The sequence below is a fragment of the Sapajus apella genome, unplaced genomic scaffold, assembly GCF_009761245.1.
Source record: "Sapajus apella isolate SASKATOON/1434 unplaced genomic scaffold, GSC_monkey_1.0 scaffold24, whole genome shotgun sequence".
NCBI lineage: Eukaryota > Metazoa > Chordata > Mammalia > Primates > Cebidae > Sapajus > Sapajus apella.
In genome coordinates, this window is record NW_022436964.1 from 14,458,949 (window position 1) to 14,521,520 (window position 62,572).

Genomic DNA, 62,572 nt, shown 5'->3' on the forward strand with positions numbered 1-62,572 from the left:
TGACTTCAAAACAAACTGCAAAGGTCAGGTGCAGTGGCTCACACCTGTAATCCCAGCACTTTAGGAGGCTGATAGGTGGATTACCTGAGGCCAGGAGTTCAAGACCAGCCTGACCAACACATAGAAACCCTGTCTCTACTAAAAATGCAAAACTGGCTGGATGTGGTGGCACATGCCTGTAATCCCAGCTACTTGGGAGGCTGAGGCAGGAGAATTATTGAACCCAGGAGGCAGAGGTTGCAGTGAGCCAAGATCACAACACTGCATTCCAGCCTGTGCAACAAGAGTGAAACTCGGTTTCAAAAACAAAAATAAAACATACTGTAAGGCTATAGTAATCAAAACAGCATGGATCAGGCACAGGCACGGTGGCTCATGCCTGTAATCCCAGCATCTTGGGAGGCCAAGGTGTGTGGATCACTTGATGTCAGGAGTTCGAAACCAGCCTGGCCAACATGGTAAAACCCCATCTCTACCAAAAATATAAAATCAGCCAGTCATGGTGGTATGTACCTGTAACCCCAGCTACTTGGGAGGCTAAGGCAAGAGAACTGCTTGAGCCTGGGAGGCAGAGGTTGCAGTGAGGCAAGATTGCACCGCTGCACTCCAGCCTGGGTCAAAGAGTAAGACTCTGTCACAGGAAAACAAAACAAAACAAACAAAAAAAAACCAGCATGGCACTGACATAAAAACAGGTGCACAGACAGACCAAGGAAAAGAAGAGAGAACCCCCAGGTGGGGGGCAGTGGCTCACATCTCTATCTCAAAAAACAAAAAAAGGAGAACCCAGAGATAAATCCACTCATTTACAGACAATTGATTTTCAACAAAGGCACTGAGAACATTCAGTGGCGAAAGGACAGTATCTTCAATTAATGGTGATGGACACTTAAGTTGATTCCGTATCTTGGCTATTGTGAACTGTGCTGTAATAAATATGGGCACACGGATCTGTCTTTGGTAATGCTGATTTCCTTTCTTTTAGGAAAATACCCGGCAGTGGGATTGCTAGATCATATGGTAGATCTATTACTAGTGATCTGAGGAATCTCCATATTGTTTTTGAGGAAACTCCATGCTGACAGGAAGATCTATACTGGGAAAACTGGATAGCCACAGGCAGAAAAATAAAAGTAGCCCTCTGCCATCTCTCACCACATACAAAATCAAATCAAAATGGATAAAGACTTAAATGCAAGACCTGAAACTATGAAACTATTAGAGGAAAACTTGGGAAAACACTTCAGGATACTGGCCTGGGCAAAGATTTTTTGGGTAGGACCTCAAGAGCAAAGGGAACAAAAGCAGTAATAGATAAATGGGATTGTATCAAGCTAAAAATGCTTCAGCACGGCAAAAGAATCAGCAGAGTGAAGAGACAACCTTCCAAATAGGAGAAAATATTTGCAAACTATCCATCTGACAAAGGATTAATAACCAGAATATCTAAGAAATTCAAAGAACTCCAGAGCAAAAAAAAAAAAAAAAGAAAAACAGATCTATTTTTTAAAAAATGCAAATGATCTGAATAGATACTTCTCAAAATAAGACATACAGGCCAGGCACAGTGGCTCACGCCTGTAATCCCAGCACTTTGGGAGGCCAAGGCAGGCAGATCACAAGGTCAGGAGTTCGAGACCAGCCTGGTCAATATGGTGAAACCCTTGCTTTTACTAAAAATACAAAAAAATAGCCAGGCATAGTGGCGCATGCCTGTAATCCCAGCTACTTGTGAGGCTGAGGCAGGAGAATTGCTTGAACGCAGACAGAGCAAAACTCCATCTCAAAAAAGAAAAGGAAGAAGAAGATATACAAAGCCAACAGGCTGGGTGCAGTGGCTCACACCTGTAATCTCAGCACCATGGGAAGCCAAGATGGGTGGATCACTTGAGGTCAGGAGTTGGAGATCAGCCTAGCCAACATGCCAAAACCCCATCTCCACTAAAAATACCAAAAGTAGCCAGGTGTGCTGGTGTACACCTGTAATCCCAACTACTTAGGAGGCTGAGGAAGGAAGATCACTTGAACCTAGGAGGTGGAAGTTGCAGTGAGCCGAGATCATGCTACTGCACTCCAGCCTAGGCAACAGAGACTCCATCTCAAAAAACAAAAAATAAAAAAAGAAAGAAAGAAAGAAAGAAAATACGGTACATATAAATAATGCAGTACTATTTAACCTTTAGAAAGAATGAAATTCTGTCATTTGCAGCACCATGAATGCAACTGGAGGTCATTATGTTAAGCCAAAAAAGCCAGGAACAGAAAGACAAATATCACATGTTCTCACCACTATGGGGGAGCTTAAAGAGTATCTCATGGAGGTAGAAGAATGATGGTTACCAGAGGCTAGGAAGGGTAAGGGTGGAGAAAGAAAATGAAGAGAAGTTAGTTAATGGGTACAAAAACATGGTAACAACTCATCCCATTGGACAAAAACATGAATAGGGAGGGAGTAACTCAAGGGTTAAAATCCCATTGCTAAAAAGAAAAAAAATCCCATTGCTCCCTCCCTATACAGATTTCTTCTCTGGATCCCCTCCCACGGCGTGGGATCTGTCTGTCTCTCTCCCTCCCTCTCTCTCTCTCTCTCTCTGTCTCTCTCTCTGCCTGATAAGTTGCTTCTCTGCAAAACTCTTTGGATCCACAGTATTTATTACAACAGTAAACTCACCGCGCCTCTGGGGCCCCTTTCCCCATTATTGGCGGTAAGAGAGGCCAAGAACCTCATCAGGGAACTGGGAGCATCTTCAGGACTATCTCCACGCCCCACCCCCACCCAGTTACACTGCCTCTAACTAAAAAATCAATCAATTGATCAATCTATATATCTGTTAGGGATACTTTTGGCTGCAAATAACAGAACATTCAACCAGCAATGGTTTAAACACAAACAGTATATTTCTTCTCATATGACATGCCAAGAAGTAGGTCATTGCTGGCAATTCAATACTTAACAGATGACAGAGCTCTGAGTTGATATCCCAGAAATCCTCTTGACTTTCTAGTCATGCTCATAACAGAGCTAAATACCATATCCTCACACAACTCTGTTCCAAGGCAGGAAACCTGAACAGTGGCTAAATGAACAGAAGTTCCCTGCATGTACCTGATTTTCAGCATGGAGGAAAAGCTTTCCTAGATGCTCTTAACTTTACCCTTATCCCTTCCCTATGGCCTGAAGGTTTGTTTCCTTCCAACATTCTAATTTGAAACTTAATCACCAAGGTGATAGTATTAGAAGTCGGGGCCTCTGGGAGGTGATTAAGTCATGAGGGCTCCACCCTAGTCAATGAGATTGGTGTCCTTATGTTTTGTTTTCTTCCCACCCCCCCAAAATGGAGTCTCCCTCTGTTGCCCATGCTGGAGTACAGTGGCATGATCTACACTCACAGCAACCTCCACCTCCCACGTTCAAGCAATCCTCCTGCCTCAGCCCCACTAGTAGCTGGGATTACAGGCACCTGCACCATGCCAAGCTGATTTTTGTATTTTTAGTAGAGACAAAGTTTTGCCATGTTGGCCAGGCTGGTCTCCAACTCCTGACCTCAGGTGATTCACTTGCCTCAGCCTCCCAAAGTACTGGGATTACAGGCATGAGCCACCACACCCAGCCAGTTGGTGTCCTTATTAAACAGGCTTCAGAGAGCTTCCTCCTGCTTCCACTCTTTCCCCAAGTGAGAACACAGCAACAAGGTGCCATCTGGGAATCAGAGAGCAAGCCTTTACCAGACACCAAATCTACCAACTTTCCAGCCTCCAGAAGTGTGAACAACAAACTTCTATTACTTATTGATTTATTGATCACTCTGTCACCCAGGCTGGAGTGCAGTGGCACAATCTTGGCTCACTGCAACCTCCATCTTTCAGGTTAAAGTGATTTTCCTGCCTCAGCCTTCCAAGTAGCTGGGACTACAAGCATGTGCCACCACACCTGGCTCATTTTCGTATTTTTAGTAGTTTCATCATGCTAATCAGGCTGATCTCAAACTCCTGACCTCAAATGATCTGCCCACCTTTGCCTCCCAAAGTGCTGGGATTACAGGTGTGAGGACCCAGCCCAAATTTCTATTATTTGTAAATTACCCAGTATGTGATATTTCGTTATCACAGGACAAGCACACTAAGCCAAGGCCCTTCTTGACAGCTGTGTAGTTCCCACCACTCTCAGAGGTAGAACTGGATGACGACTGGTGCTCTAACACAGTCTGCACCATTTTGCTCTCACTTCTTTGCTCGTGCTGTTTGCCAATTGTGGGATGCCTTTCTTCTCATCTTCTAATCATCCTTCACAACTTCCCTCAAACATAACTTCTACTGGGAAGACTTTACCTACACACCTGCAAAGAGTGCTAATCACCGATTCCTTGGAATCCTGGAGCTCTCTGTGTAACTTTTCATGTTGTACATACCACACTGTGTTGTAATTATTTGGACAGATGTCTCCTTCTACCACACAGCGAACTCTTTGGGAAGACATACCATGGCAGTCATTAATTTGCTATACATCAAATATGTTCACTTAATATCCCATTCATGTACAATTCAGAAAATTTCTTATCACAGTACAGGTCCATTTACCCATCTCCCATCCTTTATACTATGATGGTCATAAATAGGGCATTTTTATTGTTATAAACCCCACAAGACAATGATATAATTTTGATTTTAAATAATATGTATTTTAAAGAAATTGTTTAGGACGGGCATGGTGGCTCACGCCTGTAATCCCAGCACTTGGGAGGCCGAGGCGGGCGGATCACCTGAGGTAAGCTGTTTGAGACCACCCTGACCAATATGATGAAACGCCGTCTCTACTAAAAATACAAAAATTAGCCTGGCATGGTGGTACATGCCTGTAATCCCAGCTACTGGAGAGGCTGAGACAGGTGAATCGCTTGAACCTGGGAGGCGGAGATTGCAGTGAGCCGAGATGGCTCTATTGCACTCCAGCCTGGGCAACAAGAGCAAAACTCCGTCTGAAAAAAAAAAATTGTTTAAAAAGTTTTTTTTTTTTTTTTTTTTTCTGAGGTGGAGTCTCACTCTGTCGCCCAGAGTGCAGTGGTACAATCTCGGCTCACTGCAACCTCCACCTCCCAGGTTCAAGCGATTCTCCTGCCTCAGCCGCCTGAGTAGCTGGGATTACAGGCACACGCCACTACACCCAGCTAATTTTTTGTATTTTTAGTAAAGACAGGGTTTCACCATGTTTGCCAGGATGGTCTCAATTTCCTGACCTCGTGACCCTCCCGCCTCAGCCTCCCGAAGTGCTGGGATTACAGGCATGAGACACCACACCCAGCTAAAAAGTCTTTTATCTTCACCCGCATATTCACCGTAGCTTTACCTAACATATCCTGATAAAGACCTCGCTTAAAATAAAAATTAAGAAAAAAGAAGACCTCACTTAGTCTTTTATGTTAGTCTTTTATCTTCACCCACGTATTTACCATAGCTTTACCTAACATATCCTGACTGATAAAGACCTCGCTTAGCTGACACTCATACTAGTTTTGATAGCTAATGTCCACAAACTTAGCGGGTAAAAATCTCAAAAACGTATCATCTTACAGTTCTAGAAGCCAGACGTCCAGAACGCATTTGCACGGCTTTCTTCCTTTTGAGGTTCTAGTTTCTTGCTTTTAATGATACCAGGGGCTGCCTTCATTCCGCGTCTCACAGCTCCGCTCCATCTTCAGAGTCAGCTGTAACACATCTTCTCTTTCTCCACCCTCCCACGTCCTTCTTATAAAACCCTTACGATTACATCAGGCCTACTCTATTAAGCCCAAATAATCTCTCCATCTCAAGACCCTTAAGTTAGCCAGGCATAGTGGCTCACACCTGTAATCCCAACACTTCAGGAGGCCAAGGAGGGAGAATTGCTTGAGCTCAGGAGGTTAGGACTAGCCTGGGCAACATAGCAAGATGCCATCTTTAATATTAAATTTGGGGCAGCATGGTGGCTCTCACCTGTAACCCCAGCACTTTGGAAGGCCAAGGTAGGGGGATTACTTGAGGTCAGGAGTTCCTACCTAAGGTGACATTCACAGATGGGGGATTGGAATGTAGATATCTTTGGGAAAACGTTATTCAACCTGGTATTATTCACAGCATTTATCACTAGTAGCTAGCACAGTAAGATATATAGAAGGTGCTTGATAAGGCCGGGCAAGGTGACTCATGCCTATAATCCCAGCACTTTGGGAGGCCGAGACAGGCAGATCAACTGAGGTCAGGAGTTCAAGACCAACCTGGCCAACATGGTGAAACTCCATCTCTACCAAAAATACAAAAATTAGCTGGGCGTGGTGGCAGGTGTCTGTAATCCCAGCTACTCGGGAGGCTGACGCAGGTGAATTGCTTGAACCCAGGAGGTGGAGGTTGCAGTGAACCCAGATTGCACCATTGCACTCCATCCTGGGCAACAAGAGTGAAAAGCTGTTTCAAAAAGTAAATTTGCATCAATTAAATATATCTTTGCTAAAAAGTTGTTTGATGACCATTAGTATTAGCATCACATGGGAGCTTATTAAAATGTGGAACTCTGGCCCACCCCAAACATACTGAATCAAAATCTGCATTTTAACAAATCCCCAGGTGATTCTTACGCACTGTAAAGTATAAGAAGTATTGAATTAAATGATTTCAACTAACAGTTAAAATAACAATAGAAAAAATATATTAAGCATTTGTAACAGATACTTTGTATGTATTCAAGTGCTCTGACCCACCTCTAATTTCAGCCAAGGCTACATTCAAGATTGCTAAGAGAGTGCAAATTTGTGGCTGACTCCCTCCTCTGGGGTATACTTTCTGCCCCAGGGACCTCCTGAAAGGCATGAGAAGCTAGTGCAAGGGTTAATGCCCCCGGGGCAACCCTTCACCAGTGAGGGACCAGTGTTGGAGGGCAAATCCCTCTGTCTCCCACTCTTGGGACAGACAATTCTAAGAAGTATTTCTATATCAGAGATCTCAATAATGCTCCTGACAAACACAGTGGCTGCAATCTGTAATCCTAGCCCTTTGGGAGGTCAAGGCAGGCAGATCACCTGAGGTCAAGAGTTCAAGACCAGCCTGGCCAACATGGTGAAATCCCCATCTACTAAAAATACAAAAATTAGCTGGGAGTGGTAGCACATGCCTGTAATCCCAGCTACTCAGGAGGCTGAAGCACGAGATCTCTCAAACCTGGGAGGCGGAGGTTGCAGTGAGCCGAGATCACGCCACTGCACTCTAGCCTCGGTGTCAGAGCGAGACTCCATCTCAAAAATAAAGAAAAGAAAAAACAATGCTCCCAAATACTGGCTTTTCTTCCTTCCCAGTGTCACTCCTCCTGCTTCCTGGGATCACCTCCCAAATAAACTATTTGTCCCCAAGTCCTTGTCTTCAGCTTGGTTTTCCTGGCAATCAAAACTAAAGTGGTGTTTATTAAATACCAGGCACTCTACCATGAGTTTTATATGATTTATCTCATTTTATACTCATGACAACACTGTATTTCTGCCCTATTTTTACCCTCTTTCAGATGAAGAAACTGTAAAAGAAGTTAAATAATTTGCCCCATTTCATAGAACTAATGTACGACAGAACTGAAATGCAAGGGTCCAGGTAGCTTGCCCCTGGGGCTTGTGCACTTTCTCAGTAAGTGCTCCCTGATGAGAACACAACAGGGTTTACGTTTGTATAGTATTTTCCAAATTTAAACCGAAAAGAATAAATCCTCTCATTCTCTAGACTGCTGGCCAACTGAAAGCAGAAATGGACCAGAAGACCCTGGTAATATTGAAAACTACACTCAAGCATAAAGCAAGTTCATCTCTGATGACCATGGAGAGAAAAGGTGAATGAAGTGGATGAAAGCATGCCGCAGAGGATGGGTGGGTTGGCTGCAGAGGATGGGTGGGAAGAAGGATGACTTCTTCCTAAGAAAATCCCATCTGCTGTACCTTTCCCATATGACTCAGGAGAAGGAGATCCACCTCCAGATCCAGGAGTACCTCCCAACCAGGAAAGACCTCTCTTAGGAGGGGACACGTGAGCAAAGGCTCAGCGAAGGTAAGGGTGTGGGCGATGCTGAGATTTTGGAGAAGAGCATTCCGGGTAGAAGGAAGAGCCACTATGAATGCTTGTATGGCAGGAGTCCAGATGGTTAGTTCGCAGATGAGCAAGGTGGGTAGTGGGGCTGGAGCAGAGTGAGGAATGGGGTGAAGTAGGGGAGATCAGGAAGTCTCCTTTTGGGACCACAATGAGGCTTACTCCACTGTGAGGACAGCAGCAGTTTCTCTGAGTGACACTAGTCACTGCTGTGTTTTGAGCAGAAGAAAGCTGTGACCTGACATGTATTTTAAGAATAGCACTAAGCTCTTAGCAGTTGTGTTGAGAAGAGAAGCAAGGTCAAGGGTGGAGGCAGGCAGAGCAGCTAGAAGGCTCCTGCAGCTTTCAAGGCAAGAGAGGAGGGGGCACGGCACGGCAGTGAAGGTGAGAAGGGCCAGGTTATGGAGATATTTGGAACATAGGACTAACAGGAGTTCTTGATGGATTATTGGCCATGGGGTATACATTTAAAAGAGGGATGAAGGATAACTCATTGGCTTTTGTCTTGAGCAACCAGAAGCATAGGAGTGTCTCTATGTAACATGAGAAAAGCTACCAATACAGCCATCTATTGGAAGGGAATGATTGGCAGTTCAATTTTAGTATGTTAAGATGCCCATCATATATTCAAGTGGAGATGATGACTAGATAGTTGGATGGTCATGTGTGAAGCTCAAGAGAGAGAGATGTGGGCCGGGCACCGTGGCTTTTGCCTATAATCCCAGCACTTTGGGAGGCCAAGGTGGGCAGATCACTTGTCAGGAGTTCGAGAACAGCCTGGCCAACATGGCGAAACCCCGTCTCCACTAAAAATACAAAAATTAGCCAGGCATGGTGGTGGGCACCTGTTATCCCAGCTACTCAGGAGGCTGAGACATGAGAATCCCTTGAACCCAGGAGATGAAGATTGCAGTGAGCCAAGATCAAGCCACTGTACTCCAGCCTGGATAAGAGAGCAAGACTCCAAAAAAAAAAAGAGAGAGAGAGAAATGTCAATTGAAGATAAAAATTGGGGAATCCCTGGCATGTAGAAGGTTTTAAAGCCTGTCACCCAGGTTGTCGTGCAATGGGGCATTCCCAGATTATGGCAGCCTCTAACGCCTGGGCCCAAGCAATCCTCCCACCGTGGCCTTCCCAGTGTCGGGGTTATGGGCATGAACCATGGCACCAGCCTTGAAGATATCAAAGCCTTGAGGCTGCATAAAATGACCAAGGGAGTGAGTATGGATGTGGAAGAGAGACAAGTACAGGGCCCCAGGGCAACTCAACTTTAAGAGAGCCATGAGAGGCCAGGCACACAGTGGCTCACGCCTGTAATCCCAGCACTTTGGGAGGCCAAGGATGGTGGATCGCCTGAGGTCAGGAGTTCAAGACCAGCCTGGCCAACATGGTGGACCATTGTCTCTACTAAAAACAGAAAACTTAACCAGGCATGGTGGCACATGCCTGTAATCCTAGCTACTAGGAAGGCTGAGGCAGGAGAATTGCTTGAACCTGGGAGGTAGAGGTTGCAGTGAGCTGAGATCATGCCATTGCACTTCAGCCTGGGCAACAAAAGCCAAACTCTGTCCTATAAATAGAGAAAGAGAGAGAGAGAGAGAGAGAGAGAGAGAGAGAGAGAGAGAGAGAGAGCGCACCAGGAGAAGAACTGAAAGTAGCAAAGAAGAGACGAGAAAAAATAAATCCACCTCTCTTCCTTTTCCTCACATGGCTTCCAAGACATCATCATCTCCTGTTTTCCTCTACTTCACTGTCCACTCCTTAGTCTTCTTTGCTGTGATGTGAGGTGAAATAACTGCCCAAGATTTTGCATCATGGAGATCATCATGATCCGGAGAAAAGTAGTTTTGGTCAAGTGACGGAAATGATCATCTGATTGGCATGAGACCAAGAGAGAACAGGAGGGCCAGGCGCAGTGGCTCACACCTGTAATCCCAGCACTTTGGGAGGGCAAGGCAGGCAGATCACCTGAGGTCAGGAGTTCGAGACCAGCCTGGCCAACATGGTGAAACCCCATCTCTACCAAAAATACAAAAATTAGCCAAGCAGGGTGGCTCATGCCTGTAGTCCCAGCTACTCAGGAGACTGAGGTAAGAGAATCGCTTGAACGCAGGAGGCAGGGGTTGCAGTGAGCCAAGATCCCACCATTGCACTCCAGCCTGAGCAATAGAGTGAGACTGTCTCAAAAGTAAATGAATAGGCTGGGTGTGGTGGCTCATGCCTATAATCTCAGCATTTTGGGAGGCAGAAGTGGGTCGGGAGATCATGACCATCCTGGCTAACAGGGTAAAACCCCATCTCTACTAAAAATACCAAAAAAAAAAAAAAAAAAATTAGCCGGGCATGATGGCATGTGCCTGGACTCCCAGCTACTTGGGAGGCTGGGGCAGGAGGATCGCGTGAACCCAGGAGGCAGAGGTTGTGGTGAGCTGAGATCATGCCACTGCACTCCAGCCTGGGCAACAGAACCAGACTCTGCCTCAAAAAATAATAATAAATAAATAAATAAAAATAGAGAACAGGAGGCATGCACACAGAGGTAACTTTGAGATGTCTGCATACAAGGAAGATGGCAAACAGAGTAATAGTGCAGAAGGATATGAGATCAAGGAGGCACACATGCACAAGTATACATATAAAGACAGGAGGGAGGACACCACATTTTTTGTGCTGAAGTGAATGAATTGGAATAGAGCAACAACTGATGAGCAGGAGATGGGGGGTAATTTTAGGAACAGTCATTAAATAGCCTAGAGGAGAAGGGAAGCTGGTGCCACGTGGAAGCATTTGCCTTAGACGGGAGCAGAGGCAGTGTATCCAGGTGACAAGAGAAAGGGCAGTGTCTGGGTGGAAAGGCAGGTAGGATGGAAGATATGATGGTGGAAAGAGGAGGTAGTTCTTGTCAAAACGCTTTTATTTTCTCAGTAAAACAAGCAGCAAGGGTTCTCAGCTCAGAGTGAGGAAGGGAGGGTGTTGGAAGTTTGAAGAAAGAAGGTGCAATATAGTCATTTCAGAGTGTGGGAAAGTAAACTGACAAGGGAAATACACACGGACAGTATTGAGAGCCCACTCGAGATGTATGATTATGAATTTCGAGTGACAACAGCCCTGTCATTTTTGTCCAGTGTCTTAAGTTGGACAGAATCAAGAGTTTGGCCAGATAGTCCCAGGAAATGAAAGAGTGGGGGTGGTGCATGCGAAGGAATGGTATAGCGACAGACCATGAAATCTAAGCTGGGTAGGAGAGATGTAAGAATCGAAGGACAATGACAGTCATTGGAAGTCAAAATAGGGTCATTAATTGTTCAAATGTGGTTATTTGAGCAAATAAGCTAGGAGAGGAAGAGGTGTTGGTCAGGAAGTAGGGTGATGGTCAGAGGTGGTGCTGTTATTTGGTAATGAAAAGATCAAGGATACCCTCGTGACAGTGGGATGGAGCAAAAAAATGATTGCAGTTCAGGTACTAGGGTTTCAGATAGGTCCTTAATCTACTGGGATGCTAAATTCACAAAAAAATGTTAATAAGAGTTGAGGTGGAGGTGGGGGACTGTGAATCAAGTGCTAGAATCTTCGGGGAATGAGGGGGAGTGCAGGAGAGCCTGCAGATGACAGCCACCAAGCGGAGGTGGTATAGTCTGATGGCAGGTACTTCAAAGCAGCTGGGGTGGAGGGGGAAGCAAGAAATAGTCTAACTTGGGGAATAACTCTCCTGCCAAGGGTTTGTTCTGAATTCCACTCTCTAGTATCTCACCAAGCTTCCTTCCCTCTTTTGGCAGCTGAGAGGCCATCCAGGGTAAGGATTTATTCAGGGTCTCGGGGTCAGAAGGAAACCAGCAGTCGGGACTTTTATTCCCTCTTCTCTGCTACCAAAATACCAAGGCAGTGTTTTGGATATTTATTTAAAAGAACATTTTAAATGTCCTTGTTTGTTTCTGCCTCTGTGCAATATTGTGCTGGGAAGGACGGGGAGCTGGTAACCATGGCAGTGGAGCAGGGGGTGGTGGTGAAGAGGTGGTTTTTAAATGGGGTGAACTTCAGGCAGGCGGCACCCAGAGCTGGAACCCCCACAGCCTCCTTGGAGTCCTTTGTTCATTCAGCTTACTTAGGGAGAGAGAGGCTGCATTCTTGCCGCTGGGAAGCAAGCTTTGAAAGGAAAGGTTTTGCCAGACTCCATAAGGAGAGGGTGTGTCCCTCGGAGCAGGTTTTGGGGCTCTGCCTGAAAGCCTTTGTGGGCAGGGAACTTTGGGCACCCTGTCATGAACAGGACAGTCTGTGATGGCAAAGAAGCCAGCTCTGCAGCATCCTGGATGCAGACTTCTTACACACTGTCAGCTGTCTCACCACTTCTCCCTGGACAGGTGGCCACTCGTGGGGGTGGCCCAGAATCCTGGCCAAAAAAGGCAGCCAGGCAGGGCCCCCACAGGAAGGTAGCTGGCAGGGGAGCCAGCAGAAGAGGAAAGGGGAGGGAAGCAGTCACCTCTTCCACGTTCCTGGATAGGGAGCCCCAAGAGCCTTTTCAGGACAAAGAAGTGCCCCAAACAAGCGGACACAGAGCAAGACAGGACAGGGCAGGACAGGACAGGGCAGGACAGGACAGGGCAAAGCTTGGGTCCAGGGAAGTCCCATGACTGCAGTGTTCAGCCGCAGGTTTCCCAGCAGCTCTGGGCGGGAAGCAGCGCTGGGAGATGGGGGCGGGGAGAAGGGAGGAGAAAGAGGAGGAGGGAAGTAAACAGGAGACCACAGAGAGAGCCAGTTCCCTGCGTTCAGAGAACACTAGCCGCCTCCGGTCCCCGGTGGGTGGCTGTATGTGTGGAAATGAAACTGGGAGGAGGAGGGAGAGAGGGAAGAGCAGGCACGCACTTCGCGGCTGTCATCCACCTGGCCTCTCTCGACCCGCCAGCCCACTCCCCACCGGGGTACGGGGTTGGGGGAGGTGGGAGGGAAACGGTTCTGCAGACGCCCACCCCTTAGTACCAGTAGCTGGTTCAGCTGTCGGTGAATCAGACACTGTCTCAGCAGCTTGTCACCTGCGCTCGGGAGGGGAACAGAGGGCAACCCTGGAACGTGGCAGGGAGAGGTTGGGGAAGGGCAGGATCCAGCACTGGGCCTGGGCGTCTGGGTGACGCCAGCGGCTGGGAAAAAGGGTGTCCACCTCCCTACACCCACACACATCTCGACCCAGTACCTGGACGCCGAGTAGACGGGGTGGAACAAGAGCTTGGGGGCCCAACGGAAGGGGGACTTGGAAGCACGGGAGGGGAGAAGAACAGGGTGGGGGTGTGCTGCGGCGGGAAGCGCTGGGTGCGGGGCAGGCGCGCGCGCGCGGAACAAGCCGCTGCCCGGTGCTTGCCCGCGCGGGGTTATGCGAGGTAACCGCGCGGCGAGGAGGAGGGAGGCGGCGGGGGCCGCGGGCCGGGGTGTCTGGCACTCGTTGGACAAAGAGATGATGAAACGTGAGCGCTATATTTACCAAGGGGGTGGAGACGGGCCGGGGGGGCGGGGGTGGGCTGGGAGTAAAAAGGACAAACTGTTCCACAACAACCACAGGAAACACAGCCCATCTGACTCACCGGGAGGGCTGCACCGACCCCCTGGCAGGCTTAGCCTGGAGACTGACGCGGGGCGCCGGTTCTCCCGGGACCAGACCGAACCTGGGCACTACGGCTGGGGCTGGGTTGATTTATATATAAATAAAGGCACATTCGATCCAAGAGTGCGTGTGGTTCTTGCGGGGTAGGGGAGAGCGCGGAAATGGGAGGAATGTTTCCTAACCCCTTGGCTGAGCCTTCGGGGGCGAGATCTGCCTGCAAACTCTGAGAGCACAATTCCTGCAAAGTCATCTCCTCCGGCACAGCCCGGCCGGCCTGCCCGCCCCGCCCCGCCCGGGGACAGCAGCACCCGCCTCCCCCACTAGCTCCCCACCCCCGTAGCCCTCGGAGTTGGGGTGCGGTGCCGGCTATGTTTAGAAGCTGATGTCATCTCGACACCCTACTCTGCAGTGTTCCCAGGAGGACCGCAGGGCAGGTTTTCCTCTTCCTCGCGGGCGTGGGGGATGGAAGGTGGCCTGCCCTCTCCCCAACACACGCACCCCACATCCATCTACCCGGGAGATTAAAAGAAAAAAAAAAAAAAGCAACACCGCCAGAGTTATGAAACAGGGTGGCGGGGGCGGTACGTGCACGCGGAGAGCTCAAAGCATGGGCCCGGGCCGCGCTGGGCTCCCCCCGGTCTCCGCCCACTTCTACCCCCGCGCACCCGGGTGCAGGGGCTAATTTCAAGGTTAGCTCACGTGGGCGTGGGCGCCCGGAGCTCCTTGCACGAGTTTGGGGCGGGTTCCTAGTCCCCCAATCTAGGGCAGTTTGTTCAACTGCAGTAAAGGGAGCTTGATGTTCCAGCAGGGAAGGGATTTCTGAGAACTGGGACTGTCCTCAGATGAACTCGCCTCCTCAGGCTGCTGCGGCGGCGGCCGCCTGCGGAAGACTTTTTAAAAGGGCGATGCCAGGCCGGGGCGCGCGGCCCGCGAGTGGCTGAGTCTCCTGCCAGTCGGCGGCCGGAGCCGAGCGCCCACCCCCGAGCGCTGGTGATTCACCGAGTGCCGCGCTGGGCCGGTCGGAGCGCGGGGGGCTGCGAGCTAAACTTATCCTCCTGCATATGCATGAACTGGCGGCCTTTCTGCGCTGCAGAGGAGAGGGCTGGAATTTTGCGGAAGGCTGCTAAGTGGGGCGGGAGCAAAGTAGGGCGGCGTGCAAGTTTTCCCGCTTGTCTGAGCTCCCTTCCCCCTCTGGCCCCTGGGTGTTAACTTCATTATGGCCACGGGCGTTCCACCTGACCACGCTTTACCTGATTGTATTTCAAAATCCAGGAACACCGCCATTGTTGGAAGCTTTATCCCTTTAGCCCCGCCTCTCCCCTCCTCAGGCTCGCCTCCTTCCCTAATTCCTCTGCTTTCACCAAAATGAACACTGGTTTTCTCCACGTTTGTCCCGTGTGCCTAGGCAGGGGTCGCTGAAGCCGGAGGGCCTGGGGCCTGAAAGGGAGAGGTCTGGATCCAGCCCAGAATGAGGTCCAACACGTGATCCTCTACCCCCAGTGGGCCATCTGTTCTCCTTCCTTCCCGCCTGGAGGCTGGCAGTTCTGCCCGGCACGGTCCACGCCTCCCAGCAGGAAACAGTGAGAAAAGCCAGAATTGGCAGAACCCGGTACCTACAGAATATGATTTTGACCTAAACTTCTCGGCTTTGAGCAGGGGTGACACCCGGCAATCTGTATTTTAAATCAAGCGCCAGGTGATTAGCTCCACCCTGCAAGGTGGGGAAACCCTGCCTTGGGGCGCAGTTTGAATAAAAGTCTCCAGAGGAGGAGCCTGGGAATCTGTGCTGCTTAAACCAGGAAATACCTTACTCCCGGCTAGGGTGAAACGTTTACCTCGGGCCGGGCACGGTGGCTCTCGCCTGTAATCCCAACACTTTAGGAGGCCGAGGCGGGCGGATCACCTGAGGATAGGAGTTCGAGACCAGCCTGGCCAATATGGCGAAACCTCTTCTCTACTAAAAATACAAAAGTTAGCTGGGCATGCTGGCCCACGCCTGTAATCCCAGTTACTGGGGGGGATGGGAAAGGAGAATCGTTTGAACCCGGAAGGCAGGGGTTGTTGCAGTGAGCCGGGATTGCATCATTGCACGCCAGCCTGGGAGACAGAACGAGACTGTCTCAAAAATAAATAAATAACAATATAATAAAATTTACCTCCGAAAAAGAATAGATTATTTTATTTTTTTACTTTATTTATTTATTTAGAGACAGGGTTTCACCATGTTTGCCAGGATGGTCTTGATCTCTTGGCCTCGTGATCTGCCTGCCTCGGCCTCTCAGAGTGCTGGGATTACAGGTGTGAGCCACGGCGCCCAGCCAAGAATAGATTATTTGAACTCCCATTCCACTTTCTACAAACCAGCTTAAAGAAAGAAAAAATCAAGACCATAAAATTAAGGAAGAAGGGATTTTGAACACATTTATATTTGTGTCTGCTATCCATTAAATGTTGATTTAAGGTTTTCTGACCTTCACTGCCATAAAGAGCAGTATTTGTAGATGTGCGGCAGATAAGATGGTATTTAAAGAACCCAAATCTTGCCCCAGTTTTTTTCTCTAGGATTTTTTTTAAATCCCTTGAGTATTTGGAGTTTGGGAGAAACTATTGGAGATATATTAACCTAATCCCATCAATTTACAGATAAAGAAATAGCTCCCAGAGGTTGCCTGAGGTTACAGAGTTTATCTCAGACCCAGAGGTCAGTTCCTCACACTGGCCTACAATGCTGAAAGGAACAGCTGACTGTAGGCACCACTTCTTACTAGAGCTAATAATAATACTGTAATTATTTCAGGATGCACAGAAAACAAGGCTTATATGTTCTGGCTACAAGCCCCTAAGCCATTGTTTTCAGAACTTGGATAATAAAGCAAATTCTTAGGCAGAATTTACAGATGAAAGCATAAACTAGACACACAGTTACAGTCTAAATTTTCATGCTCCTCTGGTGGGTTTGTGTGGATTTGAAAATGTGTATTTACAAAGACTAACGGGGAAAACAGACCTCTTACATGTATGTGGCATAATATATAGTGATAAATTATTTTAATTAGGAATGATTCATATTAACTTGGGATCATTTATTTTGCCAACATTTAATTGGGACAACCACATGCTGGCAAAACAGCCTAAGCCGGTTTTAATCTTAAAATTACTATAATACACATTCCAACACCCCAAAGAAACTTCACTGTTGAAAATACAAGAAAAAAATCTTGACATAGAAATTATTATTTGCGGATATATGTTATTTTATATATATGTGTGTGTTTTTAACATATAAGCTTCATGGAGGACAGAGTCTCTTTTCATATCTGTATTCCCCATGCCTAGCTCATTGCCAGGAACATAAATATCTGGAGAATGAATGAGTGGAAATGGAGGAAAAAAGAAAACGCATTCTACAGTTCTAGAATTGCTGAGTTTAAAAAGATATTCTAAATCAAGTTAAGCAGCAGTTATGTTTGTAGATGTGTGAGAAAGTCACGTGGATGAAATCTCAGTTTTCTTTTATTACTTTCTTTTATAAGTCTGAAATGAGTGAGTTTGGAGAATTCAGTGTTTACGTCCAGTTCAAACAAAGTGAAATTAAAGAGAATTAAAGAAAAGCAAGGAGTAAGGAAGGGAAAAGTTTATATTTTTAAAAAATCTAAAGTGGGCCAGGCGAGGTGGCTCAAGCCTGTAATCCCAGCACTTTGGGAGGCCGAGGCGGGTGGATCACGAGGTCAAGAGATCCAGACCATCCTGGTCAACACGGTGAAACCCCATCTCTACTAAAAATACAAAAAATTAGCTGGGCATGGTGGCGCGTGCCTGTAATCCCAGCTACTCAGGAGGCTGAGGCAGGAGAATTGCCTGAACCCAGGAGGCGGAGGTTGCGGTGAGCCGAGATCGCGCCATTGCACTCCAGCCTGGGTAACAAGAGCGAAACTCCGTCCCAAAAAAAAAAAAAAACAAACAGAAAAAAAAAATCTAAAGTGATTGATTTTTTCAAATTCCTGGATTATATAATCTTCAAGGAAAGACACAGACTTCCTCAGTTCTGGAATAATGATGATGTTAGTCCTAGGGCTATCTATAGATGGCCAGGCCTGAGAAGTCTGTTTCACCAGTGCAATCCCAGTTAAAACACAAGTCTGAGGGGTTGTACAGCCCATGATCATAGGGATCCTGGAGTGATCCCGCTGGTGTGTGTGCTAGGCCTTTAGGAGGCATGCAAAGGTGCAATTTCTAAGTGATCATGTATCCTCAGGGAAAAAAATTGTCCCAGAAAAACCATGAAGTAGGCAAACTCCCCTGGGTTTCAATGAATTCTTTTCTAAAATTAAGAGATTAAGTTCTAAAAATGCAAGAACTCCAAGATGGCTTGGAGTTTTTATACACTATATACCTACCTTCCAGGGTTGTTGTAAGGGTGCATGCAGGGTGCTTGGTACAGGGCCTGACACAGAGTAAGCCCTCCATGAAAGGGGTCCGGGATAATGACGCTGATGGTGATGATATTCTTGGTTGCCCAGTATCCCCTACCTACAGCTTTCTTCCACGGGCAGTCACCTACTGCAATATCTTCCCTGTACCACTTTAATTTTTGTTGTTTTCTTTATATTTTAAAGGTGTGTATTTTATTGAACTGGTCTCAAGTCAGGTTTGTTTTTAATTAAAATTTATTAGACTCTTATTTACCTGAGCCACCCTTAGTTAGGATTTTTTTTTTTTTTTAAGAGGGCCTTGCTGTGTTGCCCAGGCTGGAGTGCAGTGGTGTGATCAGGGCTCACTGCAGCCTTGACCTCCTAGGCTGAAGCAGTCTTGTTTTTTTTTTTTTTTTTTTTTTTGTTTTTGTTTTTGTTTTTTTGAGACGGAGTATCACTCTTGTTACTACCCAGGCTGGAGTGCAATGGCGCGATCTCGGCTCACCGCAACCTCCGCCTCCTAGGTTCAGGCAATTCTCCTGCCTCAGCCTCCTGAGTAGCTGGGATTACAGGCACGCGCCACCATGCCCAGCTGATTTTTTGTAGTTTTAGTAGAGACGGGGTTTCACCATGTTGACCAGGATGGTCTCGATCTCTTGACCTCGTGATCCACCCGCCTCGGCCTCCCAAAGTGCTGGGATTACAGGCGTGAGCCACCGCGCCCGGCTTGAAGCAGTCTTTTCTGCCTCACCCTCCTGAGTAGCTGGGACTACAGGTGTGAGCCATCATGCCTGGTTAATTTTTTTTTTTTTAATTTTCTTTTTTTGATGTACCACTTTAAAAATAAAGTAAAAGGAAACTACTCTAGACCTTAAATTAGTAGTGTTAATTTGAGACCCTTCCCTTGGAGACTAGAACCTGGTGTAACTTTCTCTTAACAAAGGTTAACAGCCAGTGGGAGTCAGGGTTGGAACTCACCGAATCCCTATCACATACAATCAGGTACCTCTCACAGTTCACGAAAGTGAATTATTTTTAATCAGTTGTACTGACAGTATGCCTCTTGCAAAAAGACACTAGCCCTAGATTCTTTTCTCAGCTATCAAGAGGGAAAACAACTGCATCATTAATCCGGAGGGTGGGGTAAACCAAGTTAATCAGACTCCAAGATCCATGCTAATTGCTGACCAAGTAATGTCATAATATTCCACCGCTAAGGATCTCTGGCTTATTCTAGTCCCTAAAAATCTGTTCAGCACAGTTAATATTTCACAAAACCAAAAGGGCTTAGTTGTAAGCACAAAGAGCTAGAAATCAGGAGACTTTTGGTTTCTACTGGGTTCTGTCATTATCTAACAAGATAAGTCACTTCTCTGTATCTCAGTCTCCACATTTGTGAAGTGAGGGAAGAGAAACATGTCCCAAAAACGATGCAGGGGCTCTGGAAAGAAAATGAGCCAAGAATGGTGGGTTTTTGTTAAAAGTTACACAAATGAATGGTTTATGTCTCCATTTATCATTTAAACCGCCATTTAAGGTGGGTTAAAAATAGCTCCCAGATAAAGCTAAAATAATTTATTTAGGTTAAGTTGCACCAGAGTAGTAGAGGAATTAAGAGATATGACAAAAGCAAAGATGGGTTGTTTCGATGGAAGAATCTAGGGCAATAAAAAGGCTATGCTATAAAACCAGAACTTTTGTTAGCACTGCAGTTTTAAGATGAATTGGTCATAGTTAATGTATTGGATGGAAGAATTTTTAAACATCTGCCCCGAAGTATGCTGCATCCAAAATATATATATAACAAAACGAATTCTTTCTCATTTCTGTTTATTCTTGGATTTATCCTGACATAATGGGGTTTAAAAAATTACAGATTCACACTGCATTTATTCATCACCCCTGTCCTCTCATCCATAACTCAATATTTACTACCAACAACAAACACAAAATACAAAGATGTGTCCAGTTTCACTACAGCTCTTCGCGATTACAAGTGTCGAGCGCTTGCTTTCGGAACGCCCTTCTGATTGGCCGAGCAAATGCCAGTGACATCAACCAACTTACTTTTGATTGGAAGGCTGGTTGCTGGGACTGTAGCGTTTGCAGGAAGTCACTTAACTGTTTGGGAGCTGGAAAAACAAAGCTGAAGTTCTCTTTTGCCATAGGAACGAGCGCAACTGACTAGGAAAGATGTGTCCCAAAGCTCCGCAAGCTGGAACGTGAGCCAGGAGGCCTGGACTGGCCACACGGGACCGTGAAGCGCTCCGAAAGTGTGCGGCTGCTCCTTTCCTGCCTCCCAGCTGTTACCCTTTTAAATGTCAGTGTTCGAGGCTGTAGGGGTAGCACGAGGCAGCGAAACGGAACAGTCGGATTGGCCGCACGCCTCAGTTCTAGACGCACCTCTCCACCGAAAGGCTGATCTGACTGGCAGGGGGAGAAAGTAAACAGAGTTGAATCACCCTCCCCACTGGCCAATTGGAGGGGGTTTGGTTTGTGACGTGATGGGATTCTGCGAAATTGTTACTGAGCAGGAGAATGCCGGAACGGTGCGGACCGGCAGGAGCAGGGGCTCAGAAGCCGTCAGTGGACTCAGGAAAAAGTGTCTCTTAGACTTGGCGCTCGGCGTGGCCCTCGCCACCCGCTTCGGGGTGGTCGGGTGAATGTCCTGGGGCTTTGGCTCGACGGGGAGGCGGCCGAGGGCGTGCACCTCTCTTGCAGTTTCCTCTCTCAGCGCCTCGGGGGCGTTTTCAGTCGAATAAACTTGCGACCGCCACGTGTGGCATCTTTCCAAGGGAGCCGGCTCAGAAGGGCCGGCGCGCCCGTCGGGGGATCGCGGCCCGCGCTGGGCAGGGGCGGCGGCGAGAGGCGGCGGCGCCGCGGAGCCTGGGGCCGTGGATGCTGCGTGCGGAGGCGCTGCCGGTTACGTAAAGATGAGGGGCTGAGGTCGCCTCGGCGCTCCTGCGAGTCGGAAGCGCCCCGCGCCCCCGCCCCCTTGGCCGCCGCGCCGTGCCGCGCCGCGCAGCGCTTGTCGTCCGAGGCTAGGGCAGGGCGAGCCGAACCTCCGCAGCCACCGCCAAGTTCGGCCGCGCCGCTGGGGCTGCCGTCGCCCGCACCATGTCCGCGGCCGCCTACATGGACTTCGTGGCTGCCCAGTGTCTGGTTTCCATTTCGAACCGCGCTGCGGTGCCGGAGCATGGGGGCGCTCCGGACGCCGAGCGGCTGCGACTACCTGAGCGCGAGGTGACCAAGGAGCACGGTGACCCGGGGGACACCTGGAAGGATTACTGCACGCTCGTCACCATCGCCAAGAGCTTGTTGGACCTGAACAAGTACCGACCCATCCAGACCCCCTCCGTGTGCAGCGACAGTCTGGAGAGTCCAGATGAGGATATGGGATCCGACAGCGACGTGACCACCGAATCTGGGTCGAGTCCTTCCCACAGCCCGGAGGAGAGACAGGATCCTGGCAGCGCGCCCAGCCCGCTCTCCCTCCTCCACCCTGGAGTGGCTGCGAAGGGGAAACACGCCTCCGAAAAGAGGCACAAGTGCCCCTACAGTGGCTGTGGGAAAGTCTATGGAAAATCCTCCCATCTCAAAGCCCATTACAGAGTGCATACAGGTTAGCGGCGTCGCCCTCTCCCCCGGAGCTCTGGGTTAGTTAACCTTTGGCCAGGCAGCGTTCCTGGGCGTTCAGGACACTGCATTCGGCCGAAAGGGTGCAAACATGTTGGATAAGATGCGGTTTTAACTCTTTTAATAATTTGTGCATTGGCGGAAAGCTCACTCTCTCCTTAATGGTCCCCGGCCTCCGGGAGCCACGGGGAGCCTTAAACTGGCGGGCAGAGCAAATGCGGTGTTTGGCTTCTCGGGGAGTGGTGTCTGCCCCTCCCCCGTCCCGCTCCGCCCCCGGGACTCCCGCACCCCGCGACGGTGGGGCCACCCCACCTGGGAAAGACGGGGAAGTCAGATGGCGTATCTTTTATTTAATTCCCTTGTTCGGTTGCAGAGAAGTGGCTGAAACTGAGGGGGGACGCGGCGCACTTTACTTAGAGCCTTTTAGGGATGACTAAGGACTCATTTAGCTGGATGCCTGCTACTTTTCTGGGCTTGCCAAGGTGGTTTTAAATATGGTCAGGAGTCCCCTGAGAGGTTTAAAATAACCCTGCTTCAGGCAGCAGAGGAGTTTGATCAAGTAATGGTGGGTTAACTTCACTCATTAGCTTTCCTAATGAGCCAGATTTCAGAGCTTTTTTTTTTGGCCATGTGACTTAGGTCGCACCCTCCACCCCTGAATCAGGCTGTTTGCAGGGAGGTGTGGTCCTTGCCGGAGGTCAAAGCTTGGTAACGAATGGTGGGCAGTTCTGGAGGCCTCAGGGAATAGTTCCTCCCTAGGATGGCGAGAGGCAGGGCTGGACAAATGAATGTGGCCAGAAAGACATCTATCTGCCTTATAAAACAGGCTTTGGAGACTTCCAGGGACCTTGGTCAGCCAATGCTGTTGGTTGTGTTTAACATGTACGGTAAAAGTGGGAAAGCATTCACATTTGGACAGGCTATCTGACCATCTTCGGAAAGCTGCTTTTATAAACGCCATTCAGATGAGATAGCTGAGGCTTGGTCCTCTCAGAGAAGCCTTTTGCCTCTGTCCTGTGACGCTGTGTTTGAGAGGGTATTGTTCGAGTTAGTTGGAGAAGTGTCATTTTTTGGAGTAATACTTCGATACTTTTAAGATGAGGTCCTGGGCCTGTGGGTTAACAGTGATACTTGGTTGAGGTTTTTTGTTTTGCTTTGCTTTCCTTTTTAAAAGAAAGGCCACGTAACTGCGTCTCATTCCATTTCCTTTGAAGAACTTGTTCTTGTGGAGGTGGCTGCTGGCACCGAAATCAGACAATTTCCTCCATGGTTAATGCAAAATCTGGTTCTGTTTGGGGTCATCATCTAGGTTGCCATAAAACAGCACATTTTAAGGTTTGTATCTGTAAGGTTGCTGAAAGGCATGTGCCTGCTTTGGGGGATGTGACCTTTAGTGTGGCTCTGGGGGTGAAGTAGGGGTATATTAACCGGAGGGTGTTACTCACCAACAGCTGCTGGGCGGGCCTGGCTGTGTCAGCCATGTTCCCGGAGTTCAGTTGTTCGCATCGACACCCACTGCCACCTTGAGCAAAGGCATTTTCTCCTTCAGGGAGCTTCCCAGTCGTGAAGCCAGGGAGGGCCGCAGCGCCTCTGTGAGCTGCCAGAGTCTGTCCGACTCAGGAATAGGGTTTCCAGGGTTCTGGGCCGTTAGGCTGAGTGATTTTTCTCAAGCATTTATAGAAATGGCTGCTTATGTGTGCGTGCATGCGTGCTGCTCCTTAATTCTCCATAAGGCAAGTCATTCGGCTCAGCTGCTTCCAGAGAACCTTTTTCACAGTCAAGAGTGGAAAACGAAGTGAGATGTTCATCCAGCTTTAAGTGTTACCGTCAGTCCTTTGAACCTAGGGATATAGTGATTGCAGGTGTCTGTGATTTGGGGATCTCTAATCCTAGTGCGTGGTCAAACCAAACCTCAGCCTGGGTTAATACTGTCAGAATTGTATTCCTGCTAGAGGAGGTATATGTTAAGGTCACTTTAAATAAGAGACTTGGAGGTCTCCTGCATCTGGAAGTTTCAGATACAACTTCAATTTAAATTGATTTTAGGGTAGGGTAAAGAGTTTCCTAATTTTCTTTCTAATTGTGTTAAATCAAGAAGGTGGGCAGAGATGGCATTTGGAATGTCTGCATTCTGTGAAGATTTTAAGAGCTAAACTCCCAGCCACACCCCCTTGCTCACTGTTGCTAACATTCCTGCAAGAAACCCTCCAGCTTGCTCACTTCCTTATAGAGCCTCATACAGCTGCCACTTCCATAGACCACTTCTACACCAGCTTTAGAAGTTGAGTCATTCAAACAGACTTTCTTCTAATTCAGTGCTGCTACTTACTTCTGTAGTGTCCTGGGAGTAAAGACACAATTAAGGCCGACTGAGCTGGGTTCTGATTTGTCCTATTGTTTTCTCATTTAAGACCATAAGCAAGTTACTTTAACTCCGAGTTTGCAAACTGGAGGCTTGCTGCTGAATTTGCTTTGCAGATTTGTTTGGCTTGGCCAGCACAGGGCTTATAAAAATTTAATTAGTTACCAACATCTAAAAATCAGAGGATTATGGCATGAATCCAGATTTCTGGCTTCTCTGGAAAAAAAAAATCAAAAGATCTGGCAAAAAGGGGCCTGAATTCCTACCTATCAATAATTGGCTTGAACAGATCATAATGCGGGCAGTACCTTGTATTTTAATCATTTACATGATTTCTTCTGGTATTTAAGTTTCCAATCTCTTCTTTGTTTAAGCCTCACTTTCTTCTTCCTTTTTTTTTTTTTTTTTTTTTTTGGTATCTTTAAGTCCTGGGGTACATGTGCAGAACGTGCAGTTTTGTTACGTAGGTATGCATGTGCCATGGTGGTTTGCTGCACCCGTCAACCCGTCATCTGCATTAGGTATTTCTCCTAATGCTATTCCTTCCCTACCCTCCAGCCCCCAACAGGCCCCAGTGTGTGATGTTGCCTCCTTGTGTCCATGTGTTCTCATTGTTCAACTCCTACTTAAGCCTCACTTTCTTAATCCACAAGACAGGGCTGCTATCCTCAAGTCGCATGTTCTTGTGCAAAGATAACATCTATAAAGCATCTAGTAGTGTTCCACACACAGTAAGCCCTTGAGAAATGCTGGGTCCTGTAGTTTGTGTGTAATATACAGAACGTCACCTCAAAATCAGGAAACACTGGATAAACTTATTAAGTAGTATATTAATTTACATTTTCAAATAGTATGTTCAATTTGTTTTTCTTCAACCTCCAGACCGGATCTTTTCAGGTGATATACCTCTAAAGTTTAAGCAGTGGATCTGTTGTTAATCTGAAGAAAATAAGATGCAACAAATACACTATTTTTCCTGTTTCCAGACTTTTGGGACACTTTATGATGTGTTTATTTGTACTGTTTCAGATTAATTTTTGAACATGGAGTATTTTACATGAAAATATATCAGGCATATTATTTGAAAATATAATTACCATGAAGTTCATCCTAAGTCTCCTGACTTTGCAGATACACTTCACAAAAAGTATAAGCAGATTTCGGGGGGTGGGTGGTAAAGGCAGTGTTACCCTTTGGAGAAGGAAACAACTACATTCTAATTCCAGTTCGGAAGTCATCAGAATGGGCTGATGTTGAACCATGCTGGGTTAACATCCAGATGATAGAAACCTGAGGCCTTGTTTCTATGCCAGGTGCCATCTTATTCTCTTTTTGGAGGGGCTTAAGTCAGCTCTCGCCAAGTGGTGACAATGGGTTAAGTTTGATAGCACTGGTTATAGGATTCTGAAAATCAGAAAACCCCAAATTCCAACCATGACACCCCAGTTCTATGAAAAAAGATTTTTAAGGTTTTATATATATATATAAAACCTTAAAATAGTGAAAAATGAGGCTCACATAAAAAAACAGGAGAGACGGGAGCTATGCAAGCCCTGAGTGGTGGCTTCTGCTTCTCCTTTGCCTCTCTGAACACATCCTTGGGATGCTTGGCATACCTGGTGGGAAGGATCTGGACAGCCTCCATGTAGAAGTTGTTCTCCAATATGGGAAATAGATTTTTCTGGCCCCCCTAGGAATGTCCATCACTGGCCAACTATAACTTAGGTGGGAATTTTGCTTAAAGGCATGAGGTTGTCCTGAGCCTCTTGCCCTCTTCTCCCTTAATCACTGCAAAAGGCTTTGGAATCAACTGTTCAATTAAGGAGAGTCTGATGTTATCAGAGGTATGTGGAAAAAATTCACCTTCATTGCCTTGGAGGTAGGGCTTTAGGGACAAAACAAGGCCTTGCCCTAGACTAAAGGGCCTTAGCTCACTGGGCTGCCTAATTAAGTAGGCCCTGCCCAGCCCTTACCAACTTCTCTTCTCTTCATGAGTGGAACGGAAGCCCAGTACCTGGATCCTTAGGTATACATTCTCTCTACCCCATTCTTCTTTGCAGAGGGCTCCCCAAAGTGATTTGGAATGGCATTTCATAACTCGACTTGCTTTATCCAACATAGATTTACAGCTAGGCCTGGGTGGGGCTTGTGCAGATAATTGTTTCTCTATCTTTTTTCCATAATTGTCCCCTCCATTATTGATTCTCCTGCCTCAGCCTCCAGAGTAGCTGGGATTATGGGTGTGTGCCACTATACCCGGCTAATTTTTTGCATTTTTAGTAGAGACAGGGTTTCACCATATTGGCCAGGCTAGTCTTGAACTCCTGACTTCGAGTGATCTGCTCACCTTGGCCTCCCAAAGTGCTGGGATTACAAGCATGAGCCACTGTGCCTGGCCTCCCCCATTACATTTTAATTCCACAGATACATCTGTTTATGAACTGTGCCCACTTCCGAAGGCGACAAACTGGTGTAATAACTAAGACTTTTTTCACCCGCCACACAACCAATTTTTGCCCGCTTGGAGATGATACTGCCCCAGCCCATTTAGCAAAAGGAGTGATATAAAGTACCCTGTTAGGGAAGAATAACAGTCTATGCAAAAGGCTGCTTGCACACGGCTTCTAGTTACAGAGGATGGGTTTCCAAGGCTGCAAGAGTTTCCTGTAGCGTTTGCTTCTGGGTTTTAGGCCAGAGGCTAAAACTCCTTTGAATCAAGTGAAATATGCGCAGACAGCTCTCCAGCCAGAGCTCTCTGCAGAAATCTGACCCTGGGGATGGAGTCTGTTAGGACCCTACAGCTCTTATTACTAGTCCCAAGGTAGGAGCCAGCAGTTGCCTTTCTTCCCACATTTCCCGCTTGTCCTGTGTCACCTTCCATCTATCTGCCCTAGCAAAGACAAAGTGGGGGGTGGGGGGCCTCTTGAGAAGCTTCTGCTGGCAGGATTACTGTTTCACAATAGAAAACACAAGTGGAGTCAAATTACAGAGTATGCACATTGTTTCTCTTGATTTTCTTCTTACATCTTCTGTGGGTGGTGAGAAGGGAGAGGGGAGGGGTATAAGTGGGTTCCCGGGTAAGAGAGGGAGGTACCAGAGTAAATACAGTGCCACTTGGATGGTGACACCCCATTACCTTGAGACACAAAGTTGTAAGCTGAGGGAAATGAATTCTTGGATTTTGAACATGAGGGTCAGATTTACATTCCTGTCTCAATTGTTGACGCTTATCCCAAGGACTAGTCATTCCGCAACATCTGTGGGAAATTCCCAGATTGAACTTCCCCTGGAGAAACATCATATGACATATTGGGAAAATGGCTGACAATGGTTTTCCTTACTAAGTTCATTGAGAAGAAAAGTGGGCGGATGATTTCCCGTCTGTACTCTTTCAGAAGCCCCTAAAACAATCTGACATGCTCTAGGTGGAGCCTGCTTTCCATCCCATCAGTTTGATTTCTGAATGCCTTATGATCATTAGCATTCTTGATTTAAAAAAAAAAAAAAAAAAAAAAGCTTTGTCGCATTTGTTAGTCTTGACTTCCAAATCTTCTGTATTCTTTTTTTTTCTCCTTCTCTTTCCCCTTGGCTGTTCTCAGGCTTGGAGAAAAAGCTCGTAGCATGCCATTCCTTCCTCCACTGCTAGAATCCTCCCCCACATCCGACCCTCCCACCTTTTCCTAATGTTTCTCCAGCAAGCCCAGCGCCCACTGAAGAGTGTAAATTAGTGCCTAGTAATTGGTACAAAGGCACTTTCTGTTTCTATGCAACACACGCAAAAAGGAGGGGCAAAAGGAAGAAGAAAAAAAACCCCACAGATGGTTAAAAAGGGAAAGAAGCGAGATCCTCTTTCGGTGGTCTTTGAGCAATCCTGGCTCTCTCTCTCTGCCCCACTTTTTGTTGGAAGTTAGTCACAGGCCTGGGCCTAACTCAGAGCACTTGGTGGCAGCAGTTGTTAGTATTAAAAGAATAGCACTTGGAGGTTGGAAGTGACCTTGAGAGGTCATCACATCCATCATTTTGTCTTTAAGAAAGTGCAGCCCCACCCTCTCTCAGAGAGATGGGGATTGTTCTCCTGAAATGTTTTGGGGGATTTGGAGGGCTTTCAGGCACACCACCAGGGTTCCAAAGCCACCTCTCTGCCTTGACTAACATGTGAGTGGTCACATTGTGTGTAATCTCCCAGAGCCTTAGCGGTACGTGAGGGTACTAGGTGGTTGGAAGCATTAGCTTCAAGCTTGGTTCTGTGTGTGCCTAGGAATTTTTCCTTTATTTTGAATTATTTGCAGTTTTTCATTTGAATTCTTGCCGCCTCCCCCCACCCCACCTCACCCCCCGGCTGCTTCCCTGTGCTCTCCTGGGGCTTCAGTGTATACTTAACATTTTTGTTTTTCACCTTGGTTTAAAGGGATGCTACACGGAATTAACCAAGTGAAAGGGCAGAGGTGGAGTTAGCTGGGGTGGCCTATGCCAGTTTTATGGGAGCAGCACTCTCTGAAACAGCCCAAAGCAGTGCTGCTGAGAGGTTTCCTTCCACTGCTTACCTAGAATCCTCCTGAAACTTTAATACCTTTTTGATGCATTAAGGTCAAAAGTAAACATTTGTTTTATCCCAGTCTCACGCAGTCCCCTCAGCAGATAATAGGACTTACATTATTATTCATAAGAATGTGATCCCCACTGAGGGTGTGAGATGCATCCATTTTTTTTTTTTTTAAACACATGGGACCTTGCAAGGCATTCATTGCCATGTGTGTCCAAAGACTTTTTGATGGTATGCCCGAAGGCTTCTCTGTTAATCTCAGTTTACAGTGTGGCATAATTGACTTTGGAATCCTGAGATGAGAATTGAAGAATCTAGATCTGAAATCTAAAGGTTGTTGAGCTGAGAGAGCCAGTTTGCTCACGATCTAAGCCCAGAGCTGCTGCTGTTGGGGCTTTGAATTTCTTTATTTTTAATGAAACTGAGAATGATAATTTGAACAGGAGAAGGGCCAATCCTTAACTGGCCAGATTGAGTCTTTTTAAAAAGTGAGGATATTTATTTAAATAGATTCAAATAAGAGACGGAAGCTTAAGCCATACAAAATTAATGATAAAGATTTGAAATGCAGTCAGCGGTGTTATGTATTCAATGAAGTTTGACCATTTTTCCAAGCTGAGCCTCCATGCTTGTGGAAGGGAGTATCTCCCAAAGTGCCTGACTTGAACCAAAGTGGGAACCAGTGGAATAGGCGATGGACGAAAACACAAAAGTCTCTCTTGAGAGTTTTGGACATTTTAGACCTGGGAACAAAGTTACAGATCATCTTAGCCCAAAGAAATCCAGGGAGAAGAAAAGGTTTCACCATCATCTCTCTCTTGCAGAGAGCTATCATTGATAAGACAGGCAGTTAGAAAGAAAGAGTAAGGCCTGACCTATTTCATATTGAACAGTCAAGACTGAGGAACTGGAATGTGAGGGGCCTTTACCTTCAGTACAGAGACAGGAGACAGAGCCATCAGAGCACAGGCTTTTGGGTCCGTTACTTATGAGTTTTGAATCCTGCCTCCACCACTTTATTTATGACAACTCAGGCTATACTTACCTTCTGTGAGCCTTAGGTTTCTCATCTGTAAAATGGAGCTCAGTAATTACATATTTATGAAGTTGTTATGAGGCTTAATTCACACAAGGTGTTTAAATCATTTAGCACACCATTATAATTAAAAATTAAGAATTTATATGTGTGTCCCGGAAGCCCTTGAGATTCCTAGAATTTTTGTTCAGAATTCCAGATTAATCCAGCACTGCCTCACTCACTTAAATTATTTATTATTATTATTATTATTATTTGAGACCGAGTCTCACTCTGTCGCCGAGGCTGGAGTGCAGTGGCACGAAGGATCTTGGCTGACTGTAACCTGCACTTTCCCCCAACTCCCCCCTGCTCCCCACTCAAGCAGTCCTCCCACCTCAGCCTCCCAAGTAACTGGGACTGCAGATGCACACCACCATGCCCGGCCTATTTTTGTATTTTTTGTAGAGACTGGGTTTTACCATGTTGCCCAGGCTGGTGGTCTCCATCTCCTAAGCTCAAACCGTTTGCCCGCCTCAGCCTCCCAAACTGTTAGAATTACAGGCTTAAGCCACTATACCGGGCCATCTCACTCACTTAAATTATTTACTGAGTGACTAACATGCAAAAAGCTGTGTAGAATGCTGGTAGCAGGTGCTTTGGATTTTGTGAATAATAGTGATAATATAATATCTAACACTCATTATATGTCAGGTTCCAACCTAAATGGTTTACATGCACTGTCACATTTAAACCCACAGGAATCCTGTGATATAGAAAAGTGCCTTCTGTTCTTCTCATTTAATAAGAGGAATCAGACTGAGAGTTAGTTAACCTAGTTCAAGGTTATACTGGAATTTTCCTAGTCTGTCTCTAGGTGGGTGGAGTTGGGCATGAATTCTTGCTGATCTGGACCCCTTGGGTTTCTGCCAGTGGGAAGAGACCCTGTGTTTTACGTGGTTCTCTTGGATTTGGTCCCAGAGCCACCAGTCTTCAGCTGTCTACTCTTTTGTTGTTCCAACTCTGGCTCGTGGTTGGTTTTCATGAACCTCAGTTAGGAGTGTCAGCAGAAATCTTGGACTCTGACCACACCTACTCTGTATTTGCCATACTTATCCAGAAGCTGCTTCCTTCCCATTGAAAAATGACCTTGTTGTAGGCCCAAAGCTATGTTAGTCAGGACAACAGAATCCAAACAGAGACTGGCTTAATAAAAAAAATGAAACTTTATTGGTTCAGGTTATAAACACATCTAGGGGTAGCTCTCATTTCAGTGTCTGTGGGGACAGGCACTCAGCGTCTGCCTCTCCGTGGCTCAGCTTTGCTGCCTTTTGCTTTGGCCTCATTCATGGCAATAGTCCGGGGGTTGGTGGCGGGTAGGAGCTGTCTCCAAATAGTGGTGAGATGGCTGCCCGCAGTTCCAGACTCATATCCTGCCACTTAAGCAAGCCCCAAGGAAAGACAGTTTTCCATTCCCAGTGATTTCAGCAAAAGTTCTGAGCTTTAAGCTCTATGACTAGTTCAGATTGAGTGCCCAATCCCTGAAATGAATCACTGTGGCCTGACTGGGCCACATCCAACCTCTGGGTCTGGAGGTGTGGGGTCACCTTCCCTAGAAGTACATGTAGTCTACTCTGTGAATGGGGAAGGAGTTGTTGCCAAAAGGAAATTTAGTGTGTTATTTCTTCTCCAAAAAGGAATAAATGCCAGACAGGCAAAACCAACACCTATTCACTCTATCGTCCCATTTATTTATTTATTTATTTATTTTTATTTCTATTTTTACTTTTTTTTTTTTGAGGCAGAGTCCTGCCCTGTTGCCCATCCTGGAGTACGGCAGCATGATCTCAGCTCACTGCAACCTCCACCTCCTGGGTTTAAGCCACTCTCGTGCCTCAGCCTCCCGAGTAGTTGGGATTACAGCCACACACCACCATGCCTGGCTAATTTTTGTATTTTTAGTAGCGTTGGGGTTTCACCATGTTGACCAGGTTGGATCTCCTGACCTTAGGTGATCCACCCCCCTCGGCCTCCCAAAGTGCTGGGATTACAGGCATGAGCCACCATTCCCAGCTATCGTCCCATTTAGAACTACCAACAGAATTTTCCAAAGAACAGAGTTTGACAAAATGAGAGGCAAACAGTATGATCATATTTTGTGTCCTCTATATTTCTCTTTCTTTTGATGGGAGAGAGCTCTGAACTGCCTCTGGAGTTCAACTCGAAAGATAGGCCGTAAGTGAATGTACAGAAGGGTCTTTGCAGAAGATAGATGATTTTGACACGTGTTACGTACTCGCAGGCAAACACCCACAGGCCCTCCTGAGTGGATATTCTAGAAGCCGATACCAAAAGCCTCACATGGAACAAGTATAACAGCAGCAGCAGGGTGAACTTCAAAGCCATTGACTTAGTTTTAATTCCAGTCTGTCCATTTTAATGCCGAGAGAAACAAATCAAATTTACAGAAACATTTATTACCCTATGTACTAACAGATAACAGCCGAGTCTAGCAAAGACGAGCTGTTTATGTGGCAGTTCCCACTGAGATTCAGAAGTGTATTCAGCGTGCACAGTGCCTGAGAAAAACACTATAATAAATCATAAGAGGCAAAAAGGGGAGCTTAAAAACAGCTTAACAAAAACACATAAAAGTGACTGAAATCCCTGTGCTACCGTCATTCCACAGTAGTTTTGTACCATTACCATTTAAAGAAAATAAGCAAAATGATGACCAAACAGCTGGCTTTCTCCCGTATTGCAATCCATACTCATGGGCCAGCCACAAAATGCTTGTTCAGTGAGCATTATCTCACTAAAGCAGGGGTTCCCAGTGTGAAAAACATGGGCCATTTTCTCTAATCTGAGGCATTTCTTTTTTTTTTTTTTTTCTAGTTTTTATTTTTATTTTATTTATTTTTATTTATTTATTTTTGAGACAGATTGGAGTGCAGTGGCGCAATCTCGGCTCACTGTCACCTCCGCCTCCCAGGTTCACATGATTCTCTTGCCTCAGCCTCCCAAGAAGCTGGGCCTACAGGTGCCCGCCACCACACCCAGCTAATTTTTGTATTTTTAGTAGAGACAGTGTTTTACCATGTTGGCCAGGCTGGTCTTGAACTTCTGACCTCAAGTGATCCACCTACCTCGGGCTTCAGAAGTGCTGGGATTACAGGTGTGAGCCACTGCACCCAGCTAATTTTTGTATTTTTAGTAGAAACGGGGTCTCACCATGTTGGCCAGGCTGGCTTTCTTGAGACAGGTCCTTGCTCTGTCGCCCAGGCTGGAGTACAGTGGCACAATCACAGATCATTCATTGCATCCTCAAACTCCTTGGCTCAAGAGATCTCTCGCCTAGTCTCCTAAATAGCTGGGACCACAGGCACTCACCACTATGCCCAGCTAATTAAAAAAAATTTTTTTTTTTTTTTCTTGTAGAGATGGGATCTCTCTATATTGCTCAGGCTGGTCTCGAACTGCTGGCCTCAAGTGATCCTCCTGCCCCAGTCTCCAAAACTGTTGGGATTACAGGCATGAGTCACCACACACAGCCTAACCTGAGGCATTTCTTCTTAAAGCCCTGCTTGCTCCTAAATTTCAAAACATTCTGTAGGAATGAATCCCAAAGAGGGGACCATATTCCTTTTCTAAGATCTCAGGGGGAGGGTTGAGTGGGGGCTGCTTTGTGAAGGTTGGACAGCTCCGACCTGCTGTTCTTTGCGGTCTTTGGTGACAAGCACCAAGCCATGTGACTTAGTGGCTCACTCCATTCCAGGAGTAGAAAGGTTAAATGTTTGGAAAGATGCTGGTGGCCTATGTGGCATATATGAGTAGGATTTATGGTTGTTGCAGCCATATTGTGCTGTGAACAGTGTGCAGAGGTTGAGCCCAGAGGGAAAAAGCTGGATGGAAACACTTATTGGATGGCGTCACTTTTCACCCTGAGTCCTCATGAATGCCACAACCTAGCAGATAGAGTAGGTGTTGACTAATCAGGCATTGGTCTCTCCATTTCTGCTGCTGGGGGACAATCTTTTTCTTGGCAATTCAGGGTCTCAGTTATTTCTGTATTAAATTGTATTCTCTTTTGGCTAAATGTTTGCAAAATCAGGGTTCTCTCTATTATTTGGGGTTCCTTGCCTTTTGTTTCCCTGGGAGTGATCTGTTGTTTGGTGAGCATGGGGGTCATCTCTTGTTTCAGCCTCATGGGAGAGCCATCCATGTTGCATGCTACCCTTTGACCTTATGGTGATGTCCACTGGGATGACTGTCATGCACCTGCCTGTGTCCCCATCCTCACAGGCTGATATCAGTGGCTGTAGGTGTTAGATCTTTGCACCGTGATCCAGTCCCTTTGTGGATTTCTCCAACAGCACCATTTTGGGCTCAGGAACACAGTTCTTTTTCCTACCCTGCACTTATAAGAGTGCATGCACTGGGACCCCTCTCACTTGCAGCTCCCCAACTCCTCAGGTGTCATGGCGTGTGCAGGGTTTCCGAGAGGGCCTTGTTTGTTTAAGGCACTTCCTGTAGGCATGCCTCGAAGGCTGTCTCTACAAGGACAGTAAAGACCTGGAGACTTCTGTGTCTCTAATACAGTCCTACCACCTCCTTCTGTCTTCCTGCCCCTCATGTCCTGGTGGGAAGTTCTGGCAAATCGAGAGTTTTTTAAGCTCAAGGACTTGGGTTTTTCTAAGTGCTACTTTGAAAATTAAAGCTCAGTGGCAACTTATTTATCCTAAACTGTGTCTGACCTCCCTGAGGCAATGCATATGAAGGAAGGGCCTGGAAGGCAGAGAATTAGAAAAAAGGCACTGTGAAAGGTCAGTCTCTGTGCTTTTAGTTTGCATCTGGGCTCTTCTTTCACATCTAATCTCATTTTGTGCTTAAAACTGAAGGAGTAATTTGAAAACTGGTTTTAATCTGGTCACACACTATCGTGCAGGGCGCCCTTGGGCAAGTCATCTGCTCTCTGAGTTGGCATCATCTAAACATGACAGGTTTGAATTCCATGGTGATAAAAATCACCAAAAATGCAAAGATTCAAAGAATCTGTTCTTAGGATAGCTTTGCCACTAGGCATTTATATCTTGTTCGGTATTTAGTGCTTAGGTAGATTTTTTTGAGACGGAGTTTCGCTCTTGTTACCCAGGCTGGAGTGCAATGGCGCGATCTCAGCTCACTGTAACCTCCACCTCCCGGGTTCAAGCAATTCTCCTGCCTCAGCCTCCCAAGTAGCTGGGACTACAGGCGTGCACCACCACACCCAGCTAATTTTTGTATTTTTTTTTAGGAGAGACGGGGTTTCACTATGTTGACCAGGTTGGTCTCGATCTCTTGACCTCGTGATCCACCCGCCTCAGCCTCCCAAAGTGCTGGGATTATAGGTGTAAGCCATCACGCCCTGCCCGGTAGATATTTATTTATTATCTATCTTTCCCACAAATAGCTGGACAGAGGCAGCATTACCTAGTCTGGGCCAGGGCCGGGTCTTTGAAGGGCTGTGTGGTTGGGGGGAGGTTGTATCATCTCTCTGGGCCTTTGGAGGATCACTACAATCTCATCCACCTCTAAAATTCTGCAACTGACATATGGTCTTTTATCACACTACACCAAGAGGCAGGTCTTCATTGTGTTAAAAATGTATGTTTAGGGTCCACATTTTGCCTCTGCACTATTTTCAGTTTTCAGGTAGGGCCATATAACTGAGACTTCAAGACAGCTCTTGGCCAGGTGCAGTGGCTCATGCCTATAATCTCAGCACTTTGGGAGGCCAAGGCAGGAGGATCACTTGAGCCAGGAGTTTGAGACCAGCCTGGACTGCATAGTAAGACCCCTGTCTCTACAAAAAATAAACAAAATTAGCTGGGTGTGGTGGCACACACCTGTAGTCCAGCTACTTGGGAGGCTGAGATGGGAGGATCACTTGAGCCTGGGAGGTTGAGGCTACAGTGAGCTGAGATCATGTCACTGGGTGACAGAGTGAGACCTTGCCTCAAAGAAAAATAAATGTATAGCTTTTGCTGAGTCAAGAAACTAAAAAGTCAAGAATCTGTTTTCAGCCAGGCATGGCGGGCTCATGCCTGTAATCTCAGCACTTTGGGAAGCCAAGGCAGACGGATCACCTGAGGTCAGGAGTTCCAGACCAGCCTGGCCAACATGGTGAAACCCTGTCTCTACTAAAAATACAAAAATTAGCTGGGCATGATGGCAGGCACCTGTTATCCCAGCTACTCGGGAGGCTAAGGCACAAGAATCGCTTGAACCCAGGAGGCGGAGGTTGCAGTGAGCCGAGATCCTGCCATTGCACTCCAGTCTGGGTGACAAAGCAAGATTCTGTCTCAAAAAAAAAAAAAAAAAAAATTGCCTGCTGTCTTTTGTTTGAGTTCTGCTGGGACCATGTGTGCTATCTCACAGATAGCTGAGGTTGGGAACATGCACGTGATGTTTGGATAGGCTTGCTTCTTAGACTCCAGCATGCTTAAATGAGGAAGTGCTGCATACAGATGTCACAAACACATACCCGCTTCCCATATTTCAGAACCTAAAGCATAGGACAAATTGCTTTCTACAGATAAACCGAGATCCGGAAGTAAAATCTCACACCTACGCTCTACGCTGTCTCTGTTGTATCAACAAATAAAATATAAACAGAAGCCAAATCACAAGGAGGACTCAGTGAGAGGTCAGAAGTAAATGGTAATAATATGATGGGATGGCATTCAGGCAGGATTATTCTTTCAAAGCCTATCAAATATTTTTATTCATGCAAAGCAATGTTTCTGATAAACAGACTTTTGAATGAATGATTTTTGAGTTCAATGTTTATTGAAATGATGTATGCAGGAAAATGTGGACTTCTCTGTACCCAGTAATGGCCTGCACACTTCTTCTTTCGTTGTATTGGTTCTGCATGTGAGGGTAATGGAGAATGGGGAAAAAAGCAACTGTTCATGTTTTGTACCTGCATGTCAACATTGCTTTTTGGTGGGGAAGAAGCCAGATGGTGATGGACAATGGGGTGCTGGAGGCCTAGGCAAGGCAGGTCTGTATGGATGCATGCCCCACCAGCCTGGTCCATGAGTAATGCTTTCTTGGACTCAAATCTTTGCATCTCTTCACTATCTGACTCCTCTCACCAGCTTTCTAACAAGGACACTCCTTTGTTGGGCAACCCCCATTGTTACTGTTTGTGTATTTCCACCTCTGAAGGAAGATTCCTGTCCATTCTTATAAGGGGGCCATGTCCCTTTCACATATGGAAAAAGTAGGAAAGGTAGAAATAGAGAAGGAATGAGAAAACAGATGTAGTATGTTCAGGAAGTTTCTGTCTTTCTCCTTTTTTGAGTCAGAGTCTTACTCTGTTGCCCAGGCTGGTATGCAATGGCGCGCAATCTCAGTTCACTGCAACCCCCACCTCCCGGGTTCAAGCAATTCTCCTGCCTCAGCCTCTCAAGTAGCTGGGATTATAGGCATGTGCTACCATGCCAGGCTAATTTTTGTATTTTTTTTTTCTTAATTTTTGTATTTTTAGTAAAGACTAGGTTTTGCCATGTTGGCCTTGACCTCCTGACCTCAAGTGATCCACCCACTCGGCCTCCCAAAGTGCTGGATTACTAGTGTGAGCCATCGCACTGGGCCAGGAAGTTTCTGACTTTCTGACAATTAGTTTGAGTAGAAGACAAAAAGACTCTTCTCCTCTCTTTGGTCGTGGATCAGTTACTGGAGTGTCCCAGTGATTTCTCAATGGCAAGTAAATCACCCCCTGCCCTCCACTTCCATGCCCGTGGAATATATTCTTTTAAAAATTTTTAAGAGATGAGGTGTCACTATGTTGCCCATGCTGGTCTTGAACTCTGAACCTCAAGCAGCCCTCCCTCCTCAGCCTTCCAAAGTGCTGGGATTACAGGAATAAACCACCATGTCTGGCCTGGAATATATTCTTGATCAAGCCATTTGTGGAATGGTTTGAACTCAGATGTATCACTGTTTTCAGTGAGACTTTTAAAAAATGCTAAAATCACTTTTTCTGACTTTTTCTCATAAGTGAAATGTATGCTCACTTAAAAAAATCAGAAAACATAGGGAAAAGTTACAAAAGGAAGTTATTTTTTCTAATTTTTTTTTAATTTTTAAATTTACAGTCACTCTCTATTTAAGAAGTTATTCTTTATCTCCTCACTGGTAGATAGTAATTGTTCAAATTGTATATATTTTCTTTTTACTTTTTAAAAATGTTTTTATTGTAAATTGTAGTAGAGATGGGGGGGGCCTTACTGTTTTGCCCAGGGTGGTCTTGAACTCCTGACCTTAACCTCCCAGAGTGTTAGGATTACAGGTGTGAGCCACCTCACCCAGCCCATATTTCATATATATTCTTCCAAGATTTTTCTCTAGATATATATTCATAACGTTATGTAGCTTATCATACATCGTTCTTCTTATTTAGCAGTATATGGCTAACATCTTTCCATTTCATTATGTAACAGTCTGGTACCTTCTTCACAGGTACATATTAGTCCCTTGTAAGCATGTACTGTATGTATTAAACCAGTTCTTTATTGTTCAGCATTTAAGTTGTTACCAACTTTTAGCTCTCATAAGCAATCCCTTTTCATGTCCATATCTAATTATTATCAAATTAATTACCAGAAATAATCTGTAAGAGAATATTGCCAGATGGCCCTTGGATTAATTATAAATCCCACCAATGTGGTAGAAGGCCTGTTTCCTTACGCCTCCACCAATGGTAGGTATGAACAGACTTTTTAACGTTTTCACTGGCCTCACAGATAGCTTTCTGGTTTCTTAATTGGCATGTTTTGATTACTTGTGCAATCGAATATATTTTCATGTTTACTTCTTGGTCATTAGGTTTTTTTGGTGTTTCTTTTTTTTTTTTTTTTGAGGCAGGGTCTGGCTTTGTCACCCAGACTGGATTCCAGTGACATGATCTCAGCTCACTACAACCTCTGCCTCAGTGGCTCAAGTGATCCTCCCACCTCTGCCTCCTGAGTAGCTGGGACTGTAGGTGTGCACCACAGAGCCTGGATAATATTTGCATTTTTAGTAGAGATAAGGTTTTGCCATGTTGCCCGGGCTGTTCTCAAACTCCTGGGCTCAAGCAATCTGCCTGCCTAGACCTCCCAAAGTGCTGAGATTACAGGCATGAGCCACCTTGCCCAGCCAGTATTTCTTATTTTATAAATTGTTTATTTGCATCCTTGCCCACTTTTATTAAGTTGGGCTATTCTTTTTGATTTGCAAATTCTTTTTGTGTTACAGATTTTAACCTTTTGTCATATGCTGTAATTTCTTTTTTATTCATTTATTGTTTTGATTCTTAAATATTTCTACCTATATAATATTTTTAATATGCGGAAGTTTAACATTTTTATGTATTCAAAACTATCCTTCAAGTAGGATTTTGCTTTCGGTTTCATGTTTAGAAAGTCTCTCTGCATTCCAGGATTCTAAAAATATTCACCTATATTTTATCATTATGGTTTTATTTTTTACATTTACATTTATAGCCCGTTTGGAAATCGTTTGAGTGAAAAGTATGAGGTAGGAATTAAGATCTAATTTTTTTCTCTTACCTGATGTCTAAGCCACTTACTGAATTAAACATTTTTTGTTTCACTGATTTGAAATATCCCATTTGCCATGTACAGAATCCCTATAGATTCTTAGGTTTATTTTCAGACCCTACTCTGTTCCATTGATTTGTCTTTTCCTATGCTGCTATCTCACTATCTTAATTATTACAGCTTTAATAATACATTTTAATAACCAGTATTGCAAGTGCTCACTTATTATTTGTTCTTCTGCAGCATTTTCTTGGCAAGTTGGGCATGTTTATTCTTCCAAATGAACTTCAGAAATAATTTTGTCAAGTTCTGGAAAAAGAAATTCTTATGGTGTGTGTTAATTTCATAGATGAATTTGTACAGAATTGCCATATTCAGACCATTCAGCCTTACCATCCAAGAGCCTGGCAAGCATTTCATTTATTCATTTTCTTTTACATCAAGGCTTCATGGATTTCTTCACCAAGGTCCTGAACTTGTATTGTTAGGCTTATTCTGACTGGTTACGGCTAGCATAGAAGAAAATCAGTGCTCTTTTGTATAGTTAGATCTGTGAATGCACTTTTAGTCTAGATGGTTACGGCTAGCATAGAAGAAAATCAGTGCTCTTTTGTATAGTTAGACCTGTGAATGCACTTTTAGTCTAGATTACTCAGTTATCTTGAATTTTTTCAAATAGAAAGTTGTGTCAATTGCAAATAATTCTTATTTATAAACCCCCTCATTCTAACCATTTACTTCTTATTTTATCAAATTGTACTCACTAGTATTTCCTGGAAAATGTTAAATTTTATCCATGGGAGTGGGTGTCCATTCATGCTTTGGGCTAGACTTTAGTAGTTAATACTACCTTTATTCTACTGTAGACCCTGCTGAGGAAAGGTTTCAGAGCTGATCTTTTATCCTGCTAAGGAATTATTCTGTTTTCCTGAAAGCTTTTATTAGGGATGTTTGTTCAATTTTATCATATACTATTTTGTATACAATAGAAGTGTGTGTGTATATATATATATATATATAATACTGTGTGTGTAGGTGTGTGTGTGTGTGTGAGCTGTTAAATGGGAGAATAATATCAATATGATTTTCTAATATCAAATTGTCCTTTTTAAAATTACATTTCTTTTGTAGAGTTGGGGTCTAACTGTGTTGCCCAGGTTGGTCTTGACCTCCTGGGCTCAAGAAATCCTCCCATCTCAGCCTTCCAAAGTACTGGGATTATAGGTATGAGCCACCACAGCCAGCCCAAATTATTATTTTATCTCTGGAGTCCTAGTGCCATTTTTGCAATCAGAAAGCACTCTTTTTTTTTTTTTTTTTTTTGAGACAGGGTCTTACTCTTACCCAGGCAGGAGTGAAGTGGCACAATCATAGCTCACTGCAACCTCAACATTTGGGCTCAAGCAATCTTCCTGCCTCAGCCTTCCAATTAGCTGGGACCACAGGCATGCACCACTACCCCTAGCTAATTTCTTGTATTTTTGTTAGAGATGAGAGTTCACCATATTGCTCAGACTGGTCTAGAACTTCTGTGCTCAAGTGATCCACCATGAGCAGCTGACCATTATTTTTCTTCCAGAAGAAGTCTTGATTTTGCACATCTGCAAGCAACTTTGATTCTTAATTGGGAATTTTAGAGTTTTATTCTGAAAGGGAGGCCTAAATCCCTTAGATTTGTTTTTTACCAGATTGGTTTACTTTTGCTAGAAGCAATGGAAGCTTTTGTTTTTGTATTGTTTACCTTCCTGCCTTGATTAAAGTTAGGCCATTTTAGGCCCATCCCTGGACTTGGGTCAGGAAGGGAAGATGAGAAAAACCAGGTAAGAAAGAGACAACATTCAGATGGTAGGCCTCCCTGACCTCAGGTAGGACTTCAGTGGCAGCCTGGACAGCTCAGGGAGCCTGGGGAGGTTGCTCCAGTGAGCAAGCCCAGCACTTTCCAAGTGCCTAGCCTCTACTCAATGGAGAACTCACCTCCATGCATTTCAGGACTGCCCACAAAGAATAGGCTTCATTTGGCATCATCAACTAATCAGTAGCCGAGGAGGCTCCCTCTCAAAAGCAGTAGCGTCCTTATGTACTAAATAGGCAAGCACACAGCCAGGGGGCCCCAGTCTGCTGCTCTTGCACCCTCCGTAGGCCAGGAGAATTCTGGACACCTGATCTGTCTCTGCAACGAAAGTCTTTTACACATTTTGTGAAGTGTTCAGTGGCATTTTTGATCACATTTATTTTATACTCTGAACTGAGTCAGTCAGCAAGAGGTGCTTAGCTTGTTACTGAAAGGGGCGGGAAGTGGTATATAAATAATGAGGACGCAGAGAAACTTGTGCTGTTAACAGCTCTCCTCCAGTAAAGCGGGGTTTATCGTGTCACTGCCTCTGGGTGTGTTTTCCTGCGAAGGGCCAGATATAAAGCAGTGGTACAAGTCTGTTGGGTTTTTTTTCCCCTTTCCCTAGGGGGATGGTAACTCTCTCATTAATACTAAAGATTCTCTAATTGATAGTTGCGTTGGTGTGTGATTTGTTCTGCATGAAGGTTGACCATTTTCTTTTATACCTTAGCACTGAGCCTCAAAGAGAGGGCCTGACTTGGTTTCCCCTAGGCTGCCAGATGAAGGTCAAGTCACTATCTCTCTAGGCCAGTCCTCTCCTCCTCTGCAAATCATTTCTGGCCCCATTCAGCCTTAATTCTGTTCTTGTCTACATGTGATTTCCCCATTCCCAGCTTTCTTAGATGCAAACATTTATCATTTTCTAAATAATACCTTATTATATGACTGCCATTAACTAATATGCTAGGATGTTAAACATCATGGCATGTTAGATCCAAACTCTCCACTGTGTTAAAAAGGTGAAAGATTTTTTAAAGGGCTGCAAATTGTAGGTCTCTAAGCAAAATCCAACCTGCGTACACACCGCTGGATGGCACCATAATTTATAATGTTAAACTTGAATGCCTCTAAGTAGGGAAAGCACCCTTCAGTTCACCACGGAATCCATTATGATCCATGATTGAATGCACCTGCTCCCACCCTGCCCCAGCCTGTGTCTGGCTCCTGAAGATGTTTGAATTTACAAATTCTGGTACACACCAGTTAGAAGTTCGAGTCCTCTGTTTTTTATTTATTTGAGACAGGGTCTTACTCTGTCGCCCGACTGTAGTGCAGTGGCGTGATCTTGGTTCATTGTAACCTCCATCCCTCAGGTTCGAGCAATTCTCATGCCTCATCCCCAGTAGCTGGGATTACAGGTGTATAACACCAGCCTGGCTTCAAGTCTTCTGATTGAGATCAGGAATCAGCCAACTTTTTGCAAAAGGGCCCGACAGTAAATATTTTCAGTTTTGCAGGCTATTCAGTCTCTGTGGGCAACAGCTCAACGCTGCTGTTTTGAAAATGCAGCTGCAGATAATACCTAAACCAATGAGCAGGGCTGTTTCCAATAAAACTATATGTGGGCCGGGCGCAGTGGCTCACGCCTCTAATTCCAGCACTTGGGGAGGCTGAGGCGGGTGGATCACAAGGTCAGAAGATCGAGACTGTCTTGGCTAACATGGCAAAACCCCGTCTCTACTAAAATATAAAAAATTAGCCGAGCATGGTGGTGTGCACCTGTAGTCCCAGCTACTCGGGAGGCTGAGCCAGGGGAATCCCTTGAACCCAGGAGGCAGAGGTTGCAGTGAGCCTAGGTCACGCCACTGCACTCCAGCCTGGTAACAGAGCGAGACTCCACCTCAAAAAAACAAAAAAAAAAAACAAAAATATATGCAGACATGGTAATTTCATGTAACTTTCTCCTGTCATGAACATTCTTTTAATTTTTTTCAACCACTTGGTAAAAACCAAATATAAGAATGGTATAAGCTATTCTTAGCTCATGGCAGGCCAGATTTGGCCAGGGCTGTGGATTGCTAGCCCCTGATTTAGATCACTGACCAAAGAGTTCTTTTGTTTTCCAAAGGATGCCAGATAAACCAAAATGATCCTGGGCCTTTTATACTAGCAACTCACTTCCACGCAGATCTGTTTTAAATGCGTAAAAACAGTAAACTTGAATTATACAAGTTACATGAGTCTGACGAAGGCCGCTATCAGCTCCTGATTTTCTCCGGACTCTGTGGGTGTCCCTCTCTGCTGTCTGTGCAACACTTCAGGGATAAGGATGCCAGGTCAATGACAGCACCTGGATTAGAAGCAATGAGAACCATCACAAAATGACAGCTCCAAGGGGCAGTCAAGAGAGTATCACTGTCAGCTAGACGGAAAGCGAATTCAGTAGGAACAGACCCTGATTACACTTGAAATATGTGTAAGTCAGAAGCATAGAAACTTAGTTCTCCTGTTCCAACGGCTTCATGCCAGTTTTCCACGATCACTTCTATAAAAGCCATCTTCCTAACACAGCAAGAGTATCTTATTTCTTTTCCAGTCCTAGCCCACAGCTGAATGGTCTTCTGGTCCATTTTCCCCACGGTAGACACAGATCCATCCCCTCCACTAAATGAATCCCCTCCTCTCATGACTCACTTTAAAGAAACGAGTATATGTGCCAGTGAAGAGGCTAAGCCACATTAGCACTCCTCCAAGAAAACCACTTCTGATGAGTTTTTGTCCTAACAAGCATTGAGAAAACACTGAGCTCTTCCTTTCATTGTTTTCCTCACAACCACATCAGAAGGGAGTGGAGAAAGGGCCCCAGGAAGGACCGAGCAGAGAGGGCATTTTGTTTTGGCTTTTTTGCAATTTATCATTCTATGATTTCTGACCCCTTATACATATATATATAAATAATTTTTTTTTCTTTTTTTTTTTTTTTTTTTTTTTTTTTTTTGAGACAGGGTCTTGCTCTGTCACCAGGCTGGAGTGCAGTGGTGCGATCTCGGCTCACTGCAACTTCTACCTCCCGGGTTCAAGCGATTCTCCTGCCTCAGCCTCCTGAGTAGCTGGGACTACAGGCACACGCCGCTACACCCGGCTAGATTTTTGTATTTTAGTAGAGATGGGGTTTCACCATGTTGGCCAGGATGGTCTCAATCTCCTGTCCTTGTGATTGACGCACCTCAGCCTCCCAAAGTGCTGGGATTACAGGTGTGAGCCACCGCACCCAGCCTCCCTTTTTATATTTTTAATAGAACATGTTTAGAAAAACATTTCCCCCATAGCTGCTTCGTTAGGGTTAAAGAGGACTTCACGGCTATTCTAATTCTGGAATAGCCCAGAAGTTTCCTCCAGTAACTAGTAATATCTGAGCAGATTTCAATCTGAGTGACCAGGAGGAAGAATAGACTCTGTGTGTGTGTGTGTGTGTGTGTGTGTGTGTGTGTGTGTGTGTAAATTCTGAGCATTTACCAAATGCTTGGCACCATGAGTAGGATAAATATACATGACATTGTTTTTGCCTCAAGGTCTGAAGTGGGTTAAAATGCTGTTTCTTTAATAGAAGTTGCAGAAGTATAGTTTTCAACTCCATGTCTTTGTTGAGTTTTTCAGGGGAAGGTCTTTTTTTTTTTTTCCTTTTTAGAGCCCCACCCCTGAGAATCGAAATGCGTTAATAACCCTAGCGCTCATCCACCTTGAGTAGGGCCCAGCATTCATTGGTTTGCTATTGCCTTTTGCTGCTGTAGCTCTTCAGTTCAGAGCTCCAAGAGGATTTGCACATAGATCTGCACATAGAGAATCAGCTGCTACAGATTCATTTTACCCACATTGGGTTTCCTCGAAAAATACATTGTACGGGGTGTTGTTATGACTATTGCTCTGCTTAGAGAACAGCAGAGAGCCTTCATCATGTATAGATTATCACAAAGGCGGCAGAGTTGGTTTTGTTTGGTTTTGTTTTATCATACTTCTGCATCTCATCAGCACAGGTCAACAGAAGCTGGGGAAAATAGAATGAATAATTTTGGATGACTCAAATGCACCATGCTGGACAGCTCCCAGCCTCTGCAATTTCTCTATGGGTTCCAGGAAGGCCGGGACAGGAGTGAGAAAATATTCACTCCTCACACCTAGCCAAGGAGTGTCTGGAGAGTTCTGTGGAAACCAGGAGTCTGTGTGTCCTCTGTCTATGCGGCAGCTGTTGTCGGCTGTGCTTGGAAAGGTGTGAAGAGCGGGGAGGCAGGCTCTCGGGAGTCAGGCGATGGCAGTCACTTACAAGGGGAGCAAGTGAGGTTCTCGTCATCAACAGCTCCTCTACTTGTCTGCCTGTGTGTGTCCTCCCCAGATGCAGACATGGGCCCTCTCCTGCCTTCGCCTTGTGGGGTGGGAGCAGCAGGAGGTTCTGGATGCTTGCCTGATCACATCTGGCAGGCAGGGCTTAGCTGCTTTATCAGTGGGACAGACATTAGCGTGAATCCAAGGAAAGCAATCAGAAAGGGGGGGATGTGCAAACTGTCAAGTCCCTAGGACTCCCAGGAGTCAGGACAGCCAAGTGGCCAAGAGCACAGGCCTTGGGGTCAAGCAGATGGGGCCAACTCATGACTCTGCTTTCCAGTTGTGTGACCCTGAGCACAGAGTCTAGCCTCCAAGCCTCAGTTTTCTCATCTGTGAAATGGGGCAACCTTGTGGGGTGCTTGTGAGAATTTAGTGAGAAGGCACAGGAAGTCCTTAGCTCTATGCTTAGAACAATGTTAGTTCATCTTTTACAAGGAATATGGAAGAAACTGAAATTGTTTGGTCTGGAGAAGAGATTAGAGAAAAACATATCTGTCTGCAGATATTTAAAGGACAATTATGTGGCAGAGGGAACAAACTTACTTTTTAAAGTATGGCCTTTGCAGGAAGGCAGATTTTTTTTTTTTTTTTTTTCTGTTGAGATGGAGCCTCACTCTGCTGCCCAGGCTGGAGGGCAGTGGTGCAATCTCAGCTCACTGCAATCTCCATCTCCCAGGTTCAAGCGATTCTCCTGCCTCAGCCTCCCAAGTAGCTGGGACTACAGGCACCTGCCACCATACCTGGCTAATTTTTTGTATTTTTTTAGTATAGATGGGGTTTCACTGTGTTAGCCAGGATAGTCGCAATCTCCTGACCTCATGATTCGCCTGCCTGGACCTCCCAAAGTACTGGGTGAGCCACCTCACCCAGACAGATTTTATATCAACAAAAGAATGTTTGTGACAGAGATGCTCAGGAACAACCAGGCTGTCTTGTCAGGTTTGGTACTCTGTCATTAGTCTTTTGGCCAACAGATGCTGAGTGGCCCCTGCACTCAGGAGCTCAGGGAGAAATGCTCACTCCAGGTGGGAAGTTGGTTAGACCCAATGCCAGTTCTCTTCCATCCTGTGACACCAAGACATTTAGCAAAGGGGATCAGCCTTTTGACTCTTGAAAGAATTTATGAAACCAGCAATTGTGTGGAATAAAACCAGAAAAAAACAATTTCCAAGGGCCCTATTGGGTACCAAATGGCAAGCTCATTTGCTTAGAGATGTTAGCAACTTTCTCATTGTATTAGCTGGGGCTGCCATGACACACGACCACAGACTCGGTGTCTAGAGCAACAGACCTCTTATGTCCTCACAGTTCTGGAGATTGGGAGTCCCAAGTGGGGGCGGGGTACAGATTGGTTTCATTGGAGGCCTCTCTCCTTGGCTTGTTAGATGGTCGCTCTGTCGCTGTCTTCCCCATGGTCTTCCCTAATCTTCACATGACTGTGTCCTTGCCTCCTTTTATGAAGACAACAGTCGTAGATTAAGGCCTGCCCTCGTGACCTTGTTTAACCTCATTTGCCTCTTGAAAGGCCTTAACTCCAAATGCAGTCATCTTCTGGGGCACTGGGGGTTAAGGCTTCAACATAGGGACTGTGGGGAAGGGGACACGTAACAATCATCTCCAAGGGTTTTATCCTCTGAGTCGTAGGGTCTCTTGACCCTGACCGGCCTTCGGAATTGTTTTCAGGTTCTTTAAACTGTAACCTGTCTGATTCCTTTCTCTTAGGTGAACGGCCCTTTCCCTGCACGTGGCCAGACTGCCTTAAAAAGTTCTCCCGCTCAGACGAGCTGACCCGCCACTACCGGACCCACACTGGGGAAAAGCAGTTCCGCTGTCCGCTGTGTGAGAAGCGCTTCATGAGGAGTGACCACCTCACAAAGCACGCCCGGCGGCACACCGAGTTCCACCCCAGCATGATCAAGCGATCGAAAAAGGCGCTGGCCAACGCTTTGTGAGGTGCTGCCCGCGGAAGCCAGGGAGGGATGGACCCCGAAAGGACAAAACTACTCCCAGGAAACAGACACACGAAAACTGAGCCCCAGAAGAGGCACACCGACGGCACAGGAAGTCACTGCTCTTTGATCAATATTCTGATTTTCCTCTCCCTGCATTGTTTTTAAAAAGCACATTGTAGCCTAAGATCAAAGTCAACAACACTTGGTCCCCTTGAAGAGGCAACTCTCTAAACCCGTCTCTGACTGTTGGAGGGAAGGCAAATGCTTTTGGGTTTTTTTTTTTTTTTCTCCTTTATTTTTTTGGGGGGAGGGTAGGGGTGGGTGGTGGGAGGGGGGTAAGGCCAAGACTGGGGTAGAATTTTAAAGATTCAACACTGGTGTACATATGTCCGACTGGGTGAGTTGACCTGTGGCCTCACACAGTGATTCTGGGCCCTTATGCTTGCTGTCTCTCAGAATTGTTTCCTTAACTTTTAATGTAATGACGAGTGTGCTTCAGTTTGTTTAGCAAAACCACTCTCTTGAATCACGTTAACTTTTGAGATTTAAAAAAAAAAAACGCCATAGCACAGCTGTCTTTATGCAAGCAAGAGCACATCTACTCCAGCATGATCTGTCATCTAAAGACTTGAAAACAAAAAACAGTTACTTATAGTCAATGGGTAAGCAGAGTCTGAATTTATACTAATCAAGACAAACCTTTGAAAGGTTACACTAAGTACAGAACTTTTAAACCTTGCTTTGTATGAGTTGTACTTTTTGAACATAAGCTGCACTTTTATTTTCTAATGCAGAGGATGAATAAGTTAAATACATGCTTTGAGGATAGAAGCAGACATTCTGTTTGGCACCACGTTATAATCTACTTATTTTTACAGTATACACGTTTCCCTAAGAAATCATGGCAGAGATGTGAGGGCAGGATATACACAACAGACGCTGAAGGAGAAGGAGGGTAGTGTTTCACAAAAGAAAAAGAACCAACAGATTTTAACTCTATTAACTTTCCAAATTTTCCTATGCTTTTAGTTAACATCATCTGATTGTATCATAGTGCCACTACGGGGGAGGGCTTTTGACTCTGTTGGGTTTTATTTGAATGTGTGCATAACAGTATCTAGATCTGGAAACAGCTGTTTTTTGGGGAAAAAGGTTTGTTGGTCTCCTTCCTGTGTTCCTACAAAACTCCCACTCTCAGGTGCAAGAGTTATGTAGAAGGAAAGGGAGCTGAAATAGAAAAAGAAAAATCAACCCCTGTAAGTAGTGAATGCCAAGGGAAAATACCACGATGATTTCAGAGGAGGCTCTGCAAAATCATCCCTTTTGGAGAACGTAGGCAAAATGGAATACTACGAATGAAATCACATCACTGTATCTTTTACATTGATAGCCTCACCACTAATCTATCTTGTATCTAGGTGTCTACAATGGCCGAAACCACTACATCATCTGTAATATGCCATTTACCTGAAAACTTAATTGTGGCCTACACGAGGCCAGAAAAGTGAACTGAGATTTCATAGTTAAGAAAAGACCTCAAATGAGGGGAGTCAGCAGTGATCATGGGGGAAATGTTTACATTTTTTTCTTAGGAAGTAACACTTTCTGATGATTTTATCTGATATTTAAAACAGGGAGCTATGGTACATTCTGGTTTATACTTGTGCTCTAAAATGTGTTGTGTAAACATAGGGTGCCTACCGATTTCACCTGACACATGCTCGCTTCTGATTCAGAATCAGAGTGGGCTCCTGAAGTGGGCGCAGGTCACGGCTGACTCCAGCTTCCAATACAACAGCCATCACTAGCACGGTGTTTTTTTGTTTAACCAATGTAGTTGTATTAGTAGTTCTATAAAGAGAACTGCTTTTAACATTAGGGACTGGGAGCAGTCCATGGGATAAAAAGGAAAGTGTTTTCTCACGAGAAAACATGTCAGGAAAAATAAAGAACACTTTCTACCTCTGTTTCAGATTTTTGAAACACTTATTTTAAACCAAATTTTAATTTCTGTGTCCAAAATAAGTTTTAAGGACATCTGTTCTTCCATACGAAATAGGTTAGGCTGCCTATTTCTTACTAAGCTCATGGAATGGTTCTGCTTATGATACTCTGCACGCTGCCTTTTAGTGAGTGAGGAGTTTGGGGTTGCCTAGCAACTTGCTAACTTGTAAAACAAGTCATCTTTCCCTCACAGAAAGAACCGAAAGAAAACAAGCAAAGTCAGTGAAAGACAATCTTTATAGTTTCAGGAGTAAATCTATATGTGGCTTTTGTCAAGCACTTAGATGGATATAAATGCAGCAACTTGTTTTAAAAAAATGCACAATTTACTTCCCAAAAAAGTTGTTACTTGCCTTTTCAAGTTGTTGACAAACACACATTTGATATTCTCTTATATGTTATAGTAATGTAACGTATAAACGCAAGACTTTTTATTCTTTGTGATTAAATCCTGTTTTAAAATGTCACAAAACAGGAACCAGCATTCTAATTAGATTTACTATATCAAGATATGGTTCAAATAGGACTACTAGAGTTCGTTGAACACTAAAACTATGAAAAAATTACTTTTTATATTAAAAAGACCATGGATTTAACTTATGAAAATCCAAATGCAGGATAGTAATTTTTGTTTACTTTTTTAACCAAACTGAATTTTTGAAAGACTATTGCAGGTGTTTAAAGAGAAAGAAAAGTTGTTTTATCTAATACTGTAAGTAGTTGTCATATTCTGGAAAATTTAATAGTTTTAGAGTTAAGATATCTCCTCTCCTTGGTTAGGGAAGAAGAAAGCCCTTCACCATTGTGGAATGATGCCCTGGCTTTAAGGTTTAGCTCCACATCATGCTTCTTTTGAGAATTCTATTTGGTAGTTATAATTACAGAAACTGATTAGTTTGTCAGTTTGCAGATAGATTTAGCACAGTACTCATCACTCTGGATAGACTGAGATGTTCTTTCACAACAGATGATCTGTAACACTGTAAGATACTGATCTTTACAACTGTTTAATCAGTTTTATTTTTGTACAGTATTAGTGACCTAAGTTATTTTGCTGTCCTGTTTTTGTAAATCAAATGAAATTATAAAAGAGGATTCTGACAGTAGGTATTTTGTACATATGTATATATGTTGTCCAAATAAAAATAATAAATGATAAAGACTGAACTGTTCCAGCCATTATGTGTTGTAAAAGGGGGCTATTTCACCATAATGAAAGTTACTTCTTTAACCTGTGTTCACAGGATTTTGGGATGAGTGCAAAGATCATTTTACCCTGTACCTTTCAACACATGCAATATTTATATAGACTTGTGTGTATCTACTATTCACAGACCTCTGAGGAAGTACATGGAATAGAGGTCACTTGAAACCACTGTGTTATGCTGGAGGGGAATATTTATATTTTGGGAGATAAATCACTTTAAGAAGCTTTTAGAGCTCATAACTGTGCAGGGTATACTAGGAACTGCTCAGAGAAAGTTGTAAGCTCAGCTTGTGCTCTTGATATACGATATTAATAAGAACACACAAGTTGTTGAGGTTTCATTTGAGTCAATGAAAAATAACACCAAGCAAAGACAAGCATCAAAGAGTGTGTGTGTGTGTGTGTATGATTTATGCAGATATATACTGGCTCTTAATCTTTTACTGTAAACTAGTCAAGGTATTTGGTGTTTCGGTTTTTCTCATTTAATCCTTACAGCAGCTCTGTACAGTAGATAATTATTATTATATACATATTTCTGATGAGGAAATTGAGGATTGGATAACTTGCCAAGAGGCACATCTAATAAGTGGCACAGACAGTGTTTAAATTTGGATCTGCTGAATCCAACCCTCCATCTTTCTATGCCTGCATCACAGCAGCAAGGGATTTACTGGGGTGCACCATTCACTTGACCCCATTTTATTGAGCATACTTATTAGTGCCAGGCGCTGTTGTCACTCTGGATACAATGGTGAAAAAATAGACAAGGTCCCTGTGTTCAGGGAGTTTCTGTTAGTAGAGGGAAATACGTAGCAAGTAAATAAATTATCCATGTACTCTCAAATAGGGATAAGCATAATGATGAGACTAGAACAGGGTGGTGTGATTATGACTTGGGGGGTGGGGAAAAGCTACTACAGACTGAATAGTCAGGGAGGTCTCCCTGGGGGTCTTCATATTTAAGCTGAGACCTAGATGACTAGAAGGAGGTAGCTTTAGAAAGTGTGTAGGGAGTATGGAAGGAGTTTGGCAGGAATGCAACCAGCGTTTGGAGGGACAGCATGACAGTGGGGTGACTGGAATACAGGACGAGAAGGGAAGGGAAGTGCTGGGGTGGTTGGCAGGGCCCAGGTCACAAGGGCCATGTACTGCAGGTTGTAATATGGTGTTTGATTTTGATTCTAAGGGGAGGGAAAATCTGCTGGAAGCTTTAAAGCAGAAGAGTGCTATCATCCCACTTGTATTTCAGCAAGCTCTTTCTGAGTGCAGAGTGGAAAATGGATTTTAGAGGGACAACGGTGGAGGCTGGGAGACTAGCCAAGAGATTTCTATTTCTCTGGGCAAAAGATGATGGTTTTCCAGTCCTGGTGGTTAGCAGTGGAGGTGGAAAGAAGTGAATGGTTTCAAGAAATACATCAGAGGCAGAGTCATTTGGACTTGGTGATGCTAGGATGCTGGGAGTAAGGCATAAAAAAGTCTAGTAATGACCCTCAAGTCTAGGCCTGAGCAACAGGTAGATCACTGCAGAGTGGTGAGGGTGGAGGAAAGGGGGAAAATGGGGGAGGGATGAGGGAAAGGGCATGGGTTCATCTCTGGACATGTTCAGGTTGCAGTGCCTGTCAACTGGGAATGTCAAGAGAACGACTACATTGTTCAGCTCTCAAAAGAAGTGGACCGGACTGGAAATTTGGATGTCATAGTCATATTTGATAGTAACTAGAGCCAAAGAAGGGGATGAGATCACCTGGGAGAAGAAGTAGCTAGAGCCTAGAACCAAAGAGGAGGAGAAGGAGGCAGAAAGGTAGCTCAGGAAATAACAGGATAAACAAAACCCAGAAAAATCGCAAGGCTGTGGAGTAAGGGGTAGGCTAGTCAATTGTGCTGAATGATATTGAGGAGTATAGTAAGACCAGTGCTGAGAATCATCCCCAAATTTAGGAATCTGAGGTTATTGGTGACTGATTAGAGCCATTTTATTAGAACGGCAGAAGTAAACAGCTGGTTGGGGAGGGAGAGGAACAATTGTAAGGTGAAAACTATAAACAGGAAGTACTGTCAATTCTTGCATAGTTTGTAAACTTGATTTATATACAACAAAAAAGGAAAAAGGAGGCACAAGAAAAAAAAAAGACAAGACAACGGAAAATAGAATGCACATGCCACTTAAACCTTACTAAAAGTTAGATTCTCAATTTGGATCAAAAGCAAAGTCACAGCTTCTCAAGAGGCTGAGGCAAGAGGATGGCCTGAGCCCAGGAGTTCAAGGCTCCAATGAGCTGTGATCGTGCACCGCACTCAGCCTGAGTGACACAGAGAGATCCTGTCTCTAAAAAAAGACTGCATGTATTGTCACTAGGCAATAAAGTGAGCAATTAATAACAAAATGATAATTTTGAAAGACCAAAAATAGTAGAGATTAAAATACTGTCTTAAAATAATTTTTAGATCAAATGGAAAACAAATTATAATCAGTTTAAAACAATCGAGAAAACAGTATAGCCATAATATGCCCTATAACCTAAAGCAGTACTTACAGAAAAATTCACAGCCTTGTATGCTTCATTATCATCTGTCAAAAAATTAAAATAAGCCAAGGAATCAATTTATGCTCGAAAATGAACAGTATCTAGGAAAAGTATGAGAAAATAAAATGAGATTAACATATCAAACCAAGAAGTGGATCTTTGAAAAGACCAATAAAATAGACACATTTTTGACAATGTCAGAAAGAAAAAGAGAAAATCTAAATATATATTCTGAATGAGAAGAGAGGCATAATTATAAATAAAATCAACTAATAATTTGGATATCTTGACAAAATGACTCTAAAACTGTTCTAGAAGAGTTTTTGTAGGTGGCACAGTTATATAGACTGAAAACCACTTTTAAACTGACAAGTTTTGATGGGTGGTAGAGTTGCATAGACTGAAAACTACTTTTTTAACTGACAAGAGTTTTGATGGCTGGTACAGTTATATAGACTGAAAACTACTTTTTTAACTGAAAAGAGTTTTGATGGGTAGTACAGTTATATGGACTGAAAACTAATTTTTTGATAGACAAATACAGAGAATTCAGCACCCAGATAATGATATAGACAACGTCTTTCAAATCTTTAAGGAACCAATAATTTCTCTAAACTATTGGAGGCCAAGTGCAATGTCTCACACCTGTAAGCCCAGCACTTTGGGAGGCTGAGGTGAGAGGATCACTTGAGGCTAGGAGTTTGAAATGAGGCTGGGCAACAAAGTGGGATCCTGTCTCTACAAAAATAAAATAAAATATTAGATGGGCACATGACTGTTGTTCCATCTACTTGGGAGGCCGAGATAGGAGGATCACTTAACTCCAGGAGCTTGAGGCTGTAGTGAGCTGTGATCACATCACTGCACTCCAGCCTGCGTGACAGAGCAAGACCCAATCTCTAAAAATATATATAAATAAATAAAAATTTAAAAAACTGCTAGAACATAGATCATAGAAAATAACGGAAAACATCTTGATTCATCCAAATGATGGAAAACATTCTTGATTCATAGTTTCACTCTGACCTACAAGGCTAGCCAAGAATCTTTTACAAAGGAAAAGTAATTTAGGGGAATGTGCCCCAAATAATTATAGTCCACTTTGAAGACATAAGAATATATAAGAATGTAATATACTTTATGAGTGGTGGCCATGTGCAGTGGCTCATGCTTGTATTTCCAAGCACTTTGGGAGGCTGAGGTGGGAGGATGGCTTGAAACCAGGAGTTCGAGACCAGTCTGGGCAGCAAAGTGGGTTTGGTGGTATGCGCCTGTAGTCTCAGCTGCTCAGGAGGCTGAGGTTGGGAGGATAATTCAAACTCAGGAGTTTGTGGCTGCAGTGAGCTATAACAGAGCTACTCCACTCCATCCTGGGCTACAAGTGAGACCCTATCTAAAGAAAAAAAAAAAAAAAGAGTAACATCACAAATCAGTGGGGAAATACCTACTAACTTTTGTTTAGACAAAATGTTATCTAGGAAGAATTCAAATTATCACACTATATACCAAAATAAATTCTATATACATTAAAGATATAAGTAAAATGATAAAATATAAGTGAAGATTAATAAATCATGATTCATAAATCATGCTTTGCACAAAACTAAAGGTGGAAACTATTAAAGATGTGAAACTATTATAAATGAAATATTAGCCTAAACAAAGTTTAAAAGTATGGTTATGGATATGGAAAAATACACATTAATAGGATTAATATCTTTATAACTTATAAGTCACTGTGAAAAAATGAACACATATTTAGAAAAATCTGGCATATTATATAAATTGACACTTTATAAAATAAGCAATAAAAACAGCCAATAAACTGTTCTTAAATATTTGCCATACTTTCAAAGAAATGTATTATAAAATAGTGAGGTACTGTTATTTGCCTATGCTGGTACAGATTAAAAAATATAAAGCACCCTTTTGGTTAAGAACTGGGGGAAAAGGACATATTGCTAGTGGGGATCCAAGTTGGCACAACTTTTCTAGGAGGCAATTGGGCCATAGGGATTTTAAAACTACACAAATGTTCGTCTACCTTTCAACGCAATTGCATGCCCAAGGAATTATCATCAAAGTTTGCAAAAAAATATACATGGTGGCATTTTTTATAATAGTGAAAATTTGAAAACAATATCAATGTTCAACTCTCATGGATGGTTTAAATAACAGTAGGGGCAAGGCGCGATGGCTCACACCTGTAATCTCAGCACTTTGGGAGGCCGAGGTGGATGAATCAGCTGAGGTCAGGAGTTTGAGGCCAGCCTGGCCAACATGGTGAAAACCCATCTATACTAAAAGTACAAAAATTAGCTTGGTGTGGTGGCGTGCTCCTGTAATCCCAGCTACTTGGGAGGCTGAGGAAGGAGAATTGCTTGAACCTGGAAGGTGGATGTTGCAGTGAGCTGAGATCCTCCCACTGCACTCCAGCCTGGATGACAGAGTGAGACACTGTCTCAAATAAATAAGTAAATACCAGTAGAAGAGTATGCATCCATTACAAATGATATAGAATAGCTTTTCACCAAGGATATTCTGTAGAATATTAATTTTGTAAGTGTTACCTTATAGGAGGATCCCATGATTAGATAAGTGTGAGATGCCCAGGAGAGGTGAACCAAGTTTCTCTACTGGATTTCTTTGCAGAGTCTTTGTTATGATCCAGTATGCATCATTCATATCCCAGGGGCTGACACAGCATGCAGATTGCACAAACTTATTTGACTACAGTCATTTTGCCCTCGTTTGTTTGTTTTTAGAGACAATATGAAAATCAGACTTTGGGAAATGACATAGAAATATGTTCACAATGTATTTCTATAAAAAGGAGCTTACCCAGTATAGTCTCACTTTAAAACATGTATATGTGTTCAGAAAAAAAAAAAAAAAGGCTAGAAGAATTTAAAGGATACTTACTACACAAGAATGTTAACTGTGATTATCTTGACACATGAGCGTAGGGATAATTTTAAATTTATACTCCTTTTCTATATTATGCTAAGGTTTCTACAAAAGGAGTATATAGCCGGGCGTGGTGGCTCACGCCTGTAATCCCAGCACTTTGGGAGGCCGAGGCGGGTGGATCTCGAGGTCAAGAGATCGAGACCATCCTGGTCAACATGGTGAAAACCCGTCTCTACTAAAAATACAAAAAAATTAGCTGGGCATGGTGGCACGTGCCTGTAATCCTAGCTACTCAGGAGGCTGAGGCAGGAGAATTGCCTGAACCCAGGAGGCGGAGGTTGCGTTGAGCCGAGATCGCGCCATTGCACTCCAGCCTGGGTAACAAGAGCAAAACTCCGTCTCAAAAAAAAAAACCAAAAGGAGTATATATTACACTTGTAAAAACAGGGGAGACAAAAAGGAAATCCCCAGAAGCCAATCTAAATACTATATTTCAGTTTGTTTACTTATTTATTCTGCAATACCAATACAGTCACGCATAAATGCCATCTTTTAGAACCCCAACATGAAGCCCCTATCTCTTGAATGAGGGTTAACTTGCCCAACTGTGGGGTCCCACTCAGAAGTTTATTTGGGCTGATTTGGGGTGGCGTCTGTGGCTGCTGGCCTGGCAGAGCAGTGAATTCTTGGTATCTCTCATCTGTTCTTTACTTCATGTTCTCTGTTCGCCTTGGCAATGAAACAGTTGCTTCGTGAGTTTCAACTCAAGTGAAGAGTTGAGTGCAGTTCAAGATTAGCCCGGCCAATGTGGTGAAACCCTGTCTCTACTGAAAACTACGAAAATTAGCTGTGTGTGGTGGCAGGCACTTGTAATCCCAGCTACTAGGGAAGATGAGGCAGGAGAATCGCTTGAACCTGGGTGGGGGAGGTTGCAGTGAGCCAAGATCGGGCCACTGCACTCTAGCCTAGGCAACAGAGTGAGACTCCATCTCAAAAAGAAAAAAAAGAAATGCGGATGTGTTCTGTCACTGGTCCAAGGTAAGCACTGGAGTCCATATTCAAGTAAAGGTCTGCCTGGCTCCATAGCCTCACAGGCTGTGCTATACCAAGCTGCTCTTTGCTACTCATTAATGGACATTACTTTTAAAGTGGGAGAAGAAGCCTTCCAAGTAACTGAGACTACAAGCATGCACCACCATGCCTATTTTTTTCTTTTTAATTTTTAGTAGAGGGTTTTTTTTCTTTTCCCTTTTTAATTTTTTTTTTTTGAGACTCAGTCTTACTCTGTCACCCAGGCTGGAGGGCAGTGGCATGATCTCGGCTCACTGCAACCTCCCACTCCCAGGTTCAAAATCCTGCCTCAGCCTCTTGAGTAGCTTGGATTACAGGCATCTGCCACTACACCCTGTTAATTTTTGTATTTTTTGTAGAGACTAGGTTTTGTCACTTTGGCCAGGCTGATCTCAAATTCCTGACCTCAAGTGGTTTGCCAGCCTTGTCCTCCCAAAGTGCTGGAATTACAGGTGTGAGACACCACACCCATCCCGAGATGAGGTTTTACTACATTGCTCAAGTTGATCTTGAACTCCTGCACTGGAATGATTCCCCCATCTCTCCCTCCAAAATTGCTGGGATTACAGGTGTGAGCCATAAACTTTCAACTTTTTTTTTTTTTTTTTTAAGGGAGAGCAAGAAGTACAATAAATGGAAAAAAAGGCACGTATCCAAACAACTCCAGTTAAGGGTCATTTTGTTGTCACTTTTTCGTTGCTTTTGTTACTATTTATGTGTTTTATGTTTGTTTTTGTTTTTATTTTTGAGATGGAGTCTTGCTGTGATGCCCAAGCTAGAGTGCAGTGGCATGATCTCAGCTCAGTGCAACCTTCACCTCCCAGGCTCAAGCAATTTTCCTACCTCAGCCTCCCAAGTAGCTTGGATTATAGGCGCCCACCACCACATCTGGCCAATTCTTGTATTTTTAGTGGAGACAGGGTTTCAACATGTTGGCCAGGCTGGTCAACATTTATGTGTTTATTGTCTCTTAATGTCAAATGACTATATATATATTTTCTACTCAACATAATTCATAGGTTCACATATATATATTCTCTATATTCTGTCTCAGAGCATGGCACTATTCTTTGCATGTACACACAAAATTTATGCCCAGCAACCAATCCCAATCCTAGTTTTTCAACAGCTTATGATTTTCCATGCATCTCACAGGTTGCTACAGTATTCTTGCTTTAAATTCCTCAATATTTCATTTCTGAAAAGCCACACATTCGGCATTGAGGAGCGAGGAGAATTTGAAGAAAATATCACAACATGAAAAGAGAAATGGTGCACCATGATTCCAGATTAATGTAAAGAGCAGTCAACCAGCAAAGTCTGCGGGAACAAGACTTTGGGGTCCATTTCTGTCCTCTGACAGGTTCATCTGCCTTTTGTTGTGCTCACTTAGACAGAAATCAGCTCTCTCTTTATTCTCCTCCACTGCGTTCACCTCTATCCAAATCTGACAGATACTGTACTCCATGGTAACAACCTCTCTATAAGAGCTTTTATCCTTTTGGAGTCTATGGCACAGGCTGAAACAGGAGTACAGATAATGAACAGAATCTCTCCACCTGGGCCCTCTAAATTCAAAGGCTTCAGGCTTATACAGAATAGATTTATATATCCACATTCTGATAAGAAAGACAAAAAGAAACAGAATTAACTTTCTAATCTCCATCAGGAGACACAATGGTAATTAATTCATTAAGCTCGGTGTTCTCCTTCCCTGGTTTATACAGAGAGGAATGATTTCTAAGAGGAAACTTTGGTGGTTCTAACCTCACAACAAGCATGGGTCATGATTAGCTGAGAAACTGTTCTCCGCCCTCTACAATGATGACAAATGAGTCATTTAGAATTTTAACGGTGAGGGTATTTTCTAGAGGATTTTTGGGTCTGGGTTTTTGCTTACTTTATATCAAAAGAGCCTTTTGGTGACTCCCAGGAAGTAGTATCCACAAAAGATATTCTGTATGTTGGTGACTCCCAGGAAGTAGTATCCACAAAAGATATTCTGTATGTTACTCCAAACTTTCCTCTTTAGTTTCAAGAACCATAATGAAGATTTATCATTGTCATCATGGGTATGCAACCCTCCAGTCATACAGGCCCCTGTTCAGAAGGGTCTGTGCTAGGTTTATTGCTCTCTTGTCACTGTCTTGAAATTAAAAAAAAAATTTTGAACAAGGGGCTTTGCACTTCATTTTTCACTGGGCCCTGCAAATTGGCTCTGTTGGTTACCTTTGAGTTCAGATACCGACTTGTGTTTAGATCAGTGATGCTGACCCTATATTTTATAACTTCACAGCTGTGAAATCCATTGAACTTGGAGTTAGAAGGGACGAGAAACTAACAATTAAAACAATCTTTATCACATGTACCCTGAAAATACGTGTATCAATTTAAAAAATGTCAAATTGAAAAATCCTGGTGCCTCTGAAACGAAGGCAATTAGGCGTGCTTATCTGGCCATTAGCCGTCCATGCAAACCCGGCTCCCGCTCCCTCCTCCTGGGCTTATAAATGCCGGCACAGCCGGAGGTGGATCCCGTGCCTGGCCAGCCCTGCCTGGCCTTCCCTCCTCTCCACCTTGTGGCCGCAGCAACCCTCCAGCTTAGGCTCGATGGACTGGCTCTCCCAGAGCAGCTGCCCAGGACCAACCCACACCCCCAGGCCTGCCGAAGCCTCCCCGGGGTACCTCCCTGGCCCAGGCCTGACATCCGGCACCTGGGAGCCCCTTCAGGCCGTCAGTATCAAGGAGGCTAGGTCCTTGAATCCGCCTGCGCCAGAAAGGACCGTGGCTGGGTTGGGTAAGGACCCACTGGCGGGCCCCCACTGTCCGCACGGCCTTCACAGCGGAGCAGGTCCGCGCCCTGAAGGGCATCCTCCAGCACCACCATTACTTGGGCACCCTGGAGCGGAAGAGACTGGCCAGGGGGATGTAGCTCTCAGAGGTCCGGATAAACAGTTGGTTTCAAAATCGCTGGATGAAACACAATAGGCCCTTCTCGGCGTCGCTCCACGTGCCCTCGGCTCTCCAGTCACTCTCTTTTGGCCTGGCCGACGGCCTGCAGCTGCTGTGCCCTTAGGCACTCAGGCTCTGATGCTGCCCCTTGGCTCCTTCTGGGGTCTCTGCCGAGTGGAACAAGAGGTCCTGGCCTCTGCGTGGGCTTCCTGCTGCGGGCGGCCTCTGGCTACCACCCCCGAAGTCCAGGAAGTGGCATGCGTAGGCTGGGACCAGCCCTGTCCACCGGGCCCTGGGGCCTGTGTGCTCTGGCCGAGACAGGGGATGCATGTGAGGAAACGCCTCTGACCCAATGGCTGCCACACTCGCAGTCTGCACAGATGGCACCTGGCGCCTACCTGGAGGACTCGGCTACTGTACTGTTTACATTGTGGCGGCACCTCTCGCAGTGACCCACGAGAAGGTTCTGGAGATTTCTGGAGAATGTATTTATTAAAGCTACCTCTTAGAGTTACCAAAAAGGTCGGTTTAGGGAGTAAATGAAGGGTCATTGAACAGAGTCAGACGCAGAAGTGGGCTTGTTATGTATCGGTAGCGCTTTCAGCATATGATAAAAGGATCTTTTTTAAAAATAAGTGTTGGAAAAACTGGTTTTCCACTTGGAGAAAGTAAAGGTTGTAAACTTAGTGTGTAAAAAAGAAAACCATGAAGGACTGGAAGGGAATGCAGGCGTCGTGTTTATAAGCTTTTGAGTCCCTCTTAACAAGGACTCCAAAGCAGGAAAACAAGAGGGAACAAAAGGTGAAAATTAAGGTGGGGCGCTGGGGCCCTGCAGGGCGCTGTAGGCCTTGTGTGAGCTGGGACTGTGCCCGAAGCCTGCTGGGGCTGCTCTTCTCCGGCCAGGGAAAGCCCGGTGGCCGGGACCTGCAGCCGTGCCTGGACTGAAGCCGTCCCGCATGTCCCCACCCTCCAGCATGTGCTCACCTGTCTCCGTCTTCACACTAGCCCCGGAACAAAATAGAATGACTAAAGGACAGCAACTCCTGAAGACAGTCTGGAAGTGCCCAGAATGGGAGGCATGGAAGCCCCTCCCCAGGAGGACTCTCCCTCATTGATAGACCATTCTTGGTGCAGATGCCTGACTGCATGCACGGAACCTCAGACAAGCGCGTCTAGGTCCTCGTCGCCCCAGAGTGCCCAGGAGGCAAGCAGCACGGGCACCCAGACAGACGGGTTCAGCCTGCAGGACTGCGAGACGACCTGTGAAACCGACCCAGACGTCCCAATGGGAACAAAAGTGTGGACCTGTGGCCTTGTCCACGGTAAGTACCATTTCCCCTTGCTCATTTCTGCATTGTTGGAAGTGTTGACAACCAGCATGTGCTTTTGTAACAACCTCAGATAAGAGTGGGGAGGAAAAAAATCCTATGTGGCCAATGTAACTTATGTACTGTAGAGGGTACAATCTTCTTTCTGAACAATCCTTCAAGGCACTATTTTAAAAATCACTTTTTTTTATTGAGGTAAAGTTCGCACAACATAAAACTCATTGAAAAGTGTACAATTCATAGGCATTTAGGATATTCACAGTACTGCATACCCATCACTTCTATCTAATTCTAAAACATCTTTACGTTAGAATCATATAGGAGAGTTTTTATTCCCTCTACCTGGGCCCCACTTGAAGTTAATTAAATCAGAATTTCTGGGTATGATTTAAAAACTTTGCCAGGTGATTGTAATATTTGGTCAGTATTGACAACCACAAAATTAGCAAAGCATATTTTGCCACAAAAGAAGCCTCAATATATTTCAAAAATTAGACGTTCTGGAGACCACAATTTTTGTCACAACAAAACTGAAAACAATAGCAAAATTAAAAGAGGAAACTAAACAAAACAAGCCAACAAAGAAAAAGCCACAGTTAACCAGCTGGAGGAAAATAATCTCCTAAAAATCTCTTAAGAATCACAACTACAACTGCAGAAATCTAGAAGATAGGAATAAAGAATAATATATATAAAAACTGAAAGGACAGGCTAAGTCAACCCAGCTGTCTGTTAAACCAGTGTTTCTCAAGCTGTCCTGCACAAGAAACAGCTGTGGAGCTTGTTTCATACGCAGATCCTTAACCTTCCTCTCTAGAGATTCTGACTCACCTAGCTTGACTGAGAAAGTAAGAATGTGCATTTTAATAAGATGCAAGGCAACACTGATGCAGGTGGTCAGCAGTGGATCTTACAAAGTGGATCTTAAAATGGCAAAATAAGCTGAGCGCAGTGGCTTATGCCTGTAATCCCAACACTTTGGGAAGCTGAGGCAGGAGAATCACTTGAGCCCCGAGTCCAAGACCCACCTAAGCAACATAGCAAGATCCCTGTCTCTACAAAACATTAAAAAATTAGCTGGGTGCTGTGGCACACACCTGTAATCCTAGTACTTGAGGAGGCAGAGGTGGGATGGCTTGAGCTCAGGAAGTCGAGGTTGCAGGG

At 44.7% G+C, this 62,572-nt stretch overlaps 1 protein-coding gene, 1 long non-coding RNA gene and 1 pseudogene across 2 annotated transcripts; all 3 read left to right on the plus strand.

Moving 5' to 3' along the window:
• Positions 1-12,820: 12,820 nt before the first annotated feature.
• Positions 12,821-14,226, plus strand: LOC116559818. The gene is made up of 2 exons (XR_004272641.1): positions 12,821-13,547; positions 13,642-14,226. It is a non-coding gene; the product is annotated as an uncharacterized LOC116559818 (long non-coding RNA).
• A 5,688-nt stretch (positions 14,227-19,914) lies between these two features.
• KLF9 (Kruppel like factor 9) lies at positions 19,915-50,579 on the plus strand. The gene is made up of 2 exons (XM_032290931.1): positions 19,915-21,718; positions 47,179-50,579. Exons 1-2 carry the CDS (start codon positions 21,214-21,216, stop codon positions 47,406-47,408), a joined length of 735 nt encoding a protein of 244 aa, XP_032146822.1. The 5' UTR covers positions 19,915-21,213; the 3' UTR covers positions 47,409-50,579.
• An 8,958-nt stretch (positions 50,580-59,537) lies between these two features.
• LOC116559707 lies at positions 59,538-60,686 on the plus strand (annotated as a pseudogene).
• Positions 60,687-62,572: the final 1,886 nt, after the last annotated feature.

What these genes read in the sequence shown, in the direction of transcription:
- KLF9 (XM_032290931.1), top strand. Translation starts at nt 21,214, where the DNA reads ATGTCCGCGGCCGCCTACATGGACTTCGTGGCTGCCCAGTGTCTGGTT. An exon ending in CCATTACAGAGTGCATACAG is followed by an intron (nt 21,719 to 47,178) that starts GTTAGCGGCGTC and finishes CCTTTCTCTTAG; the next exon opens with GTGAACGGCCCTTTCCCTGC.